The 55,907-nt window shown below is 39.1% G+C and overlaps 1 protein-coding gene across 7 annotated transcripts; it reads right to left on the bottom strand.

Annotated features, from left to right (window-relative positions):
- Positions 1-8,770: 8,770 nt before the first annotated feature.
- USP18 (ubiquitin specific peptidase 18) lies at positions 8,771-41,551 on the bottom strand. Of its 7 annotated transcripts, none has more exons than XM_036758446.1 (12): positions 41,439-41,549; positions 28,368-28,473; positions 26,782-26,907; positions 23,573-23,669; positions 20,462-20,607; positions 19,761-19,840; positions 19,022-19,168; positions 12,674-12,769; positions 11,872-12,042; positions 10,413-10,561; positions 9,826-9,875; positions 8,771-9,008 (listed from the first exon to the last, which is right to left on the bottom strand). In XM_036758446.1, the coding sequence occupies exons 3-12, from the start codon at positions 26,837-26,839 to the stop codon at positions 8,863-8,865; spliced, it is 1,140 nt and encodes a 379-aa protein (XP_036614341.1). In that variant the 5' UTR covers positions 26,840-26,907; positions 28,368-28,473; positions 41,439-41,549; the 3' UTR covers positions 8,771-8,862. The 7 variants fall into 7 exon arrangements, with proteins under 7 accessions (XP_036614341.1, XP_036614344.1, XP_036614342.1 ...); XM_036758449.1 differs by having other exon boundaries at positions 10,413-10,558; XM_036758450.1 differs by having other exon boundaries at positions 8,857-9,008; positions 10,439-10,561.
- Between the last annotated feature and the right edge of the window lie 14,356 nt (positions 41,552-55,907).

Raw genomic sequence — 55,907 nt, 5'->3', positions numbered from 1 at the left:
AGACCGCTACTCGCATTAAAAATAGACAGAGACCGTTCTTGAGAAAAGGCAAAAGGACTTTTTTACTCTTGGGCATTCTCTCTGGCTGTCCCCCATGCCTAGCTCTCGCTCTCTCTCCTTAGCTCGAACTGCTGAATTCCCAGGCTTCCTTTCAGTCCCAACGAAAATCTCACCACCAGGAAGCCTCCCCTAACCCCTCAGTTCCATCGCCTTCCCTCCCTTAATTATTTCCTATTTTTTCTGCATATAGCTTGTTCTGTATATATTTGTTTGCATGTTTGTCTTCCCTATTAGACAATTAACTCCTTTAGGGCAGGAGCCATGTTTTGCCTCTTGTATCCCCAGGGCTGAGCACAGTATCTGACAGATAGCAGGTGCTTAGTAAATGTTTGTTGAATGGAGCCAAGATGGCGGCTGGTAAGCACGGACTAGAGTGAGCTCCCTACCCGAGTCCCTCCAAAAACCTATAAAAATGGCTCTGAACCAATTCTAGAACGGCAGAACCCACAGAACAGCAGAGAAAAGCAGGGCTCCAGCCCAGGACAGCCCGGATGGTCTCTGGGTGAGCTCCATTCCACACGGAGCTGGGAGCTGGGAACGGAGTGGAGCAGAGCCCAGCCTGAGCAGCGTGGACGATCCAGACCAGAAGCCGGGCGGAGGGGGCCCTAGCGCCCTGAATATGTGAGCTGCGGCAGTTACCAGACCCCTCGACCCACAAACACCAAAGACTGCGGAGAAGGTTAGTGGGAAAAGCTGCGGGAGTGGAAGGAGTTCGCGGTTCGGCTTCCAGCCCCGGGGACAGCGGAGGTGGGGCAGCTACAGCTGTTGTTACTTCCGGCTCCAGGCCCACCTGGTGGGAGGAATTAAGTGGCGGATCACAGCAGGGGTGCACAGCCTGCCGAAGATCTGAGCCCAGTCTGGACTGGGGGTCCTTGGGGAAGGAGGAGTGCGGCTCTGACAGAGCTGGCACCTCCCCCCCAAACGTAGAACATAGAACTCTGTAATCTACAAGCAGTCATACCCCACTGAAAAACTCAAGGGTCAAGTTAGTTGGTTGGGAATATGGCCAGGCAGCGAAAACGTGCCCAGATTCAGTCTCAGACTTTGGATTCTTTCTTTGGTGACAAAGAAGACCAAAACATACAGCCTAAAGAAGACAACAAAGTCATAGAGCCTACAACCAAAGCCTCCAAGAAAAACATGAACTGGCCCCAGGCCATAGAAGAACTCAAAAAGGATTTGGAAAAGCAAGTTAGAGAAGTAGAGGAAAAATTGGGAAGAGAAATAAGAAGGATGCGAGAAAACCATGAAAAACAAGTCAATGACTTGCTAAAGGAGACCCAAAAAAATACTGAAAAATACACTGAAGAAAACAACACCTTAAAAAATAGACTAACTCAAATGGCAAAAGAGCTCCAAAAAGCCAATGAGGAGAAGAATTCCTTGAAAGGCAGAATTAGCCAAATGGAAAAGGAGGTCCAAAAGACCACTGAAGAAAATACTACTTTAAAATTAGATTGGAGCAAGTGGAAGCTAGTGACTTTATGAGAAATCAGGATATTATAAAACAGAACCAGAGGAATGAAAAAATGGAAGACAATGTGAAATATCTCCTTGGAAAAACCACTGACCTGGAAAATAGATCCAGGAGAGATAATTTAAAAATTATTGGACTACCTGAAAGCCATGATCAAAAAAAGAGCCTAGATACCATCTTTCAGGAAATTATCAAGGAGAACTGCCCTGATATTCTAGAGCCACAGGGCAAAATAGAAATTGAAAGAATCCATCGATCGCCTCCGCAAATAGATCCCAAAAAGAAATCTCCTAGGAATATTGTTGCCAAATTCCAGAGCTCCCAGATCAAGGAGAAAATACTGCAAGCAGCCAGAAAGAAACAATTTGAATATTGTGGAAACCCAATCAGAATAACCCAAGATCTGGCAGCTTCTACATTAAGAGATCGAAGGGCTTGGAATGCGATATTCCGGAGGTCAATGGAGCTAGGATTAAAACCTAGAATCACCTACCCAGCAAAACTGAGTATCATGTTCCAAGGCAAAATATGGAGTTTCAATAAAATAGAGGACTTTCAAGCTTTCTCAGTGAAAAGACCAGAACTGAATAGAAAATTTGACTTTCAAACACAAGAATCAAGAGAAGCATGAAAAGGTAATCAAGAAACGGAAATTGCAAGGGACTTACTAAAGTTGAACTGTTTTGTTTACATTCCTACATGGAAAGATGATGAGTATGATTCATGAGACCTCAGTATTAGGGTAGTTGAAGGGAATATGCATATATATATATATGTTTATGTATATATATAAGTGAATATGTATGTATGTATCTATGTGTATATGTATGTATGTGTATGTATGTGTATATATATATATGTAAAAGAGAGAGAGCAGACACAGGGTGAGTTGAGGATGAAGGGAAGATAGCTAAAAGAAATAAAATGAAATTAAGGGATGAGAGAGTAACATACTGAGAGAGGGAGATAGGGAGAGATAGAATGGGGTGGATTATCTCGCATAAAGGTGGCAAGAGGAAGCAGTTCTATGGGAGGAGGGGAGAGGGCAGGTGAGGGGGGAATGAGTAAACCTTGCTCTCATCAGATTTGGCCTGAGGGGGAATACCATACATACTCAGTTGGGTATCTTACCCCACAGGAAAGAAGAGGGAGGAAGATAAAAAAAAAAAATAAAAGGCGGGGGATGATGGAGTGGAGGGCAGATGGGGGTGGAGGTAATCAAAACAAACACTTTGGAAAGGGGACAGGGTCAAGGGAGAAAATTCAATAAAGCGGGATGGGTTGGGAAGGAGCAAAATGTAGTTAGCCTTTCACAACATGAGTATTGTGGAAGGGTTATACATAATAATACATGTGTGGCCTAGGTTGAATTGCTCAACTTCTTAGGGAGGGTGGGTGGGAAGGGAAGAGGGAAGGGAATTTGGAACTCAAAGTTTTAAAATCAGATGTTCAAAAACAAAAAAACTTTTTGTATGCAACTAAAAATAAGATACACAGGCAATGGGGCGTAGAAATTTATCTTGCCCTACAAGAAAGGAAGGGAAAAGGGGATGAGAGGGGAGGGGGGTGATAGAGGGGAGGGCTGACTGGGGAACAGGGCAACCAGAATATACGCCATCTTGGAGTGGGGGGGGAGGGCAGAAATGGGGAGAAAATTTGTAATTCAAACTGTTGTGAAAATCAATGCTGAAAACCAAATATGTTAAATAAATAAGTTGCATTTAAAAAAAAATGTTTGTTGAATCCAATTGTTAACTTTCACTGTGTTGCGTCCTTCCTTCACTGAATGCGTGAGCAGGGAAAGAGAGGAGAAGATAAAGTTGAAAGGACAGTGAAGAGAGAAGTGTTAAGAATTAAACATTGCTATTTAGAATCACTAAATCCAATGGCAGAATAAGACATCAGTTGGTCAAGTAGTCAATTTGCTTTTACCTAGAAAGAACTATTATGGGGAAGGGGAGGGAGGGGAGGGGAGGGGAGGGAAGGGAGGGGAGGGGAAGGAAGGGGAGGGAGAGGAGGGGAAGGAAGGAGAGGGAGGGGTGGGGAGGGGAGGGGAAGGAAGGGGAGGGAGAGGAGGGGAAGGAAGGAGAGGGGAGGGAAGGGGAGGGAAGAAGCATTTATTATATAAATGAGCCAGGCAGTGTGCTAAATGCTTCACAAATATTATCTCATTTGATCCTCACAACCCTGGGTGGTCGGTGCTGTTACTATCACCATTTTGTAGTGGAGAAAACCAAGGCAAAATGAAGTTAAGTGACTTTTCCAGGGTCACACAGCTAATGTCCGAGGTTGGATTTCAATTCAAATCTTTCCCATTCCAGGCCTAGTCCTCTATCGGCTGTATTACCTACCTCTTCTATAATCTATAATCAAATCTTCTTAGGAAAATATTTTTTCTATAAATAGAATTTGAAAAGAACTCAAAAATCATCTTGTCCAAACCCTACCTGAAGCAAAAAATCTCCTCTGCCACATGATAGCATGGTTCAATGGGAAAAGCCCTGGATTTGGAAACATCCCTGGCTCATGTTCCAGCTTATTTACAACTTTTTTGTCCTTTTGAGAGTCACTTGGTTTCTTCCTCATATATGACTGGGTTGAGCTTAAGCTCATTTTTGGGGATCCCTTCACGTTCTAAATAAAGGATTCTGTGATACTCAGCTTGTGGAAGATAATAAATACTTGTTGATTAGTTGTCCAGCCTGCAGTGAAGACCTCCAAGGACATAACTCCCGAGGCAGCCTGTTCCTCTCATTAACAGTCTGTTCTAATTCTTAGAAATTTTTCTTATATTAAATTGAAATACACCTCCCTATAACTTCTACCCTTTATACTTTCTGGGGCCAGGAAAAATAAGAATGAGAGCCAATCAAGAAAAAATGGGACCTCAGGCAAAGGTCAGGTGGCACTCAAATGTGAACTGGGAGCCTTGACAGAGAGCCAAGGGCATGATCTTCACGTGGCATCTCTTTTGGATGTGCCTTGTCTCCTATCATGTGGAATGTAACCACTGACCTAGAGATAATTAGGAGCCACTGGAGTTTATTGAGTAAGTAGGGGGTGGGATGGTCAGACATGTATTTTGGGAAAATCACTTTGGCAACTGTGTAGAGGATGTATGGAAGTGGGGAGACATGAGACAGAGAAGCCAATTAGGAGGCTACTGCAATAGCACAGGTGAGGGTTGATGAGGGCCTGAGCTAGGGTGGTGGCCATTGTGAATGACCATAAGGGGACTTATGAAAATCATATTGAAACCTATAAAACCTCTGCTGTGTAAACCAGTGGATGATTCTGACCAAGGCTGGCCAGACAGCACAAGTGCTTGTTTCCTCTTGCTATAGGACCTCTCACTCTGATAGTGTTAATAGCCCTTCAGTCTTTCCTCCCTGCTAATCTACCCTTCATAAAGTTGCAGAATTAATCTTCCCTGCTTAAAACCTTTACTGGCTCCCCTTTGCCTGAAGGATAAAATATAAATTCTTTCATCTGTTTTAAGGCCCTACACAGAGCTGTCCCAACCTGCCTTTCCAGTCTTATTTTGCATGTCTCTAGCCTTCGCATTCCCTGTGGATTCTAAATTCCAACCCTACTGTACAACTAGCTGTATTCCAATTTCAACCTGCCCTCTTCTGCTTCTGTGCATTAATGCAAAGCATCCTCCATGCCTGGTACACTTCTGTGTCTCTGCCTGCTGAATCCATTTCTTTCCTTCAAGACTCAGTTCAGATTGCACAAATTTCATGAAAACTTTCCCCCAGCTAAAAGCAAACTCTCTTCAAACTTTCTCATAGGTAGAAAGGGATTGACTAATGAGGGCCCAATCCTTAGAACAGGTTCCAATTTACCCTTCTTGGTGGGTTATACAGAGCGCACACAATACTCTTATCTGGTTCCAGTCTAACACATAGAAGCCTGATGGGCCTACTCTTGGCTATAAATTACTGAGGGACTGGTCCCATAAAGTGGAATCATCTCATTGGATGAGGAGCCAAAAGGACTAATAAGCTGAAACTGAGTTCACAAGCAAAAGGATAAATATGCCCAAGGGTGTGCTGGAGCCCATTCAAATTAGTTCTTAAGAGCTGATTGTTAAATTTTTAATGTGAGTATTAACACCTCTGAAATCCAAAAATGCTACAAATTAGGGCTTGGTTTATTGTTTTGTTGATTCTCTGGACTTAAGAAAGTAATGGCAAAAATGTTAATAATGCAGATTGAATTTAAGTGTATCATGCCTACATTTTTTCCAGAAAGCTAGTTATTAAACATTTATTAATACACCACAAAATATTCCCCTCTCTTGGCCCTTTTGCTCTTTTCCTTCCTGGTGATAAAGGAGTTAGAATACTACTAGCTGCTGGGTGGAGGAACAGCAGAATATTTCCCCAGTGACCCGCCATGATTCTATGAGCACGTCACCTTTGTTGCTTTTGTGTTTATTCTTTCCTGTTGTTAGGTGAATGAGTATCCTGAGAGGGGATGCCCAATTGACCAGTGGGTTCAGGAGATCTGTGAAAACTATCAACTGAAGTTGATAGCAGAGCCCACTGGAATCAGTAGCAGCAGTAGCCAAGAAACTTGTTTGACCGACCCAGTCCAACAGTGTGATTGACCTTTCAACCAGCTATAAGGAGCCAATGAACCTGAGCAAGGGAACAACTCTTCCAACACCAATGCCATGCCCAGAAGCAAACTTGATGGGAACCTCTCACGTGGATAAAAGAACTCTCAAGGCCAGGAGTCACAAGATACTGTGAGAGATCAGTGAAAATTAAGTTTTCACAGAATAATTAATGAAGTGTCAGCTTGAAAAAAGAAGTAAAAATTAACCAGAGCAGGTGGACCCACCCAATCAGAGAATAGCTATTGGTTTCCCAAAAACCACAAACTCAGGATACAGGGAAAACTGGCCTAAACCGGCCAAATAGAAGTCAGAGTTGAAGAGAGAAGTGGGTCAAATGGCTACCATGCATGCTTAATTGGCTAATTGAATATTACCTTACACACCCACAGGGAGGAATTTTCCACCATTTCTGAGCATGGGACATATGTTGGGGGGTGGGGGAAAACATACCAAGGAGCATGTAAGGAGTGTTTTGGGAAGAGTGTAACCCGGAAGGGAAATGGACCAATCCATTTTCTGAAGGGAGGTACTGTGCTGATGCTGCATCAGTCTAACAGAATAAATCTGGTCTTGCTCCTGTATCCCCTGCTTCCTCTTCCCAAAGAAGAGTGAAGCCTGCTCCTGGCCAGGAACGTCAGCCCAATTCCTTTGGGTTCCTCAGTAATAATAAATTGCCCTTGATATCTAAATCTCCATGCCAAGCATATTTCTAACAGTACCCATCGGCCCCTTATGTTCCCTACATGCATACCTCATTACCACTGTGACTTAATTTTGAACCTACTCCCCACAGAGACCTAGTGTTTTTATGGTAAACAATGTGCCCCTGGTTTTGGGAGGAATATTTTATATCATCTGCTTTAAGTTTGATATTACTGTCCCCAGGAACCTCACATGTTTAGGGGGAGAGGGTACCCAGATAGAGGAATGTTTTGGTAACGTCTGAACTTGCTATACCTTTTTAGTAAATATCTCTTTTGTAAAAGCTAATTGATGTCAACTGATTGCTTGCTATTGGCAAGCACACGAGCATATTGTTGCTTGTGAGCAACAGTAATAGAAGCCATAGCCCCTGAGGGTTACCCCAATGACCTGAGAACCTAACCTGCTGGTGCTGTGGGGGAAGTGGTCCCAGAAAGGGTACTACATAAGCACTTTTTCCAGGCCTCTCCTTTACTTTAATCTTTACCTCATTCTACTATTTATCATACTTGCCTGTTTGCACTTAGACATAGATACATGTCTGTAGCTATAGCTATACGTATCCACACAAATGAGCATGATATACACACACATATGTGTGTATGTATGTATGTGTATATATTTTTTCATGGACTACATTATATTGTGTTTATTTGTGTATACATCAGTCAGTTAACAAGCATATATTAATCGCCTTTTATGTGCCATGTACAATGCTAGCTAATGGTAACACAATTGCAAAGGTAAGACAAACTCTTTTTGTAAGAGCTTACATTCTATCAGGGGAATACAACATATAGAGGCATGCAATCAAGCTTTGATAATCGAGTATAGCCAAATGGCAGTAAATTGTCAAACATTTTCCAGATGCAATGGTAGCATCAATTTGATTATTATTCCCAAGTCAAGAGCAAGGCCCTGCATAGACCCTGGAGTCCTGGTGGATTGCTGAATGAGATGTGAAGCATGACAGGAACTAACTACACATAGTGGGTTGAGGTGAGTTTTCAGTCAGTCACCCAATAATTAGGAGCAGAGTCCCAAAGCTGAGTAAGTTAAGTCCTCTGGAGTGAGGAATGGACTCCAAAGCACTGGGTCTAAAATGTGGTTGATCCTGGTAGAAAGAAAAGAATCGCACAAGTGGCAAAATTCCCACAGGGGACATCACTAAGATGGGATGTATGTATTGTTAAGGAATATTAAGGGGTCCCCCAGAACTTGCCTTTTTGAGTTGCCATATGTTCCAGAAACAATGGACCCAAAGTATGCAGGAGGCCCTGAATGTGTCAAGGACAAAGGCACCCCTGAGCTGAAACAATTTGTTGTTTGCACCCCAAGCTGGATTCCCTGTGTATCCTTGGGAGTCGAGACAGGCAGCAGTCAGTCTGCACTGGGCTGAGAAACTGCTTGTGCAGCTGGAACCCTTGTAGATCAGCAGACTCTCCTATCTTCAAGGTCTGGAAGCTCCCAAGGAAAAGAATGCTGCTTTTGCCATCACCGTGCTCCTCCCCTTCAGCAGAAGTTTTGTCCTTTTCCCACCTTTACCCCTCCCATGCCACACCCCTTTAGGTGGAGATTTGTGTTTCCTCCTCCTCCCTTTACTGGACTATAATAAATATGCAAACTTCTGTATGGATTGTAAACTCTTTGGGTTCCACATGCATGTTCATTCCTCTTGTAATAAACCTCCTTTTCACAGAAGTTTCCTGAAGTTGTGATTGACTGTTGACAATATCTTTTTTAAGTTTCTTAAGGACAAGAACTGTGTGTGTTTATCATATCACCTAGCACAGTGCCTTTCATGTAGTAGTGTTCAATGGATATTTGTGGAAGGCAGGAATGCTGAGGAAGGCAGGAAAGAAAGGCAGGAGGGAAGAAAGGAAGAAATACCAAGTTCAAGGAAGTTTGAGAAATAGCTGTGCTTTATAATAAACTTAATTATGTAAGTACAAACCAAGATTGAGTTCTCTTGGAACTACACATGGAAATGATTGCCTTATAAATAGCAAAGACGCCAAGAATCCTTTTTTAAAAGGCAACATATTTTAAAGGTAGAAAAGGACTCTGGTGTTATCTGACAGTCATGGAGGTGCCAACTGGCTCTCAATCTTCTTGTAAACCAGGAGATAGGCTGTTTCTCCCCTAAGAAGGAGGAATAGAGGAAAAAAAAACTTAATCAGTTAATACAAGAGTTTGGAAGGGATAGTCTAGTGCTAGTATCAAGCCATTTCCTAGGCATTATTTTTATGGTCCTTGCTAATACACCAATCAAAGGAGTATTTTCTTCTCTCCTGTTCTTTTGCCTTCTTTGGCAATATAGCCTGCATCTAAAATAGCACCCCTAAAAATCCAGAACCCTTCCAAAAAATAGCTATCCCTCCCATTTCAATGTTAAATTATTCCTTCATATCCATTCCCTACAATGGACACCCAAAAATTTATCTGGTGCCTGAATGATAAGGAATATTTTCTACCCTAGGATATAAAGTATAGAGAAGCTTTTAGTATATATAATAAATCACCTTTTGAATTACATGGCCAGCTAATAGAAGAGAGACAGCTAGTAGGACAATGTTTGGCAATGTTTTGTTAACATAGTAAATTGGCAACTACAATTCATTATCTGAGTTTTCTTTTGTCAACTTTTTTTTTCAGAGGGGGGAAGGCGAGGCAATTGGGGTTAAGTGACTTGCCCAAGGTCACACAGCTAGTGAGTGTGTCAAGTGTCTGAGGCCAGATTTGAACTCAGGTCCTCCTGACTCCAGGGCTGGTGCTCTACTCACTGCTCCAGCTAGCTGCCCCTTGTCAACTTTTTATAATACATGAAAAGGAAGGAATAGATTAGTGAATAAGGTTCCCAGGCCAGTTGTTGCTCAAAAAACTCATGACACTGTTAACACTAAGGGCCATATGGAATCTCAAGTCTTTTTGTACAATTGATGAAACAAATATCTCTTACCAATATAAATAATAGTTCCCATAAGTCCTTTTGATATCTTCCCATGTTGCCTACAATACAGAGAGATAAAGTCAAATGGTCAATATCTATTAAATGCCCAAAGCATGGCCCTACCTTATTCACCATTAATGATCCCAAGACCCTGGAACATCTAATGATGGGATGTTTTTTCTGCAAAGCCTTCCTGACTCTGTCTATATAGAAGTTTGCTTAGTCTGTTTATCATATATCTGAGTCTGTGGTCCTTAACTTCAGTTAGTATTCATATAACACGGTTCTTTGTCATAGTTTCTTCTGACATCCTGATGCTCCCGCCAAATGCGTCAAAGTTCAGGGACAATGAATACAGATCTTCAAATCTTTGGAAATGGCCTCTAACAGATAAATCCAGCAGAGGAGCCTTTCTGAGGGAGTGGTCTAGAGACTCTAACTTTGAAAGACTCACAAACCACAAAACAGACCCCTCCAAATTCCAAAAAGCAGACCCAAAACATTTTTGGTGTCATGAACCCTGATACTGGTTCTGTTCCATTAGTATGTTCTAATTCCAGTTAAAGTGGTATGGATGTTCTGAAAGTGTGGTTGACCTAGTGTAAGAAGCCAGATTCCTCACCCAGCAGACATTGGAGTCATTAAAGCAGAACCATCTGCCATCGTCAGGATTACAGATATAAGCGCAGTAATGTCCGTAGCTGGCTGTCCCCATGTGAGCAACCACAGCAAAAAGTCTATACTGCTGGGAAGAAGGAAACAAAACACAGTGAAGAACCCCCACGACACTTTAGGCAACGGTCTATAGGGGATATAGAAGGGCTGTATGATTTGTAAGAATCAGCCTGTCTATTTACGCTATGTGCTTCAAAGAGGTAATGATAGCACTTCTCTCCTAGCATTATAATGAGGATAAAATGAGATCTGTTTCATATATATGTTTGATTTATATGTATATATATATAAAGCCCCTTATAAGTAATATAGTAAAAGTATATAAATAATTGACCCAAACCTTAAAGCGCTACATAAATATTAGCTACCTATTGCTGTTGTTAATATTCTGCTGTTAAGGAGCCTGGGACTAGGAGATAGCTGTAGTTACTTAAAGTTCCAGTCCCTTTAAAAACAACACATTTTCACTGTTTCTAGTTGTATCCATGATTCCTGTACCAGTCAGGCATATCTATAGTGGAAAGAGTTTTAAGTTTAGAGTCAGACAACCTGAGTTCAAGTCCTGGTTCTGCCTCTTACTATCTGCATGACCTTAGGCAAGTCACTTAACTTCTGGAGATATCAGTTTCTCCTCATCTGTAAAACAGTGTTGGATAGGTTAGATGATCTCAGAGGTGCATACCAGTTCTAAAACTGTGTCTCTATAATCATCTTCCTCAAAGAGATGGAGTGATCTTCCTAGAGGCAGTAGAGCTTAGAGGGAACGGGATTGAGAAGGAGAAATTCTTCCTACATACAAATGCACTAACACCAATTGAAGAGCTTATTAATTGCAAGATATGAATCCACAAATAATAGCAAGCAGTCAACAGGTTTTTTTGGTCACTGCCTGTCCTAAGTACTACAAGCAGCTAGGTGGTGCCATAGTGCACAGACTTCTGGGCCTGGAGTTAGGAAAACTTGAGTTCAAATCCAACCTCAGACACTTAATAGCTCTGTGACTCTTGACAAGTCACTTAACTCCTGTCTCCCTCAGCATCTTCAACTATAAAATGGGGGTCATAATAGCACTGACCTTGCAGGGTTGTTGTGAGGATCAAATGAGATAATATTTGTTAAATATTTAGCACAGTGCCTGGCACATAGTAGTTGTTTAATGCTTATTCCCTTCCCCTTCCCCAAACAGAGACCATTATTACTGACTAGGATAGAGAGGATGCAAATATAGACCAAGGTAGATGCTCAAAGGTGTCCCCTCTGACAGGGTGGGTCATTTCTTTTCTAACAGGCTTCTAGATCTTCAGGGTTCTTCAATCCAGAGACTCAAATGAACAGGAGAAAAGAAACACTTCTCTGACTGGGGTTAGCAGTATCTCCTACCTGTCCTTCAGAGTCCCACAATTCTTGTTCCGCTGGAAGGACCTGACTGAAATCCAGGCTTTGGGGAAAACTTAACGGGTGGATGACCTTCTGAGTCCTTGAGAAATTCTTGGCGGAGAACCGCATAAGGTGTAATGTCAGCGTTGGGGGCAAGCTGCCTACCTTTAGGGTCTGAAAAGTAGAAACATGAAGACTAAGAAGAGTTAAAATCCATACTATTAGAGGAAGAAAGATACTAGGATGAAAAGTCAGTCCAGCATGAGAATGTTGGCTTTCATTCCACTGATTTACCCTAGGAGGAAGAATCAGGATTGGAGCAATGGGACATCTACCCAGTTGTCAACAAGCTAGCCTGTACTTTTTGCATTTTAGGAAAGATCAGTAATTACCTTGCCACACTAAAAGTTCTACCCCACTAAATAAATTCAATTATTTTCTGGTCATAGTTGGAATTTGTCCAGTACATCTAATGGAAGTAGTCCAGCCTTGAAGAGATTGTCCTTCATTGTTCCCCCCTTCTTCCCTTTTAACATTCCTTTCTTTTGAGAGTGAAGTGCTCTGATGAACTGTGGTGACAATTGTCAAAATCCCTGTTTCAATTTTGATATTGACATTATCCCCTATCATGGGTTCAGACTCAAGCCAGGGTCCAGGGGCCCAAGATGGAATGAATTCAAGGATCTGCAGAGATTACAGGGAAACTCTACTTCAGCCAGGAACATCCTAAAATGCCAACAAGGCCAACATTGGAATAACAAAAAGTCTAGTGGAAGGAGGCAGACCCTCACACAGGGTTAATTACCTGTTGCCAACAGGTTATCTTCCCACATTTTTCACAGAAACACTTGTCTTTGTCTGACAACTTCTTGGGCTGGAAAAAACAATGTAGGGAATCCTCCTGTCTCAGAAGAAACAAAGGGAAACACGATGTCAGACAAGTACCTTACCAGTCTTGGCTTCTATCTCATCAGGTTTCTCCTCTTCTTTTTCACAACTGCCCAGCCCCCTCAACTCCAACCTGAGGTATTTACCAAGGAGCTCTGCTTTGAGGGCTAAGGGAAGGTGAGAATCCTCTCCTAATGCCACCACATTCTGGGTTCCCCTTTGTGTAGTAGTAAAAAAAAGTAGAGGGGAAAAATGAGATGTCTACGAGGTGGGAAAAGGCAGAACAAATTGAGGTACATGAATATAATAGAATATTACTGCACCATCAGAATTGATAAATACGAAGAATTTGGAGAAGCATGGGAAGACATATGAACTAAAAGAGAGCAAAGTAACAACCAGGAGAACAATATACACACTGAAAAAGTAAATGGAAAGAACAAAACATTGAGTCTGAACACTGTATAGTGTTAAAAACCAAGCTTGACCTTAAAAATAGATAAGAAAATTCACCTCTCTACCTTGTTTAAGAGGTGGGGACTGTGAGTATGGAACAATGCATACACATGATCAGACTTGATTGACACATTGGTTAATTGTACTAAATTGCTTTTTTCTTTCTTTTTTATTTAGTAGGAGAGAGGGAAGATATATTTTGAAGTGGAGTCAGTGAAAAATAAAAGATACTGACTTCTTGTTAAGATGGTGACATGGGATGTCCTAGAAGAACCCAGATCACCCATAAATACCTCAGCAAATATCTAAGTGGGCACCTGATTAAACAATGATTAAGATGACTAAACGAAAATGCCAATAAGCTCCTCAATTTACTCCAGATCTAGACAAGAGATAGCCAGAAGTCTGCAGCTTCTAGAAGAGGGGATATGCTATGGGAGGTAGAAACCAGAATGAACTCCCATCCATAGAGCCTGAAGGCAATGAGATCTTAGCCCTGGCCTGTCAAAGAGACTGTACTGGTCAAAGCCAACCCCCGCAGGTCACTATGCAGGGAGATAGGGCTGAGCATCAATAAGCCTCAAAAAAGGTCAAGCTGAAGCAGGAGAGAGGGACAGCTCAGCACCAGGTGTATAGGCCTTGTATTATACCTAAGACAAGCATTATCTCTGAAATCTGATTGGGACCTATTAGGGCCACAGCAGGGCACAGAACTAAGATCCTTGGTTGAGGCTCATGCAAGAAGAAAGAAACAAAGATAAGGCCAAGGCCATCATCCATATTGAGTCACCGAGACAAAGGCAAAAGTCCAAGATTGTAGCAGAGGTTGGGACCCAGTCCCAGTTCTGCTATTCAGAACTTCAGGGTCACTGGTATCCAGGATAGTGAAGAGATAATGCCAAGAAGAGCTTTCTAACTACACGCAAAAGTCCTAGTACAGGAACTGAGGTTAGTGATATGAGTAAATAAAACAAAACCAAAAGCTCCAGACACAATGAAAAAATGTTATAGTAATGTGATATTATGGTATTATAGGTTAGAAGAAATCCAATATGTAAACCCAGAAAAAAAAACTTCAAAAAAAACTAGAGCTTGTCCACAAGTACAAAATGGTTTGTCCATAAGAACTCTAACAGTAGGCATAAGAAATTAAAATTCATTTTAAAAATGAAATTCAATCTCAAGGAAAAAAATTAAAAGAATAAATATCTTAAAACAGAAGATGGAAAACCTTAACCAAGTAGTAAAGCTTTTGAAAAATAGAACGGAGAGAACAGAATTCATTGACTCCATGAGTTAACTAGAAACATTAGAACAAAGTACAAAGACTAAAAACAATAGCGAAGCATACAAGTATCAACTATCAAAAACGACTGACCTAAAAAACTGACCTAAGAAAAACTGACCTAAAAAACAAGTTGAGGAAAGATAATTTAGGCATTATTGGTCTCCCTAAAAATCATAACTAAATAAATGACCTGGATACCATGTTTCAAAAATCATAAAAGGAAACTGCCCAGATCTAGTAAAACCAGATGGCACATGAAATAGAACTAAATTACTGACCCCTTCATGAAGGAAAACCCAAATTGAAAAACAGGCATATCATAGCCAAAATCCAGAAGTTTCAGGTCAAATATACTGGCAAGAAGCCAGAAAAAAAAATGATCAAGGAGCAAGGAACCACAGTAAAGATCAGAAAGACTATGCTGCAACTAATTTAGAGGAAAGAAAATCTTGGAATATGATAAATACAACCAGGGGTATGCTGGTAAATGTTTAACATTTGGGTCTCTGAAAAAAATGCACATATGACACACTTTTAACTTAAATTTGCATTCTTTCCATCAATTGCATAAATCTAGACAATCAAGATAGCAATAAACCAAGCCCTAATTTGTACCATTTAATCATTTCTGTGGTATAAATGCTCATGCTGAAAATTTAAGCACTCTCAAGTGCTGGCTTCAGCACACTTCTGTTTACAATCAAAAATCACTTACTCTCAAAAACTGACTATAGGGGCAGCTAGGTGGCGCAGTGAGTAGAGCACCGGCCCTGGAGTCAGGAGGACCTCACCAGCCTCAGACACTTAACACATGTACTAGTTGTGTGACCTTGGGCAAGTCACTTAACCCCAATTGCCCTGCCCAAAAAAAAAAAAAACCTGACTATAATCCTACAAAGAGAAAAAAATGTATCTTCAATAGAATAGAAAACTTTCAAGCATTTCTGATGAAAAGACCAGCTATAGCACAAGGTCTTCTACCCCTCCCTCCTTGCACGGCCACCCTCCAAGTTACATGAGTGTCTGGCACTCCCTCCAAGGTCAGACACTCAGTTCAGTATTTCTTTATGTGTGAGCAGTTGCTGTGGAGATATTTTGGTTCTAACATTAAAGTTTTGGGGGCGATTTTCTAAAATCAGTGATTAAAAAAAAACAGAAGATCAAAACAGAACATAAAGTGATAATCCAGAGTGGACAAATAGATAGTTGTTTGCTTACACAAGAGACAAAATATTGCACTTTGTGTGTTGAGAAGTAATAGCTGTTCCGAAGGAATACGATCTTTGTTGCTATTTTGAATCAAAACATTCTGACTTAAGCAAATTGGACACCAATGAAAAACAAATTAAAGCATCTAAATTGTTGAGAAATCTCAGTGGGGAACAACAATTTTTCAAGAAAGTAAATTCAGAAAATGAGGCAGCTATTAAGGTTAGTTTTCAGATTCCTAAAGAAATTGATGCTGCTGGGAAGTCTTTTACTGAAGGTGACTTCATAAAGAAGTGTTTTCTGATTGCAGCATCTGGATTATGTCCTGATCAAAAAAAAAGTGTTTTTGAGAATGTAAGTTTGTCCTGTATGACCATGCATCAAAGAGTAGTTAAAGATAAACTGATTGTTGACAAGAAGTGTAATACTTTCCACTAACTAAATGGGAATTAACTAAACTAAAAATAATTAACTAAACTAAAAACTAAACAGTAAGAAAACCTGAAAAACATATTAAAACTTGTACTGCTTAGCAAAGTAATTTTTTAATATTAATGTGATTTTATGATAAATAAAAATCATAAGTAATAGGTGTAATTAATTAATATTAATTGAAATTTCTCTTTTTAAATATAATTTTATTTGCAAAATAGTTTAATCATTAATTATACCTTTACTTGGAAATTGCATCACTAAAAACATATCTACAGTTCAAAGAAGTTTAGCCTATTTTAATTTTGACCCCTATCTACTGCCAAGTTGCGCAAGTATACTTTATACCATCCCTCCCTCCTCCACGTACTGATGACACTGGCCTCCTTACTATTCCTCACACAAGACACTCCATCTCCCTTCTCAGGGCATTGTTGCATGCTGTCCCCTATGCCTGGGGTAATCTTTCTCCTAATCTCCACCTGCTGGCCTCCAAGTCTCACATAAAATCCTACCTTCTACAAGAAGCTTTTCTAGATCCATGTTAATGCTAGTGCCTTCCCTCTGTGGATTACCTCCAATTTATCCTATATATAGCTCATTTGTACATAGCTGTTCACATATTGTCTCCTAATGGTAGACTGTAAGCTCCTTAAGAGCAGGGACTGCAGTTTACCTTTCTTTGTATCCCTAGAACTTAGCACAGTGCCTGGCACATAATAGATACTTAATAAATATTTGTCATCTGACTGGTACTATTCTGTTAAATTTAATATATACCTTCAAAAACAAGCTGTGAGGACAAAGTCATACAATTTTTTTGTTTCATTTACATGTGAAAATATAAATATTTCTTGATGTTTTTCAAGTTTATAATTTTTTAAATTTTCTCAAAGTTATCAATAATTTTTTTCAAATGAATATGGATATATTTTAGATGGTTACCTCTGCATTGTAAAGACATTCTATAATATGGGGATCCTCAAAGGAATTTTCCAGTCCATTATAGGGGCCATTTCAAGGAGCCTAATCCAAACCCCTTCCAGTTCTCTCTGACCCTATATTTGAAAACAAGGAAGAAAGGCACTCAAGATTTACAATGATTCTAGGAAGGGAACAGAGAGCTATGTGCCTTTGAAGCCAGTAGCATTGTCCTCGTTTGATACTTGGCTTGTCCTACTGTGGTCTCAAAAAAAAAAAAGGCTTTCCAAAAATGGAAATGGTCTTCTCTGAGCTGTAAAGTTTCAGCCAAAAAAAAAATAGCTTTCTAAGAAAGCCAGTCTGTACTACATAGAGTAGCAACTACATGTCCATTCTTGGATGTGTTCATTTCACATGTGTTTATTTTGTCTCCCTTGCTCCCCTCCTTTAATAATCAGGAATTATGGGGGCCGCTAGGTGGTACAGTGAGTAGAGCACCGGCTCTGGAGTCAGGAGGACTTCAGTTCAAATCTGGCCTCAGACACTTGACCCACTTACTAGCTATGTGACCTTGGGCTAGTCACTTAACCCCAATTGCCCTCCCCTCCAAAAAAAAATTATCAGGAATTATGTCTAATACTTTCATTCCCAACATGGTACACAAAAGAACACCAGACTTAAAGCCAGAAGACCTGGATTCAATCCCTGCCTCCTCTACTTACTGGTTTTGCCACCTTAAAAAAGTTGAACAAGCTGAGTTTCAGCTTCCTCATTTTACAAATGGGAACAAGGAAGCATTTATCTCTTCCTCAAGACTAATGAACTCGTGTAAATGATGGGAGCGCATGGTAGAGAAGAAAGATCAAATCCCACTTATCTTGATTACTCCCTGAGTGATGAGGAAGGTCACCTAAAGTGCCTGGGCCTCAAAGAAGGGCTTGGACTAGATGGTCTCTGGGGTTCTTTCCAGTCTTAGCTCTACGATGACCCAACATAAATATAAATCATTATCATTCCTTATACAACAATGAGTACGGTGTTGGTGCTCAGCCAATCAACCATGATTTTTAAAATAAGGAATGCGAAAGAACAGACATAAGGGATTTGTATCAGGGGAAGAAAGGAATTGGAAGGGAAGAAGAAAGTTGGAGATTAAAGGTAATGACAAAAAAAGGAAAACTAATCAAGGAATGATTTAAAAAGCAAACAGTTTAGCCAAATCTAATAGGAGAATCCTGGAAAACTTAGTAATGTGTATAAACAAATGAAAAAGAGGCATACCGAAATGGAAAGCCATCCCCCTATATAAATCTAAGCTGGTAGTTACCAAGGATACCCAAAGTCTAAATGAATAACCCAGATTTTCCAAGCTCAGCCGCATCTAGTACTATCAAGACATAGTCTCACAAGTAGGAAATGCTACCATGGGAAGCTATGCACATTTTACCCCAAGCACAGCCCTGAAGCCTAAAGTAAGACAAGCCTAGGAAAAATGATGATGATAGACCTACAAGGAAGAAATGGAACTCGAATGAGTTGAGCCTGCAGAAGAGAAGGCTAAGAGGTATCTGAATAAATCTTAAAACATAGTAACTGTTCCAAAAAAGAAGAAGACAACCACCTTGTTCTATATTTCTAGTGAGGATCAAACCAGAAAAAAAGCTTTAGAGTCATGAGATATGAAATAGATACAAGTGAGGCATCTCCTGACAGTAAAGTTTGCTGGATACTAAGAAAGTCCCTAAGGGAGTCACTAATTTGATTAGAGTTCTTTTAAAAGATTTTTAAGAGGATAGATGAGATGGCCTCTCAAAAGTCTCTTCTGGTTTCTCCAAGAATCTTAAAATCTCTTCTTAAATTATTTGACTTACCTAAAGAGTACAGGGATAATCAATAGGAACACAGGATGTTAGCCATGCCAAAGTCAGAACAGAAAACTATCCAAGAAAAAACACTAACCAGGGTTTTCAGAGGTTGTGAGTCCATATCAAAAAGAGGGAGAGAAAGCATCAACATGTTGCTATCCCTGTGACTCATCACATTGCAGTCCAGACAAACCAGGGACTCCTGTATTGTGAAAGTATACAAGGTCTTCAGCCTCTCTGACTGCAAAAAGAAAGAGACATCTTAGCAGAGGCTCAAACAATAACTGGAATTGCTTATCTTCTCTATTTCTACCCTTTACTTCTTCTTCTCAAACATTTCCCTTAATTTTTGGCTTCCTTTATCTCCTCCCTTACCCCCAATTAAAATGATAAGCTTCTAAAAAAACAAGGACTGTGTTTTTCTTGCTCCAACACTTAATGGCTATAAATGCCATTTCACACGGCCTTTCATCCATTCACTTAATAAAAATTTTGTTGAGCACTTACAAGGAGCAAGACACTTATCTAAGCCTTTAAACCATCTCTTTCCTCCTTCTCTTCTTTTTCCTTCTACAGGAAGCCTTTCCCATTCCTCCTTAATTCTACTGCCTTTCCTCTGTGGGTTATCTCTAATTTATCCTTTATGTACCTTGTTTATGTGTAGTTGTTTGCATATTATCAAGAGCTCCTCGAGAGCAAGGACTGTGTTTTGCCTTTCTTTACATCCCCAGTCTTAGCATGGTGCCTGGGATATAGTGGGTGTTTAATAAATATTTATTTGCTAACTTCTAGAATAAGTAACACTTTAAATTTTTTTAATTCTAAGTCCTTACCAGCTCTGAGTCTCTAATTTGGCTCTGAATCAAGTTCCAGAGGGTCAAGAAGAGTTGGGCAGCATCATGAGGAACGAACACTGCCAAAGGAGACAAAACGGCATTATTGCTACCAATGATTCAGCAATCACAACATCAGTTCTTTCAAGATCTAGAATGTAATTCACCTGGTCAAGGTGACAAGTACTAATAAGTGTTCTTTTACCATCACTTTACTTATTTGGAATATCCATTGCCTGTTAGTATTATTTTTATTCTGTGGTATAGTGGATAGAAAGCTAGCCCTGAAACCAAGAAGATTTGGGGTCACGTCCCACCTCTGACAAACATTGGCTGTGTGATTCTGGGAAAATCTTACTACTCTAAGAAACTCTCCAAGACTGCTCTAAGTTGCATAGAAGATGCCAAGATGTATTGGTAGATGAAGTCTCCTCAGCTAGGAGCTCCCTACACCAATAAAATCAGAGGTACCTTCCTCCTATTCCTTTCCAATGAAAAGGTAGTTCTTCTTGGCAGAGATAGTCTAAGAGTTAATGTCTCTCAACATGGCAGAGCCAAAGATCCTCAAATCCTGGATGCAGCAATTTTGATTGTCAGATCACCCTGAATGGCTCTTATACCCACCCTTAGACACATGCATATAAACACCCATCCTCATCCTTTCTGGCCCAACCAGCACCATAAATAAATGACTTCCTTACATGGAACATTGTAGTTTTGCAGGCAGGATACCAGCTCCACAGGCCGTACTGCTCTCAACCGGCTGTCTTGCATCTTCTCCAAGAGCAGAAGAAGCTGGCAAGGGACATTTCTCTTCCGCTCCTCCAGTTCCCTAGGCATTGTGATACTGAAAAAGCAGAGGGCTCACACATTGTGATGGTTCCTGGAGCAGATCAGCTCGAAAGAATGCCCTTTCAATAAGGTGACAGACACACCTCACCACCATCACCACCCCCTACCCTTCCCTGCTATTACACTAAAAGCCAACCCAAGAATGAGAGTGGACCATAACGCCATTCTGAGAGCCTACAGCCATTGTCAAGATCTCTGCTAGATTCATGTAAGCCAGACTGTAGGTTTTCTACAAGAGTTAGAGGATCACACCACAGCAGCTAGGAACTAATGAAAAACAATACAGAACAGAAACAAAAACCCCCACACCCATTTCCCAGAATTTGGGTAAAAGAACAAAGCAGAAGAAAGAAATGGTTCATTTCATGGTTTCACTGGTCTGGTTCATGGCTCCCTGCTGGACACAGCAGGAAAAAGTTTTCAGGAAATAGACTATCCCAGTCTGGCCAGTTTCAAACAAGCAACCTTTCCAGGTACACAGCCCATCAAAGGAGGCTACCCATGTGGTAGGGAACCTAGGAAACCTCCATGTTAAAAGACATTCCTAAGCCAGCCCAGGGCAGCTAGGTGGTACCAGGCCTGGAGCCAAGAAGACTTGTCTTCCTGAGTTCAAATCTGGCCTCAGATATTTACTAGCTATGTGACCCTGGGCAAGCCACTTAGCCCTGTTTGCCTCAGTTTCCTCATCTGTAAGACAACCTGGCTTGGAAATGGCAAGCCACCCCAGTATCTTTGCCAAGAAAACCCTAAATGGGGTCACAATGAATCAGACACAACTGAAATGACTGAACAACAACAAAGGCAGGCTCCAATATAGCAATAAAATGAAAAGAAATTCATTAATAGTGAGGCAATCAAGAAAAGACTCTTAGAGGAAACTTTCCTCCCCTTCCTCCAGTTCCCTAGGCACCATGATCCTAAATAAGTAGAGGAGCCACATATTGTGAGGGTCCCTGGAAGAGATCTATTTAGAAGAATGCAACAAGGAGAAAGATAAATCATTTCCTCACCCTGATTATTAGTGGTTAAATGGAATGGAGGTTTGGAAGAGTACACCTAAAATTGAGGGAAAACAGTGCGTGTTGGAGCCATAGGCAGAGAGTCTATATACCTCAAACCCACTTAAGTGTGGCAGAGAACCCTAGGGTGGTGTAACAGCAATGTTACTTGCTGCTACTGTGGCTGTGTAAGAGCAATAACACTAGCACACAGGAGGGCTGCTAGCACAGGTTCTTTGATCTGCTTTTCTAAGGAAAGCAACTTTAAGGGGTTTACAATCTCACTTTAATTGAACATACATATATCATTCACTTAGTTCACGGGAAAAAGTCAGCACCCTGAACTTCAGAGAAAACACAAACAGAAATTACAAACAAATTATATAAATAGAGCAAATAAACACAAATCAACAGACAGGCTTCTAACTGTCTGACCATAGCAATAAATACATAGTTATTAGAGAGAGAAGCAGCAACATCTGGGTTTTTCAAAGCGGGGGGCTCCAATGGCTACCCAGATTTTTGTCTAATCAAATCACACAACATTCTTCCAGTGAGTGAGCCCCCAAAGCAAAACCTTTCCTCCCATAGTTCTGAGAGTTCTAGCTTAAGGGCTATCCTCAGAGTATATATGTATATATGTGTGTGTATATATATATATATATATACCCTTTTTCAGGGCCTGAGGGCTTCACACCTCTCAAGGGCTGTGTGAAATATTATTATATTATATGTGATATTATAATATCCTCTAATTAGCAAAAAGGTATGGGCCTTCCTACAAATAAAGGCAAGACTCAATCAAAGGCATTTGATTGCCTTAGTGCTGAGAAGCACTCCAAAAGAAAAACAGTAAAAAGTCCCACTTTGCTTGCCCTTACATGTAGAGGTGAAATGTATCACACTGGGCCTTCAGGCAGTGGGGGCCAAAGTAGACTGTGTTATATTGATATTTTATTTATTACAACTTATTTTATATTTTCTTAACAATCTTCATGTTGTTTATCCCAGTAGAATGTAAGGGGCAAGTCCATTTTATTTTGGGCTTTGTATTTCTAGTACCTAGCAGGGGAGGGCAGGTTATGGAAAGAAGAAATGGAAAGAAAAGAGAACAGGCATTTATATAGCACCTACTATGTGCCAGGCACTGTACTAAGAGTTTTTACAAATATTATCTCATTTGGTCCTTACAACAACCCTGGGAGGTGGGTGCTATTATTATCACCATTTTACAGATGATGAAACTGAAGTAAATAGAAGTTTAGTGACTTGCCCAAGGTCACACAGTAAGTGCTTGAGACTAGATTTGAACTCAGGTCTTCCTGACGCCAGGCCCAGAATCTATAGATGTTTAATTGTTGTTTGTTGAATTGAAGTAAATTGAATTGAGTAGTCCAAACTCATAAATAGGGACAGGATCAAATAATTGGAAGAAAGAAGCAAAACAAGGGGATTATTTGGGTGTACTTGAAATTGAGAAATTCAGTTACCAGAAGGAATGATGGATCTGGAGTCTGTGGCCCTGACTTAAAATCCTGGTCCTATTATTCACTACCTGTATAACTTTGGGCTAGATAATCTCTAACATCCCTTCTAGTTTTAAATCTACTATCCTAAAAGACATCAACAATACAAAAAATAGACATTGAATCACTCTGTGCCTGGGTCTCTGGTTGAATGGACCCTCTTCCAGAAGCTTAAGGACATAGCTGGGCAATGAGGATAGAGGCCAATCAAGCATAAACTCCTGGAGGACAGACATTGTTTTGTTGATATGTGTTTGTATCCCTGGGGCTGAACACAGTCATGACACATGATACTTAATAAATGTTTATCTAATTTAGGAGACCCCCAGCTCACAATGAACAACTGAAATGTTCCTGTAAACATAAAACAAAATACAAATTTATAATTTACCATTCTCAGCCAAAGGCTGATGAACTACTCAAGAAAAGGACTCACTTCTTCAAGATTTTGGTGAAATTCAGGTTCATAATGAAGACTTGGAGCAAAGAGTTGAGGCAACAAGTCTGTCCAATGTTGTACAAACCAACAGGGCCTGAAACATGGCAGAGACCGAAAAGAATAAAAATCATCAAGATCAGAGCATGAAGGGATTCATTCAAATCCACAAGTATTTATTGAGCACTAACTGCACACAGGAGGCTACTACACACTGTAAAGGGGACAACTGAGGTGAAAGAAATAATTTAAGCTTTGGGGACTTTGCAGTCAAGTGGAGGGTAAAAATCATAAACACATGAAAAGTTAAGTAACAGTGAGAGGAGAGATATCACAAGGAACATGGGATTAACAGCTTAATGAAGTGTGCAAAAAAATAATTGCTAGGAGAACAAGGGAGAAAGAAAAAGGATGTTTATAGGGAAAATGAGGCAGGTCATACATAGCTGGACATTCCACTCTGCATCAGCTAGACAAGTTATCTCCAAGGTTAAACTGGTCACCTCTAATCTCATCACCATGCTGCTCACTCAAACCTTGAAAGATACTACCTCTCTCAGCCTCTTCCCTCGGGCTGGAGGACTGGATGGTGGAGTACCAAACTCCTCCCAACGCCTTCCTTTGTAGAGGGCAGAAACTGGACTTTGGGAATGTGTTGCTCTGCCTGGTTTCAGCTCCACAGGACAAGATGCCCCCATGATGATTATCCTCTAATATTTCCACACTCATCCTGCTTTCCTGCCTCCTTTTGTGTTCTGTCTCCCCCTATTTGGTTGGAAGCTCCCTGAGGTCAGGGGCTTTCCTTTTTATTGATCATATCACCATCATTTAGCTCAGTGCCTGGCACATACTAGGCACTTAATAAATGTTTATTGGATCGGATTTATTGGACTTAGGCTGTGTCTCCCTACCTCTTTTGCCATTCTTACCTCAGGAATAGAACAAAACAGGCCAAACTTTGGGTAAAACAAATGGGATCACAACCTGCCTTAAATGTAGGTATCAGTTACTTCTGAAAATGTCCATAATGCTCCTTCATATACATATACCACAATTTGTTGATAGTTTGAATTTTTTAAAAAACTATCTGTTTACATTCTTTTTTCTATTGGGGATGGCTTTTAGTCTTAGAAATTTGAATCATTTCTATATGTATTTTGGGAAGGAGACTTTTAGTAGAGAAACTTACAAAAATTTTTCCCATTTACCTATATCCCTTTTAACTTTTACTACATTAGATTTCTTTCTGTAAAAATCTTTTAAATTTTATATAATCAAAGTTTTCCATTTTATCTCATGATCCTCTTTATTTAATCCTGAATTCTTCCACTATCCATGGAACCAAAAGGTGATTTCCTTGCTCCTCTAATTTGTTTATGATGTGGTTTTTTATATATGTTGTGTATCCATTTGAACCTAATTGTAATATATGGTACAGGGTATTGGCCTAATTTCTACTTCACTACTATACAGTTTTCCCAGTATTTTTTCTCAAATAATGAGTCCTTCCCCCAATAACAAGGTTATTTTGGTTTTATTGAACACTGTGCTAGTGTGTTTGGTTGCCTCTATATGTTGATTATCTGATCTATTCCACTGATTGACCTCTCCCTCCTTTTAAATTAATACCAAATCATTTTAATGATTATATTTTGAGATCTGGTATTTAAAAAAAACCTATTTAGGCAACTCACGGAACATGTCTTATTCTCCCTTGAAGGCAAGAGCTATATTTTACAGATTTTTATATTGCCACTGGTGTTTTGCAAATAGCAAGCATTCAGGAAGAAAGACTATCCCTAAAACCTAAACCCTGACTAATTTAACACCTCACTTTTCTCTAGGATAAAAGAAAAGCAGCAATATGAAAGAGAGTTAGGTGGTTCCTGAAAGAGAGGAGAAAGGGACAGAAAGATGGGAGAGCTCCAATGAATGACAAGCTCTGTTTCTGTATTATCTACCATGGGAGCTATATGAGGGTACCAGAAAAAGGAACATTTACCTTGCTAGACTCTTCAAGCCAGTCTTCACATGGAATAACATATCACAGGGAGAAAAGATGTTAGGATAGTAACAGCAACGTCAATTAGCTAGGATTTATACAGCACCTACTAGGAGCCAGGCACTGTACTAAGGTCTTTACTAATATTATCTCAGCCTCCTGGTGACTCTTCCTATCCTAAACTCGTTGTAAACAGAGAGGACTTGATTTTCTAAAATCTTAGAATCCCAGGAGCTCTCTGACTTACTATCTCATAAAATGTAGAGGCAGGCAATATGTTGAGCCACAAAGAGTGATGGATGAGGATTCTGAACACCATCTTGAATCTACCACTAACTGTGAGTATATGATGAAGTAATTGACACAAAAAAGACACAAACATGGGGCTAGGCAAGTAATACAGTCGGGCTATAGACTGATTTTAATGGAGTTACTGACAGTATTTTATACGGATTAATTGCTGAGTCGTCCTGACTTCTCAGAAGAGTACAATGGAGCATTGGTTAATATTTTTATCTCCTTATTCCTGGGAATGAGACACCAGTCTCCTGCTGGCTAACCAAATTCAAACATTTCTGTTCTTTCCCATGTAGATAATCATATTGAAACATTTCTGTTCTTTCCCATGTGGATAATCAGCTACAAAGGCGGGTTTTATTTACCACATCTTCTTACCCTAAAAATGGCCTTTGCTGTACATAGACCTATCCTCGAGTGATCCTGCCATGCAGAGATCTAAGAGGCTGCTTTGCAGAGGTCTAATGAGGCCTAAACAGTAACCAGGATATAGCTGGCTCCCCACAACTAACGAACTGTATGACTGGGAAAGATACTAAACCTCTCCCAGCCCTGTTTTCCTCACTTATAAAATAAAAAGGTTGTAACTAATCCTCTCCAAGAACACTTCCAGCTCTAATGATCTTTGATTCTAAACTCTTTCCCTTTTTACATGACCTTGAGATCAGCACATTCTATATTCCTTGATGGTTATTAAGGAGATCACCATTCATTCATTTCACCATTCCTAAGTCAAAGGGCTTCACATGGGGTCAACAGGAAAGAGAAGACTAATAAAGTGAAAAATATTAGGGGAATGAGAGATGCCAAATTATTGATCACCAGTTATTCAAATCATGAGAACTTTATTGAAAGCCCATGCTTGTTCTCATGTAAACAAGGAGGGAGAAAAATGAATAGGAATAATAACCTTTATGGCTATCTCCAGCACTGCAGAGGTATCTTAGCTGCTCCATCTTCTTTTTCATGGTAGTCCTTTATCCCAAAAGAATTTGACTCCAAGTTCAAAGATTCCACTGGTTCTGCTTCTCAGGTTCTATTCAAAAGGTAAAATACCTTGCCCATTAATGACCTTCAGGTGTAGCTCCCAAAGCACCATACTACAAGCCTCTCCTTAATACAAAGATAGGCACTAACCATGGAGTATAGTTTGTAGGAGCCCCCAATGTCACTACCTCTGTAAAACATAAACCAGGTATAACGAGTGGGGTAGGAATGAGGAGGCAAGCCCTAATAACATGATCTCCTGTCATGACCAGCTAATGATGGAACCAATTTTTAAAAATTAAGTTCTGAAACTGATAAACCTTAGCCAAATCCTAGACAGCTCATAAAAATATAGAGCTGAATGACTAATGCAATTAATATAAATATAAGGGAGGTAGATCAGGGCAACTTCTGATCAAATGAAGAAGTTTTTCTAAACAATCTTATAACCTGGTATAAATGTTACCCAAATAGGGTATAAACATCCAGCTAGGTTGTATAAGGGATAGACTTCTGGACCTCGAATCAGGAAGACCTGAGTTAAAATCCAGCTTCAGACACTTACCACTTAACTCTATCTGCTTTAAGGAGATAATAATAGGGTTGTTGTGAGGATAAAATGAGATATATGTAAAGGGCTTTTCGAACCTTAAAGTGCTATATAAATGCTAGGTATTATTATTTCTAATAACATTACAAGGTATTGGCCATTAGGTGAAAGTGACTTGCTGAGAATCAACTACACCTCATGGTGGCCTTTAAAAGACAGGTTGGCCCCATTCTAAGTGAGTTCTAAGGAAAGAGTCAAGAAGAGAACCACCTATAGAGGAAGAAGTTAATTCTTGAGGATTTGCTTGCTCCTCCAGCAAAGTGTGCACATATGAGGTAAGGGGAAGGGCTTTCCATTTTACTTCCTCCACCATCAACAGTTGTCTTACAATAAAAGTATGTTGCCATTTAAATCCATGTTGCTTGATAAGAGAAATTCAAGGATACTGCTTCTTGAAGTAACCCAAAAGGAAATGAGTTGTAGAGTTGAATAGAAATGTCAGGGAAAGGAAAAGAAATTAAGAATCTATGTGCTGGACTGGGTAACTAAAGGAGCTGAGTTCAACTCTGTTGCTTTTTTGGAGGAAAGAAAATTATCCAAATACTTTTATTTCTGTCAAGTCAACTGAAAAGTAGTAACATTGCTTCCTGTTTTTTTTTGTTTGTTTGTTTGTTTTGCTTCTTGGGACAAAAATTCTTTGCCTTGTTTTGGCCGAAAGCATAAAGAGCCAAAGTGCTCCTTAAATCACTTCTTTGGCTTTATTTATTCTGCCTGAGTTTGAATTTTCACAATTTCCTTCTCCCTCCTTCCCTCCTCTACCCCCAGTATTCAAGACTGATTTACCATAAAAAGGATCATCAAAATTATTCTTACAAAGCCAGTGTCATCTCCTAATACAGAAAAGCATAGAACAAAGTAGGACAGGCTTTACTTGCCGGTGGAACTCAGCCTTTACTTACCATGCAACAGTGCCACCTAGTGGAATAAACCGGGAAGAAACTTCACTCCATAGTAAACCTGTCCATAACACTTCAAGGTTTACAAAACATTTTCTTCACAACAACCCTGTGAAGTATAAAGTGCTAGTATGATTAGCCCCACTTTACAGACGAAAAACCATGGGCTCAAAGAGGCAAACTGACTTGCTCCAAGTTACACAGATAGCAGAGCTATCTAGACCTAGCCCTAGAAAAATTGACAAATATCTACGGAGGCTTATTCTCTGCCCAACTACTGTACTAGGTACCATGCGGGAGAAGCAATGGAAAGGCAGAAATTAAGGAATTACAAAGAAGATTTAGAGTAAAGAACATCATCATAGATTTGAATGACAAGAAAAAAAACTAGGCTGATTGTATGGAGAGACCAAGAAAAAGCAAAGGGAATTATCTCACAGAAAAGAGGTGAGAAAAAGCTTTTACAGTAGAAGGGAAGGTGGCTGAGTGGAGAGCAGACAAAGGGAACCTTACTGTCATTGGAATTGGCTCAAAGAAGAAATAACATATACTCAGTTGTATACAGAAATCTATTTTATCCTACAGGGAAGTAGGAGGGGAAGGGGATGAGAGAAGGAGCAAGGAGTAGCTGATAGAAAGGAGGGTGGATTGGTGAAAGTGGAGATCAGAAGCAAAACACTTTTGAAGGGGGACAGGGTAAAGGGAGGGAGACAGAAAAGGATAAAGAAGAGGAAAATAGGATGGAGGGAAATAAACAGTAATCATAATTGTGAAAAAAAATTTTACAGCAAATTACTCTGATAAAGGCCTCATTTCTCAAATATATAGAGACCAAAGTCAAATTTATAACATAATTTATAATGTACAAATATTATATTGTTATAAGATGTTTACAAATTTATAATGTAATTCCTCAATTGATAAATGGTCAAAGAACATGAACACACAGTTTTTAGGTAAAGAAATCAAAGCTATTTATAATCATGAAGAAAATGCTCTAAATCACTCATTTTTGGTAATTTTTTTTAAATTTTAAACTTAAACACAAAATAAGAAAAGAAAAAAGAAACAAACTTAAATACTAAAACTTAAATACAAAATAAGAAAAGAAAAACACTGTGCAAACAGAACATGAGAGGATTCAAAATACAAAGCAATCAATTACCATTTCAAGAAAACCTATATAATAAATATTCTACATTGTGTTCAAAGCTGTCCATCTTTTCTTTACTTCCTTATATGTTTTATTTTGTTCTCTGCTGTGCATATTTTACTTTGTTCTTTACTTCTTCCTTCCTCTCTGCCCATCTCCCAAGAAGGCTACAATTAAGCAGGGATACAAACACACGCACGCGCGTGCACACACACACACACACACACACACACACACCCCTACATATATATACATATACACACAAACATATATGTACACTTACATGTACATAGATATCTATGATCATACACATATATACACATATACATTCATATGCATCTATGTAAGACTGTACTATACTTGTTTGTGCTGTTTCTCTGAAGGTGGATAACATCTTCCTTCATAAGTCCAATTCTTTCCATATTTTTCTAAATCCACCAATCCAACATTTCCTACACCATAATAATATTCCAACCTTATCTGTCTAGTTATTTTAAATAGTCTAAAACAATATTGATTAATATGGCTGACATATAATGTAGTTACTCTATTTTTCTCTTTTGATTAAATCTATTTTAGCTTTACCTTTGAGATCATGATTGCTACTCCTGCTTTTTTTCCTTAATAAATTCTACTCCTTATCTTTACTTTACATTTATGGGTCTCTCTTATTTCCTATCCCTCCTGACTCCTCTACTTCACTTCTACCCACTACCTTGCCCTCTTATTACTTAACCTATCCCCTCTCCAAGGATCCCTTCCTTATCTTCTCCCACCCCCCCCCTTTCCTATTGCCTTCTCGTTTCTATCTGAATTTAGAAGATTTTTATAGCCTTCCAAATATATTGTCCCTCTTTATGTTATTGCCATTAATCTAGACACCTTTCTATACCCCACTTTATCCTATTCCCTCACCCTCTTATTTCTTTATAAATTTAGAAAACTGTTATTCCCTTCTAAATGTATATATTGTTCTCTCTTTAACCCAGATCAGATGTGAGTAGGGTTTCCTTTAAAAATCCTTCCCCGCCCCTTACCCCTTAGCCTTTTATTTCTTTCCGAATTAAGAAGACTTTTATACATACATCCATATATGTGTGCGTGTGTGTGTGTGTGTGTGTGTGTGTGTGTGTGTGTGTGTGTAATTCCCTCTTTAACACATTCCAGATGAGAGTAGAGTTCCAGAACTGCCTACCTTCTTTTCCCATCTAATTCCTCTGCTCCAGTTCTTCCTCTCACACCTTACTTGTATAAGATAACTACTCTTTTTAGCTTTTCCTCAACAGTTTTGCTTTTTAGAATCAAATCATACTCAGGTCTAACCTGATCTTTCTTTCAAACTACCCAATTACTAATCAATCTTAGACATAAAGTTTACATTTCCTCATATAAAAAGTAAAGAGTCTATCCTCATTGAGTCCCTTGTAATTAGTCTTTGATGTTTACCTTAAATTTCTCTTGGATCTTGTATGTCAATTTTTCTATTAAATTCAAATCTTTTGCAATAAAATCCTAAAAGTCTGGTAAATCATCGAATATCAATTTACTTTCATTCAGGATCATACTTAACTTTGCTGGGTATGATATTTTCAGCTGCAACCCCAGTTCTTTTGCTCTTCAATATTTAGTGTCCTAAGATCTGTGTTTTTTTAATGTCACCACTGCTAGGTCTTGTGTGATTCTAATTGTGGCTGTGACATATTTGAAGTTTTTTTTTCTTGTTTCTTGAGCTAGGGGTTTCAGAATTTAGCTATGACATTCCTGCAGGTTTCCTTCAAAGGATCTCTTTCAGGTGACGATCAGTGGATTTTTTCTATTTTTATTTTCCCCTCTTGTTCTAACACTTCAGGACAATTTTCTTTAATTATTTCTTTTATTATCGTATCCAGATCCTTTTTTTGATCATAGCTTTTAGGTAGTCTGATTACTCTTATGTTTTTTCCTCTTGATTTGTTCTCCAGATCAATTATTTTTTCTTATGAGATGTTTCACATTCTCTTCTATTTTTTCATTCTTTATATTTTGTTTTATTATTTCTTGGTCCCTTATAACTTCACTGGTTTCCCCTCACCCAATTCTAATTTTCAAGGAGTCATTTTCTTCCTTAAGATTCTGGTTCTCCTTTTCCAGTTGACAACTTTCTTTTCATGATCTTCTTGTTTTTCCTAGATTGTTATTTTTTTAAAAAATTTTCCTCAATCTCTCTCATTTGATTTTTAAAGTCTTTTTTAAGTTCTTCTATGAATTCTTTTAAGTCGTGTGATGATTTGACATTGCTCTTTGGAGTAGGAGAGGCTTTTTTTTTGCTTTAGTATCCTCCTCTGAAGACCAACCCTGGTCTTCTCTATTCCCACAGTAACATTCTATGGTTGGGTTCTTTCTCCTCTGCCTGCTCATTTAAAAAAATATTTTTTTTGGAGGGGGGAGGTGAGGCAATCAGGGTTAAGTGACTTGCTCAAGGTCACACAGCTAGTAAATGTAAAATGTCTGAGGTCAGATTTGAACTCACGTCCTCCTGACTTCAGGGCCAGTGCTATGTTCACTGTGCCACCTAGCTGCCCCTAAATTTTTTTATAGCAACTTATTGCAATCACCTCTAATCCTAGGGTATAGGGGGTGCTGCCTCTGGCCTCAGCTCCTCCTTCAGTTTTCCCTCTTGGCCAGGAACTGAAGCCAAGTACTCCACCCTCCTATAAGCTCACCCCATTGCTTCTGCACTCACTGGGCATGTGCCAGTTCCTTTTCACCTACAGCTGAGCCTGGTGTCCCCTTATCAGCAGAAGTTCCCTCAATCTCCCCCTACTCAGATTCCCCACACTATTCAGGAGGTGAAAGTTCCTGTGGCTGGCGCCAAGGCTACCTCCTAACCCAGCTAGTCCCGGGGTTCACTGCATGCTATTTCAGTAGAACTAGCCTGGAGGTGTTCAGACATCACACACACCAAACCTCAGTCCTTAGGATTTTTCTTCCATTCTTCTATGCTTATCCTGGGAGGACCACTGTTCTGCCCCAATTCTTGTTTATTATAACTGCTCTATGTTTGCCCTGAGGCAATATTTTGTCTTATTTAGGGGGAAATCTGGAGAGCTTAGAATTTCCTGATCTACTCTTCCATTTTCCCAGAATCCTCTGCCTCTCTAAATCACTAATGATTAGAGAAAGGCAAATTAAAACAATTCTGAGGTATCACCTCACAACTATCAAAAATGACAGATGCTGGAGGGAATGTGAGAAAATTGGGACACTAATATACCGTTCTAGAGCTGCAGAACCAATGAAATACCAGAGGGAAACAGGTCTCCAGCCCAGGACAGCCTGGATGGTCGCCTGGAAGGGTCTATCATACAGTGCTGAGAGCGGAGCGCAACCCAGCGTGGGCCAAGTCAGGACAGACCAGACCCAGAATCAGCCAGCTGGAACAGGCCTTGGGGCCATGAAACAGTGAACTGTGGCGGTTACCAGACTTCTCAACCCACAAACGCCAAAGAGCAGGTTAGGGGGAAACTGCAGGATCAAGTTCAGAGCTGTCAGGCCACCAGCTCTGGGGGTGGAGGAGGTCATGCAGAAGTGGCAGTAGCAGGAAGCTCCTGAGGCTACCTCCAGAGTGCCAGCATCAGCAGCTTCCTGAGTCCCTGGCTCACAAGGTAGGAGGAATCTCGCAGCAGATCAGAGCAGGAATGCAAGGAGCGCTTTGTGGGCACAAAGGCAGATTCTCTTGCTGTGCCCTGCTTGGATCTGAATTGCAGTCATGGTTGGCAGTTCTGGGGCAGGGGGAGCGCTGCTGTGACAGAGCCTGGGGTGATGGTGGAGTAGAAGTAACTCTGCAAACAGCAGTGCTTGAACCCTAAATCTTGGGACAAAGTACTCTCTACTCTACAAGCAGTCATATCCTAACAAAAAACTCAAGGGTCAAGTAGTTGGCTGGGAACATGAACAGGCAGTGAAAACAAACTCAGACTCAAACTCTAGATTCCTTTTTGGTGACAGAGAAGATCTAAACATACAGCCAGAAGAAGTCAACAAAGACAAAGAGCCTACAACAAAAGCCTCCAAGAAAATTTGAATTGGGCTCAGGCCATAGAAAAGCTCAAAAAGGATTTGGAAAAGCAAATAACAGAAGTAGAGGAAAAATTGGGAAGAGAAATGAGAGTGATGCAAGAAAACCATGAAAAACAAGTCGACGACTTGCTAAAGGAGACCCAAGAAAAATACTGAAGAAAATAACACCTTAAAGAATAGACTAACACAAATGGCAAAAGCGCTCCAAAAAGCCAATGAGGAGAAGAATGCCTTGAAAGGCAGAATTAGCCAAATGGAAAAGGAGGTCCAAAAGACCACTGAAGAAAATACCACCTTAAAAATTAGATTGGAGCAATTGGAAGGTAGTGACTTTATGAGAAACCAAGATATTATCAAAAAGAACCAAAAGAATGAAAAAATGGAAGACAATGTGAAATATCTCATTGGAAAAACCACTGACCTGGAAAATAGATCCAGGAGAGATAATTTAAAAATTATTGGACTATCTGAAAGCCATGATCAAAAAAAGAGCCTAGACATTATCTTTCAAGAAATTATCAAGGAAAACTGTCCTGATTTTCTAGAACCGGAGGGTAAAAGAGAAATTGAAAGAATCCACCGATCGCCTCCTCAAATAGATCCCAAAAAGAAATCTCCTAGGAATATTGTCACCAAATTCCAGAGTTTCCAGGTCAATGAGAAAATACTGCAGGCAGCCAGAAAGAAACAATTTGAATATTGTGGAAATACAATCAAAGTAACACAAGATCTAGCAGTTTCTACATTAAGGGATCGAAGGGCTTGGGATATGATATTCCAGAGGTCAAAGGAGCTAGGATTAAAACCATGAATCACCTACCCAGCAAAACTGAGTATCGTGCTCCAAGGCAAAATATGGATTTTCAATAAAATAGAGGACTTTCAGGCTTTCTCAGTGAAAAGACCAGAGCTGAATAGAAAATTTGACTTTCAAACACAAGAATCAAGAGAAGCATGAAAAGGTAAACAAGAAAGAGAAATCCCAAGGGACTTGCTAAAGTTGAAATGTTTTGTTTACATTCCTACATGGAAAGATGATATGTGTAATTCATGAGACTCAGTATTAGGGTAGCTGAAGGGACCACATATATGTGTGTGTGTGTGTGTGTGTGTGTGTGTGTGTGTGTGTGTGTGTGTATGTATGTGTGTATATATATATGTATGTATGTATGTATGTATGCATATATATATATATATATATAGACAGAGGGCACAGGGTGAGTTGAATATGAAGGGATGATATCTAAAAATACAAAATTAAGGGATGAGAGAGGAATATATTGAGAGAGGGAGAAAGGGAGAGATAGAATGAGGTAAATTATCTCACATAAAAGTGGCAAGAAAAAGCAGTTCTGCTGGAAGGGAAGAGGGGGCAGGTGAGGGGGAATGAGTGAATCTTGCTCTCATCAGATTTAACCTGAGGAGGGAATACCATACACACTCAATTGGGTATCTTACCCCACAGGAAAGAAGGAAGAAGGGGATTAAAAAGGGGGGACGATAGAAGGGAGGGCAGATAGAGGGAGGAGGTAATCAAAAGCAAACACTTTCAAAAAGGGACAGGGTCAAGGGAGAAAACTGAATAAAGAGGAACTGGATAGGAGGGAGTAAAATACAGTTAATCTTTCACAACATGAGTATTGTGGAAGGGTTTTACATAATGATGCATGTGTGACCTATATTGAATTGCTTGCCTTCTTAGGGAGGGTGGGTGGGAAGGGAAGAGTGGAGAGAATTTGGAACTCAAAGTTTTAAAAGCAGATGTTCAAAAAAAAAGTTTTTTTGCATGCAACTGGGAAATAAGATATACAGGCAATGGGGCATAGAGATCTATCTTGCCCTACAAGAAAGTAAAGGAAAAGGGGATGGGGGGGAGTGGGGTGACAGAAGGGATGGCTGACTGGGGAACAGGGCAATCAGAATATATGCCATCTTGGAGTGAGTGGGAGGGTAGAAATGGGGAGAAAATTTGTAATTCCAAATCTTGTGGAAATCAATGCTGAAAACTAAAAATATTAAATAAATTTTTAAAAATTTAAAAAAAAAAAGAAATCCCAAAAGAAAAAGGGAAGGACACCTCTGGCACATTGGGTGGATCCCCATGTTGAATTTATAGGAAGACACAAACAAACGTTATACAGGATGATCTGCACAAATGGCAGGAATACTACAACAATGAAATCACAGATCTATTTAAATATTTGAGTACTGCATGATAGCTACAACAATGTAAATGGAAAGAACAACTGCAAAATGATCAAAACTGAGTATTACAAAATTATAATGGTGAAACTTGGCCCCAAAAAGACATGAGAAGGCACTTCTTCCTGCTTCTTTGTAGAGGTGGGAGATTAGAGGTGAAGACCACTACATATAATGTCAGACTTTTTTATATGTTGGTTTGGCTTTTAAAAAATAAATCTTTATTAATATATTTTGGTTTCCCATCACCTAAATTTCTCCACCTGTCCTTTCTTCTCTTTCCTCTTAGGAAGCCCTCCCATATGAAAAAGTTTTTGATTTTCATTTTTTAAGAAGAGAAAAATGAACAGAAAAAAGAAACAAAATTGGCCAACAATTTTTTTAAGTATACAATGTTCCATATCTATTCCCCCTCTCATCTCCCGTCTGTGCAAAGGAGTAGAAGGTGGCATCTTCTCATTTCTCTTCCATTCAACAAACTTGCTCTTTGTAATTTCACAACATTCATTATCTATTGTTTTGTTATTATTGTTTTTCCATTAATTTTGTTGTAGTCATTGTGTATATTGTTTTCTTGACTCTGCTCGCTTCATTTTATGTCTGTTCATCTGTGTCTTTCCATGCTTCCTGGCATTTATCGTATTTGTTATCACTTACATCATGGTATACTTCATTACATTCATGTACCACAATTTGTCAGTCATTCCCCAGTCAATGAGCATCCACCTTGTTTCCGGTTTTTTGCTACCACAAAATGTACTGCTATAAATATTTTAGTGTGTCAGGATACCCATGCCAAGACCACTCCTCTCTTTTTACTATTAGGAGACTATTAGCTAAGACCTAGCAAGCAAGCTGTGCCCTGAGCTTGGCATAACAACAATCCTTTGCACTCACCCTCTGGATGAACTCAGTCACAGAAAAATCCCAGAATTGTTTCGCACCAGCACCAGGTGATCCCTGAGCTGGGCGAAGCACCTGCAATATCCATGTTCTGGTCATGAAGTCCTGCTATGGATCAAACTTGTGTTATTGTTGCTGTTACTGTCATTGTCAGAGCTACAGTACACTGTGTAGCTGCTAGTATATGTACTAAGATTTGCCAACACTAAAGCAGGTCTCCTAGTAGAGAAGGCCCTGGTACTTGTGTCTAGTTTCCCTCCTCCAATGGAATAAAGAAAGCTTTGTGCTTATGACAACTGTTAGCTTTTTGATTTTATTTTGTTTTATTTTTTATTTTATTTTTCAAAGTTAACTGTGGTTGTGATAACCTGTGTGAGCTCTTTGATATTTTCAGAGTTAACAGTGGTTGTGTAACCTTTGTAACTCCTTGGTCATTTGTTTTTAGAGTTGACAAGTATATATGGGGACTTCCTTCTCATCAATGACCATCTTGGGGTATAAGCCTAGAAGTGAAATCCCTGGGTCAAAGAGTATGGACATTTTAGCTACTTGTTTAGATAATTCCAAATTACTTTCCAAAATGGTTCTACTAATTCACAGTTCCACCGGCAATTCGTGGTAATATTTTTCCAAAACTCTTCCAACCTGGACTTCTAGTTTTTACCGTCTTTGCCACTTTGCCAGAGGTAGGGTAAAAATTCAGGGTTGTTTTGTTTTGCTTTTGTTTTGTTTTGTTTCTATTCTTATTAGAACCTTGTGTGGTATGAGTATTCGTAGTTCACAGTTCTTCTGAGAACTATTTGTTCATATTCTTTCACCACATTGCTATTGGGTAATGGTTTGGATACCAAACTCTTATCTGAGAAATTTAATACAAAGTTGTTTTTCCCCATTTGACTGCTTCTGTACTTATCTTAGATAAGTTTGGCAGGAGGTTTTCAATTTCACATAATCAAAATTGTTTTTTCTTTTGCAATTACCTCTATCCTTTTTTTGATTAAGAATACACCCCATAGTCATTGTCATTGGTTAGTTCTAAGAAACTTTCTTGTTTCTCTTTTTTGCTCTTTGCTATAGAAAATGATTCTCTGAAAGGTAGCAGGGGATGTTCCATATCCATTCCCTACATCCCATATCCATTCCCTACATTCCATATCCAGTGCTACTGTAAGTGATGGAAAAACCAAAATGTCAATAAAATTTATTTGTAAAAATGTTTTGAATATTGAATTGAGTGGAGGCTTTTTCTATGATCCAAAAGCATTCACTGCCAAAGTATTCCCCTAAGTATCTATTTGTTATTGAGGCAAAAGGGGACTCCCCCAGGAAGCTGAGCCTTCAATTTAGCTCCTTTCAGATGGTCCTATGCTCAGGCCCCTTTCTAAAGGATGCATGACCAGAGGCTAGTGGTTGGTCCCCATGGTCTCTGTCACTGGGGGCTATGTCAAAGATGATTGACATCTGTGCAGGAAGAGCTGCTCAGTTGAACATGGAGTTTTATATTCCAAAAGCTCTCCCTTGGACTACTGACAGGGGCTGAGGGGATGTCATCTGAAGCCCAATGGGCACCTCCCTCCCACAAGGGGCTTTTGCTCTGGACTTCTATGGACCAGGTTATATCTTGGGTGAGCCTGAGCCCCAAATGGAGGAGTCAAGCTTTTTTTGCATTCTGTGCCTCATTGTACCCCCATCCTAGAGTCCCAGGGAAAACTTCATGAAGCTTGGGTTTAGTTGTTAACCAGGTTCTTTCTTAAAAAGTACAGTTATAGGAGGCTATTTATTTCCTCCACTACGAAAGAAATGCTTATAACAAAAGACTCACAAGCAATCACTTCCGAATACTGAAAACATAAAACGATAACCCTTCAATCCTAATCTGTTTTCTCAGGAGGAGGAAGACTCTCAGGGTACTTGGGGTTTTGCTAAACAGATTTTACTTTCACCTCAATCTGCACTATCTGAGCAGTAACTCAAAACCCAGGTCAGCCAGAGCAAGCCTCATTCTCCTGGCAATGATATCATTCCCTCTGAGAATATAGCTGCAGAGCGTACCTCCTGCTGCCAGCCAGCACCCAAGGACTTCCGACCTCTAGAACTTATGAGGTAGCCTTCAAGACTAAAAATATCCATCTCAGCATTGCTTTTGACCACTTAGGCTGAGGAAGAGAAACAAAGCAGAAGATGCATCTGGGGATTGTCTCAGGCTCATTGGTACAGGTACAATGTATAAAACACTTGTACTCAGTATCACATGCACATAACTGCAATACCTGCCATGGGGTGGAGAAAGGGAAAGAAATCAGCATGGGTGTTAGAGGGTATAAGAGACAGACAGAAAGACAATCTCTGGCTTCACTTTTTAAATCTATTAAGTGGGAGACTTTCTGGATCAGACACCAATTCTCTTTGGTACAGCGTAGCCACCCCCTCTCCCCCAACCCCGGATCATGTAGACCAAGGGACCCAGAAGAATCATGGATGCTCTTTAAGAAAGAACATGTAACCCACTAGAAGGGGCCAGGGTAGAGGTTCCTCTAATTACCCTATTATATATTAGTCAGTCAGGGTCCTCTTAGCTCAGGTCACACAGAAAGTGACAAGACCTGTATTCAAACCTACATCTTTTAGGTTTAAATCCAGTCTAAGTTCCACCCTTCCACTTCAACTAAAGTCCTTAAAAAAAATCAAGGCATGCTAGCTCTACTTCCTCCAAATGAAACACTATAATTTTTAAAGAATAGCTAAATCAGAATAACAGGTAAGTATCTTTTCCTATTTTGAACCTCATATCCACTCTCTAGGAAAGGCAGCAGGAGTAGCAGACAGAGTGCTAGGCTTGGAGTCAAAAAGACCTAGGTTCAAATCTCGCCTCTCACATTTACTAGATATATGGTCCCCATGTGCCTCAGGAAACCCCCTAGAATTTATTCATGAAACCATAAAAGATTACACAAGAGTTTCCCATAAGACAAAATTAGAGGAACTTTTCATAATACCTATAGTCCTGAGCAAAAGACAGCCTCAGGAGGGACAAAAGCAGTAACTTCATTCCTTTTGTGAAAGTGTTATTATGCATCCTGTTTTCTAACATAGAAAGGGTTATGGAAAGAAATTTCAAATAGTTTTGATGGTACAGCCCTACACCTGAAGCTTTTCATGCACAAGAGTTATGTTTCCAGACCATCCCGTGAAATGGTTCATATGTATGGTACTGTATTATGTAATGAGAAGAGCCAGATATGAAATCTGAAAATCTGGGTTCTAACACTTGGTATCTGTGAGTTCGTGGAAAAGTGATCATCTCTCTGAGCCTCAGCTTCCTTATCTATAAAATGGGAATAACAATATTTGCATTTCTTACCTCATAGCACTGTGAGGAAAGCGCTTTGTCAACTTTACAGCAGTAGAGAAATATGAACATATTTTCATTATACACTGTATACTCTGTGTTGACCTCATATGGCAACAGTATGGAACCCAGAAGTCAAAATGTCTTTATGGATCAACATTATTTGATCAGTTGATCAGGATCTGAGCGTTTCAGCTTACTCTTAATAAATCCTGGAGTCCATTTTAACATATATATATATATATATATATATATATATATATATATATATATATATATATGCCATTATTATGATCATATTGTTTCCAGTCATTTATCAAATTATTTCTTGTAGCCAAATGACTAAATGGCAACCTGATTTAAAGATATTAAATTGCTAGCATCACCCTGAATTTATTTCATAGTTAATATTCATATTTTTCATAACCATGATTTTCCTGCTTGTTATTATTAAAAGCACATTAAATAGTAAATGTGCTTGCATATGTCAGGATCCAATTATTTTGAGGAAATTAATAAGTAGAAAAATCAAGTTCCTTTCCCCAAAAATATTCAGCTCAGAAGCTGCTAAAAATATGAGGCAAAGCTTTTTTTTTAGTTTCTTAAAAGACTCGAAATAATGTGTTAAATTTGTAACAAATTACCCAGCTTATCCAAAAAATCGAGTTAATAAAAACCAGGGGTCTCAGAACTATCTCGGTAAATTAAGGCGTTGTCTAAACTCTCTCCACATCGCCTCAATTCCCTGCGTCAGAGGCAGAACCTGAACTCAGATATTCCTGAAACCACTGCTAGGTTTCTAGCCACTACTATCCTCTATTTCATAAGAATAAGTAAATACAATTTTTAAGCTTTGTCATAAATATCTGAGCGCAAAAACATTTACTTGTCAGGCTAAGCATCCTCCTTTTCTGTAAGTTAAGCAATACATATGTCTTAAGCATCTACTATGTGCCAGGTACTGTGCTAGGTGCTGGGTATACAAAAAGAGGCAAATGACAGTACAAGCCCTCAAGACATTTAGTGTATTTAACTTTTAGTGAGAAAATAGTCTTTATTTCTTTGTATAGTCTATTTTCTAAATAGCCCATATTTTCGGTATCCTCAGAACTGAGTCAATATTTTTTGTGTAAGGATTTTCAATTTCATTTTTCCCAAGCAGAATTATTTTTTTAAAATTTCTTAGATCTAAAATATCAAAATAATGCATGCGAAAATTAATTCTTTGTAAATCACCATAACAAACCTTTACCCATCCAAATGGTTTCAGGTGCTGAAAAACCCCGAAGTGGCTTCGGATATGTCAAATTTACTCCGTAGACTTTTTGGGAAAGAATTCTTCAACTTAGCCCTGGACCACTGCAAGAGACAAACCAAGTACAGTGAAGTATGAGGGGAGTCCACTTACTGCAGGCGGTAAAACGCGAGCGAGGAGCATCCGCAAGACGGGCTCTAATTCTGAAGTCGTGGAAGAGGTTCTCTGAGAACCTATCAGGAAAGCGTTCTGCTTTTATCTGTGCCGTCCTTGCGTACATTCTGCGGCTTTTCTACAGAGGGCAACTGTGAGTTCAGTTGAGTTTTGATTTCCCCTAGAATGGAAAGTGAAACTCAGAGAGCTGCAGAGGCGCTGTTCCTCAGGCTTCCAAGGCCAGCGAGAAAGCAAACTTTCTTCCAGCTGAGAAGAAAGAGGGAGGAGAGCCAGGTAAATTGCTGTTTGCCTGCACCAATCATTGAGGAACCCATCGCACCTCTACCTCGAAGCCTAAGGCAGATCCAGGTACACTGGAGCTGACAGAATGGAAATGGGATATAAGAGATGTGAGATGTACACTTTATTTCGGTCGGGACTTAGATTTTACAGTTTGATATATATTGTGCACGGAAGTATTCTTGCATGGGTGTATATGTATGGGCCTATAACATATACATAAAAGTTCTGAGAAAATAAATGATGGTCTATATACTCCAGAACAGTCATAGAAACCCTTTCTGTGGTCGCACACAAACACACACAAAATAAGCCCATGGATTGGGAAATGACCAAACAAGTGGTGGTACCAGAATGTGCCACTTTTATCATTCCACCTTTAAAAAGGAGGAATACAAAAAATTCAGAAGCATGAGAAAACATAAATGAACTGATGTGCTATAATGTAAAGAAATCCTGGAAAACAGTATACACTATTTAAATGAAAAGAACCATAAAACCAAACTGAGCAGAGTGTAATTACAATCACCAAACTTAACTCAGAGATGAGTTGAGAAAATTCGCATTCTTCCCTTCCTTATAGAGGTGGAGTATGCAATATTGCATATGACATGGGACACAATTGTGTTGGCTCTTTTAACTGAACTGCTCTTTTCCACTGTTTTATTCTTTCTTAGACAAGATAGTTCTCCAAGGAAAAAAGAAGTAATATATGGTTACTAGTCTGATATTTTTAAAAGGAAAAAGAAAAAATATATAGATTCCCATTAATAAGAGCAATAAAACAGGAGTTGGTCCAGGACCCAAAAAGTGATAGAATGTTCTCAAAAACTGAAAATACAACTAACCACATACAATCTGAAAAAGGAGAAAAGGAGAGGCATAGTTGCCATGGAAAGAACACTCTGGACAAGAAATTGGAAGACCTGGGTTCTAAATAATTAAATGTGTAACCTTAGAGAGGTTACTTCACTTGTCTGAGCCTCTGAGATCTCATTTGTAAAGGAGCTTGGACTTATCCATGTCTGAGGTCTCTTGCATTTCTAACATTGTTTTATACCAATGGAACTGTGTTGGGTTAGATGAGCTCTCAGCATCATTGATTTTTTTTGAACCATGAATGCTTAAGAACATTTTAATAGATGCCAATAATCTCCAAACTACATGAAATGAAAAGTTTCCAAATATAGAGACCTAGAAGAAGATATTAAAACCATGTAGGAAGAATACGAGATACATCTCATTGCTATCATCCTTTCTTTTTTTAATAATATTTTATTTTTCCCCAATTACATGTCAAAACAGTTTTTAACATTTTTTAAAAGTTTTGAGACACAGATTCCATCACTTCATCCCTCCCTCCTCTCCCCCTTCCCTGAGACAGTAAGCAATCTGATATAGGTTGTACATGTGCAATCATGTTTGTACATTTAACATTTCCATATTAGTCATTTTGTACAAGAAGACTTGAACAGAACAAAGAAAATGAAAAATATTATACTTCAGTCTGTTTTCAGACGTCAGTTCTTTCTCTGGAGGCAGACAGCATTTTTCATCATGAGCCCACTGGGATTGTCTGGGATCATTGTATTGCTGAGAATAGCTGTCATTCACAGTTGATTGTGGTACAATATTGCTGTTACTGTGTACAATGTTCTCCTGGTTCTGTTCACTTCACTTTGTATCAGTTCATACAAGTCTTTTCAAGCTTTTTTTTCCCTTTTCTATTTATTTATTTTCAACTTTCACTTTTATAAGATTTTGAGTTCTAAACTTTCCGCCTCCCCTCCACCCTCCCCAAGATAGCATGCAATCTAATATAGGTTATACATGTATAGTCATATTAAACATATTTCCTTATTAGTCATATTGAGAAAGAAGAATCAGAACAAAAGGGGGAAACTATGAGAGAAAAAAAGAGAGAAAGAAAATAGCATGCTTTGACCTTCATTCAGATTCCATAGTTCTTTCGCTGGATGTGGATAGCATTTTCCATCATGAGTCTTTTGGAATTGTCTTAGAATCTGAGACTTAGATCATTGTATTGCTGAGAAGAGCTAAGTCTATCAAAGTTGTTCATTGCACAGTGTTGCTGTTACTGTACACAATGTTCTCCTGGTTCTGCTCACTTCACTCAGCATCAGTTCATGTAAGGCTTTTCAGGTTTTTCTGAAATCTGCCTGCTCATCATTTCTTATAGTGCAACAGTATTCCATTGCATTCATATACCATAACTTGTTCAGCCATTCCCTGATTGATGGGCATCCCCTCAATTTCCAATTCTTTGCCACCACAAAAAAAGCTGCTATAAATATTTTTGTGCATGTGGGTCCTTTTCCCTTTTTTATGATCTCTTCAGGATACAGACCTAGTAGTGATATTGCTGGGCCAAAGAGTATGTTTTACATATTTTATACATGTATTATGTTTACAATTTTATATCCCTTTGGGCATAGTTCCAAATTGCTCTCCAGAATAATTTTCATAACTCCACCAACACTGTGTTAACGTCCCAGTTTTCCCACATCCCCTCCAACACTTATCACTTTCCCTTTCTGTCATATTAGCCAATCTGATGGGTATGAGGTGGTACCTCAGAGTTGTTTTAATTTGCATTTTTCTAATCAAAAGTGATTCAGAGCATTTTTTCATATGACTATAGTTTTAACAACATTGATTTTAAAAGGAAATATTTAAAGATGGAAGAAAGGGCACATAACCAAGGGAAAATTTAAAAGACACATGATATTATCAGCAAATTAAAGCCCAAAATATGCTGTGGACAACATTTTAAATATAATTATTTTTATATTTACCTATATGTGTTCAGAGCAGAGTATATAGAGTGGCAATACCTATTCTGACTAGTCATTCAACAGTAAATTCTCCTAGGATACAGACCCACTCCTTAGAACATATGGCAGGTAAACTATTCTGTGCTCCCTAATTTGCTTAAGATATTACCCTTTATATCTAAATTATGTGCCTGTTTCGACCTTATTTTGGTATACAGTATGAGATGTTGGTCTATACCTGGATTCTGCCAAACTGCTTTACAGTTTTCCTAGCAGTTTTTGTCACATAGTGAGTTCTTGTTAGGATCTTTGGGTTTATCAAACACTAGATTACCATGGTCATTTACTACTGTGTACTAATCTATTCCACTGATCTACCACTCTATTTCTTAGCCATACCAGATTGTTTTGATGATTACCACTTTGTATTACAGTTTGAGATACATTATGGCTAAACCACCTTCCTCCACATTTTTCCCATTAATTCTCTTGATATTCTTAGCCCTTTGTTCTTCCAGATGAATTTTGTAATTTCTTCTAGTTCTATAAAATAATTTTTGGTAGTTTGATTGACATGGCACTGAATTAATTTAGGTAGAATTGTTGATTTATTATATTGGCTCAGCCTACTCACGAGCAATTAATATTTTTCCAGTGGTTTAGATCTGATTCACTTGTGCGAAAAGTGTTTTGTAATTGTGTTCAAAGGTTTTTCTTGGCAGGTAGATTTTCAAGTGTTTTGTATTATCTACCGTTATTTTAAATGGAATTTCTCTTTCAATATCTTACTGCTGCATTTTGTTGATATTATATAGAAATGTTGATGATTTATATGGGCTTATATATATCCTGCATCTTTTCTAAAGTTGTTAATTATCTCAGCTAGTTTTTTTAGTTGATTCTCTAGGATTCTCCAAGTATACCATCATATCATCTGCAAAGAGTGATAATTTTGTTTCCTCATTGCCTGTTCTAATTCCTTCTGTTTCTTTCTTCTCTTATTGCTATAGTTTGTATTTCTAGTACAATATTGAATAATAGTGGTGATAATGGGCATCTTTGCTTCACCTTTGTTCTTGCTGGGAAGGCTTCTACTTTATATCCATTACAGACAATGCTTACTGATGGTCTTAGATAGATATTACTTATCATTTTAAAGACAGCTCCATTTATTCCTATGCTTTCTAGTGTTTTTAATAGGAATGAGTATTGTATTTTGTCAAAAGCTTTTTCTGTATCAATTGAGATAATCATACAATTTCTGTTGGTTTTGCTATAAATGTGGCCAATAATGCTGATAGTTTTCCTAATATTGAACCAGCCCTGAATTCCTGGTATAAATCCTCCCTGGTCATAGTCTATAATCTTTGTGATATATTGCTGCAATCTCATTGCTAGTATTTTATTTAAAATTTTTGCATTGGTGTTCATTAAGGAGACTGGTCTATTGTTTTGTTTCTCTGTTTTTGCTCTTCCTGGTTTAGGTATCAGTACTATACTTGTGTCATAAAAGGAATTTAATAAGATTCCTTCTTTGCCTATTTTTCCAAATGATTTATATAGTATTGTAATTAATTATCCTTAAATGTTTGATGGGATTCACTTGTGAATCCATCTGGTCCTGGCGATTTTTTCCTTAGGGAGCTCATTGATTGTTTGTTTTATTTCTTTTTCTAAGACAGGGTGATTTATGTATTCTATTCCTTCTTCTGTTAATCTGGGTAATTTATATTTTAGCAAATATTCAGCTATTTCACTTAGGTTATTAGATTTGTTAGCATATAATTGGGTGAAATAACTCCTAATAATTGCTTTAGTTTCATGTTCATTGGTGGTGAATTCATCCTTTTCATTTTTGATACCAGTAATTTCGGTTTTCTTCTTTCTTTTTCTTTACTCAAATTGACAACGGTTTTATTGATTTTTTTCATAAAATCAGCTCCTAGTTTTATCTATTAATTCAATGGTTTTCTTACATTCAATGTTATTAATGACTCCTTTGATTTTCAGGATTTCTAATTTGTTATTTAAATGGGGGGTTTAAATTTGTTCTTTTTCTAGCTAATTTTTTTTTGTTGTTATTGTTGTTGTTTTAGTTGCATGCCCAATTCATTGATCTGCTCTTTCTCTATTTTGTTGTTATAAACTTATAGACATTAATTTTCCCCTAAGTACTGCTTTGTATACAACCTGTTAATTTTGTTATATTGTCTCATTATTGTTACTCTCCTTAATGAAATTATTGATTTTTTTCTATGATTTGTTCTTCAACTCACTTATTCTTTAGGATTAGATTACTATTTGTGAATTTTCAAACCACAAAGAGGAATAGAACACACACAGCCCTAACCCTGACAGGGTTGACAAACTAGAGGATACATTGAAGATAGAGGTCTATAAAACTTGGGGGAGGGGGGTGGAGCCAAGATGGTGGCTGGAAAGCAGGAACTAGCATGAGCTCCCCGCCAAGTCCCTCCAAAAACCTATAAAAAATGACTCTGAACCAATTCTAGAACTGCAGAACCCACAAAATAGCAGAGGGAAGCAGGGCTCTAGCCCAAGACAGCCTGGATGGTCTCTGGGTAAGGTCTATCCTGCATGGAGCTGGGAGCAGAGCAGAGCGGAGCAGAACCCAGCGTGGGTGGTGCGGACCAACCAGACCAGGAGCTGGGTGGAGCATGCCCTAGTGCCCTGAATCACTGAGCTGCAGCAGTTACCAGACTTCTCAACCCACAAATACCAAAGACAACAGAGAAGATTAGTGGGAAAAGCTGCTGGGGACAGAGTGAAAAAAGGAGTTCACGGCTTGGCCACCACCCCGGGGGCAGCGGAGGTGGGGCAGCTGCAGAACTACAGCTGCAGTTGCTTCTGACCCCAGGCCCACGTGGTGGGAGGAATTAAGTGGTGGATCAGAGCAGGAGTGCAGAGCCTGCTGAAGATCTAAGTCCAGTCCAGGTTGGGGGTTCTTGGGGAAGGAGGAGTGCTGGTGTGGCAGAGCTTGCGCATCCCCCCAAGCTTGGAACATAGTTCTCTTCACTCTACAAGCAGTCATACCCCACTGAAAAACTCAAGGGTCAAGTAAGTTGGTTGGGAAAATGTCCAGGCAGCGAAAACGCACCCAGATTCAGTCTCAGACTTTGGAATCTTTCTTTGGTGACAAAGAAGACCAAAACATACAGCCTGAAAAAGTCAACAGCCTACAACAAAAGCCTCCAAGAAAAACATGAACTGGTCTCAGGCCATGGAAGAGCTCAAAAAGGATTTGGAAAAGCAAGTTAGAGAAGTAGAGGAAAAATTGGGAAGAGAAATGAGAAGGATGTGAGAAAACCATGAAAACAAGTCAATGACTTGCTAAAGGAGAACCAAAAAAATACTAAAAAATATACTGAAGAAAAAAACACCTTAAAAAATAGACTAACCCAAATGGCAAAAGAGCTCCAAAAAGCCAATGAGGAGAAGAATGCCTTGAAAGGCAGAATTAGCCAAATGGAAAAGGAGGTCCAAAAGACCACTGAAGAAAATACTACCTTAAAAATGATATTGGAGCAAGTGGAAGCTAGTGACTTTATCAGAAATCAAGATTTTATAAAACAGAACCAAAGGAATGAAAAAATGGAAGACAATGTGAAATATCTCATTGAAAAAACCACTGACCTGGAAAATAGTTCCAGGAGAGATAATTTAAAAATTATAGGACTACCTGAAAGCCATGATCAAAAAAATAGCCTAGATATCATCTTTCAAGAAATTATCAAGGAGAACCACCCTGAAATTCTAGAGCCATAGGGCAAAATAGAAATTGAAAGAATCCACCGATCGCCTCCTCAAATAGATCCCGAAAAGAAATCTCCTAGGAATATTGTCGCCAAATTCTAGAGCTCCCAGATCAAGGAGAAAATACTGCAGGCAGCCAGAAAGAAACAATTTGAGTATTGTGGAAACACAATCAGAATAATCCAAGATCTAGCAGCTTCTATATTAAGAGATCTCAGGGCTTGGACTACGATATTCCAGAGGTCAATAGAGCCAGGATTAAAACCAAGAATCACCTACCCAGCAAAACTGAGTATCATGCTCCAAGGCAAAATATGGATTTTCAATAAAATAGAGGACTTTCAAGCTTTCTCAGTGAAAAGGCCAGAGCTGAATACAAAATTTGACTTTCAAACACAAGAATCAAGAGAAGCATGAAAAGGTAATCAAGAAAAAGAACAAGAAAATGAAATTGCAAGGGACTTACTAAAGTTGAACTGTTTTGTTCACATTCCTACATGGAAAGATGATGTGTATGATTCATGAGACCTCAGTATTAGGGTAGCTGAAGGGAATATGCATATATATATACATATATATATGTATATGTATGTATATGTGTGTGTATGTATATATGTATTTGTATAGAGAGAGAGAAAGAGAGAGAGCAGGCACAGGGTGAGTTGAAGATGAAGGGAAGATATCTAAAAGAAATAAAATCAAATTAAGGGATGAGAGAGGAATATATTGAGAGAGGGAGAAAGGGAGAGATAGAATGGGGTAAATTATCTTGCATAAAAGTGGCAAGAAAAAGCAGTTCTGTAGGAAGAGAAGAGAAGGCAGGTGAGGGGGAATGAGTGAATCTTGCTCTCATCTGAGGAGGGAATACCATACATACTCAACGGGGTATCTTATCCCACAGGAAAGAAGGAGGAAGAAGATAAAAAAGAGGGGATAATAGAAGGGAGGGCAGATGGAGGTGGAGGTAATCAAAAACAAACAGTTTCGAAAAGGGACAGGGTCAAGGGAGAAAATTCAATAAAGGGGATAGGTTAGGAAGGAGCAAAATATAGTTAGTCTTTCACAACATGAGTATTGTGGAAGGGTTATACATAATGATAACCATGTGGCCTACGTGGAATTGCTTGACTTCTTAGGGAGGGTGGGTGGGAAGGGAAGAGGAGAGAGAATTTGGAACTCAAAGTTTTAAAAACAGATGCTCAAAAACAAAAAAAAAAAGTTTTTGCATGCAACTAGAAAATAAGATATACAGGCAATGGGGCATAGAAATTTATCTTGCCCTACAAGAAAGGAAGGGAAAATGGGATAGGAAGGGGAGTGGGGTGACAGAAGGGAGTGCTGACTGCGGAACAGGGCAACCAGAATGTACACCATCTTGGAGTGGGGGGGGGGGGTAGAAATGGGGAGAAAATTTGTAATTCAAACTCTTGTGAAAATCAATGCTGAAAACTAAATATATTAAATTATAATAATAATAATAATAAAGTGGCATATTAAAAACTAATTGAGAACATTACTGATTTATACTAGAAAAGAGAAAATTTAGTGGGAAATGTAACTGTTTCTATATATTTGAAGGTCCTCAGGGCAGCTAGGTAAACCAGTAGAGAGTGCTGGGCTTGGAGTCATGAAAAGTCATCTTCCTGAGTTTAAATCCAGCCTCAGATATTTACTAGCTATATGACCCTGGGCAAGTCACTTAACCCTGTTTGCCTCAGTTTCTTCATCTGTAAAATGAGCTGGAAAAGGAATTGGCAAAGCCTCTCCAGTATCTTTGAGAAGAAAACCCCAAATGGTGTCATGAAGAGTTAGACTCACTGAAAAGTAACAATACCAAATAAGAGAGGGATTATAATTATTCTGATTGGTCACAGAGGTTAGAATTAGAAGCAATTGGTAGAAGTGGAGCCAGCCTGGCCTAGTATATAGAGAGCTGGCCTTCAAGTTAAGGAAGTCTGGGTCCAGGTTCTACTTCTGATCTCATCACTCAACTCCCAAGTTACAAACATCTCTTAATCCACAAATCTTAATTGCCTTTTCTCAACCCTTAGTCTTTGAATTCTCTGCAGCCTTTGACATTGTCAACCACCCTCTTTCTCTTGATACTTTCTTTCCTCTAGGCTTCTATGAAAACCCTCACAATAGCTCCTCTCTGTATTCTTTGTTGGACCTTCATCTAGGTCATGCTCACAAATTTTGGATGTCTCTCAAGGCTCTAACCTAATCCCTAGTTTCTTCTTCCTCTATACTGTTTCACTTGGCTATATCTTTAATTCCTATAGATTAAATTATCATCTGTATGCATATGGCTCTCAGATATATTTATCTAGCCCTTTTGAATATCTCAAACTGGATGTCCTTGGACATCCTAAACTCAACACACCCCAAACTGAATTGATAACCTTTCTTCTGACTCCTCCCCTCCTCTTAACTTCCCTATTACTGTTGAGTAACCCACCATCCTCCTAGTCATCCAGGCTCCCAACCTGCATGTTATCCTTGGCTTCTCGTACTTTGTCCCCCTTCTCACCCCTGCCATATCCAAGCCTGTTGCCAAGTTCTGTCATTTCTGCATTTGCAGCATCTCTTGGATACTCCCTCTTCTCTCTTCTGATGCTGCCACCAAACGCGGGGGAGCCCTGGTCACCTCACATGTGGACAACTGCAGTAGTCCAACTGGTTGTTCTGACACAAGTTTATCCCCTCACCAGTCAGTCCTTCAAACTGATCTTCCTAAAGTGCAGTTCCTAAACTGCAGCTGCCATCTAAGACCCAAAGGACAAAATATAAAAATCTTTTTAGTGTCTTCATAACATGATTCCTCCCTCTTGTAATGCGGGATCACACATACTACTTCCTCTAGATAGTCTTGCAAATTTTGATCAAACGAAACTCCATTCCCTCTTCTCATCCTATCCTTTCCTATGTCCATCCTCATGCCATCCCTTGTGCCCCATGCTTAACAATAGACTTCCCTCACCTACATCTGTTGAGGACTTTTCTTTTCTTCATTACCCAACTGAAATATAGCCTCCTTCTTGAAGCCTTCCCTGGCACCCACCACCACCACAATAGTAAGAGGGACCTCTTCTTTCTGAAATTTCTTGTGGCATTTGTCTCTATCATATTCTATCTTGTATCACATTTCTCTGTGTCCATGCTCTATCACTCCTCCATTAGACTTAAGAGCAAAAACTATGTCATTTTTATCTTAGCAGGAACTTCACAAATATATATTGAACTGATTTAACTTGAATCTACTTGGCTTGCTCTGTGGAATACATTTAGAACTCTCAATGAAGCCTAATGCTTTATGGTGGGGAAACCCACCGTTTACAAATTTTATCATTTACCACAGTGGTAAATGGCAAAGTGGTAGAAATTTACCACTAAAAACAACTACCTTGAAGAAAGTTACTTGGGAAACTAGCCTAATGTGAATAATAGTTTTCAAGAAATCTGTGAAAAGGAATGCCAATCTTATTCTCATAGTAAGGAACATAGAATCATAGACTTCTAGTAGCAAAGCAAAGAGGTTATCTGCTCCAACCCCTTCCTCTTACAGACGAGGCCCAAAAAGATTAAATAACTTGTCTGAGGTCACACAGGTAGTAAAGAGCAGAGTCAGAATTCAAATTTGGGTCATCTTTCCGCTCCCGGCTTTCTTTTTTCATTTTTCTTTTTGTCCTAACCCATAATTTTCCACGTGCATTTTTATGATTTGATATTACGTTATTTCATGAAATAATCTATTGGTATATTAATTGGCATTGTGTTAAATCTGTAAATTAAGTTGAGTAATATTAATACTTTAAACCATATTTGCTCAACATAAGCATTAATAGCAGATATTCAGTATCTTTTCCACTATACTACATTGCTTTTCCTCGGAAAAGTGTGGTCTGTCACTTTGGAAAAAAAAAAAAAAAGATTTCTGGTAACATAGATTATTTTTATTTCTTCATGAAGTTGATTTACCCATGAAAACATAAAGCTCAGTAAGCTGTTGTTGAATGACTCCTCTTGTTTAATTTCTCCATCCCATTTTTATCGTTTTTTCATTATGCATTGTTTCTTATTCTTCTACTCTTCTTTCCCATTATGCTAAAGATGTTTGCTTTTAAAAGTGATGGGGCTTGGATTGTTTCTATGCTAGTTCTACTGAACACCCTCTTTTAAGAAGCTGGAACGTGTTAAGGGTGGGGGAGGGGAGATGGAGAATATTTTAAGTTTCTTTTTTCTGGTGTGTGCTGCAGGAAGTTTATTTGGTAGGAAAACTAAAGGAAACTAATCATCAACACAGTTTCATTTTTTTCCCCATTCCCTGTTACCCTTTAGCATCTCCCACAATCTTTGGGCATCTTGATGAATGAATGAATGAATGAATGAATGAAAGAAAATTCATTTATTTAGTGCTTAATACATATATCAAGTACTGGGAATACAAATACAAATCAAAAAAAAAACCAGTCAATTAGCTCAAGAAGCTTACGTTCTAGAGCATTGAGCCTGGAATCTGGAAGGTCTGAGTTCAAATGTGGCCATAGAGACTCACTAACTGTGTAACTCTGGGCAAGTCACTTAACCTCTCTCTGTCTCAGTTTCCACATCTGTAAAATGGGAATAATAGTAGCACTTACCTCACAAGATTATTGTGAAGATCAAATGAGATGTTTGTAAAGCATTTTGTAAACATTTAAGTACTACATAAATATTATTAAATATTAAAGTACTATATAAATGTTATAATAAATATTATTATTGCTATCGTTGTCATCATTATTGTTATTATTTTATTATTAATTATTATTATTATTGTCATGGAAGATAACACATGTGGAGGAGTGGTGCCCAGGGAGGGGGAATTTTGATCTGGAAAGTCAATTGACTCCTTTGCAGAAATTATAGCATTGAAGCATGGATTCAGTTACTGTATGAAGAGCAAGAATGAAAAGCACAGTAGCATAACTGAAGGATGATCAGCCTGGGGACGCATATATAATGAAATGGGTTCATCAGGAATATATCAGCTCCAGGGCCAAAGCTACAGTGCCAGGCCTCAGGCAGAGGAAGGTGAGACATTCACTTCCAAACTCTTCAGGACTAATTCCAGGGAGGAGAAAGAGAAATACTCTCTTGCAGAGGACAGCTCCTCAATATGTTCCTGATTTCCGGCTTGCCTATCTAGAGTCTTTGAGGAATCTTCCTGTGGGTGACATTGGGGCCTATCTCTTGGTCGTACAAGATCTCAGCTCACTCCCCTCTAAATAACTCATACACTCTTGTATTTTTCCTGGTGTGTTACAGTTTGTAGAATTCTGATTCCTTTCTGCTATCTGCTTGGATTAATGGGCTTAATCACTGTTGACTACTTTAGATGGTCTTTTGTGAAATTAGCCTTTGGTGGGAAAGAGTTTAAGCTTGCAGGTATAAATTTGGGTCACCCTCCCCCTGTAAGAAATAGCAGCAAGGAAAGTGTTTTGAACCTAAAAATCATGTCCCTAGACTAGCTAATATTTAGAGCAGGAGAACAGGCCAAGAGGTTATCCCTCTGTTTGCCTCTGAGGGAAAAAGGTACCAGACTAGAATTATATCTGTCTCCTTCCTTTGAGGTGTCTCTATATACTTTTAGACATCCCACGTGGATATGCAAATCTTTGGGTAGCATATATGTGAGTATGTCCGTTGCTCACAAACCCCCACTAATGAATCTACCCTCAGTAATCAGCCAGAATATAATTAGCCGTGGTACAGGAATCCCATTTTGAAGGTGAGTAAACTAGAAATGAGAAAAGTTAAATGAGTTGCTTAGGTCAGAGTCAGTATTAGCACACAGGTCTCATGAGTCTAAATCTAATGCTCTTTCAACTAGCATTTAAGCCTGGAGAATCCTGAAAGGCAAAAGGTAGAGAGAAAAGAGCCCAAAGTAAACAAACTGCTGTTTCCCCCAAAAGGTGAGTAGGATCAGAAAGTAATTCCCCAAACCTGGCTAAAGAAAGATCTAAGAGTGTGGGAAGAGAAGGGCCTTGATGATAACTGGCAGTGAGCACTTCCAGTGAATGTACGTTCAACCAATGGAACCACAGGCCTTCTTGGGTCACTCACACTTGCTCAAATAATCATGTATCCATTTCCTTATTTTAGGGCCACTAGGTGGCGCCATAGTGCATAGAGTGCCAGGCCTGGAAGGAAAGAGTCCTCTTGCTTACTTCAGATATTTACTAGCTGTGTGACCCTGAGCAAGTCACTTAACCCTATTTGCCTCAGTTTCCTCATCTGTAAAATGAACTGGAGAAGGAAATGGCAAACTACTCTAGTATCTCTGCCAAAAAAACTCCAAAAAGGGTTACAAAGAGTCAGACATGACTGAAAATAACTGAACAACACCACTTATCTGTTTATGTGTTATATTCTCTCAGTAAAATTCCCTCAAAAAATAAAATTCTCTCAATAAAATATATTCTCTCAATAAAATTAAAAAAATATTCTCTCAAAAAAACTCTCTCAATAAAAAATGCTCCTTGAAGTCAGAGACTGTTTTTCATTTTGTCTCAGCACCTAGCAAAGGGGAAGAGGGGGAAGGAGGGAGGGTGTAAGCATTTATATAGTTTGATCCTCACCTCTCTCACAGTGAGGTAGGTATTGTTATTATCCTCATTTTACAATTGAGGAAATTAAGATAAACAAAAGTTAAGCGATTTTTCTCAAGGTCATACAGCTACTAAGTGTCTGAAGCTGGATTTGAATTCAGGTCTTCCTGACTCCATACTCATTGCACCACCTACTTTCCTCAATGTGCCTTTCTTATGCACAGTAGGCCTATAGTTAAATGTTTGTTGGATTAGATTGGGTCAGAACAAGCGTGATCCAGCTATATCCAAGGCTCGATGATGTCTATGATGTTGTTCACCATGTAAATGGTCTGTCAACTATGGCCAAGTCCCTCCCTCCACAGAGGGAAGAATGGTAGTTGATACTCACCTGAGATGCAGGGCAGACTGGGTGTAAAGGCTTGTGTTTGTCCTTCGTTTTCAAAGAGGACCATGACATCAGGGAAATGGTGACATGACTTGCAGTTGACTTTGATTTGAGAGAGGGAGGGCTGTGCAAAGTCACTAGCCTCACTTTCTCCTCCAGAGCCATCTGGATCCAGTGACCAGATATTCATCAGGATGACTGGAGATGACCCACGATGTAATGGGAGACCCTGGCCCTTTTAGGTTAAGGCACTTTCCTGTACTCACTTAGAGTGAGGTAACACTCATTCAGTGAATAGGCCTCTTTAAGAAGTGAGACAAGGGATGGCCCCTTTAATTAGAAAAAAGAAAAAAAATCAAGGTGGGAGAGGAAGACCCTCAGGATTGCTGTTTCAAAGAGAAACAGTTACCACTGACATTCACTCTAAGCCAGGAGGGCCCAAGATACAGCCATTAAGGACAGGGACCTATTGTGGTCCAACCTATGAGCTTCAGAGTGAACTGGGTTTAAGGTTTTGTGAGAGAGGGAGAGTGAGACAGAGACAGAGAGACAGAGAGAGAAAGAGAGAGAGAGAGAGAGAGAGAGAGAGAGAGAGAGAGAGAGAGAGAGAGAGAGGAGAGAG

Source organism: Trichosurus vulpecula, chromosome 5, assembly GCF_011100635.1.
Source record: "Trichosurus vulpecula isolate mTriVul1 chromosome 5, mTriVul1.pri, whole genome shotgun sequence".
NCBI lineage: Eukaryota > Metazoa > Chordata > Mammalia > Diprotodontia > Phalangeridae > Trichosurus > Trichosurus vulpecula.
Note: the sequence above shows the minus strand (reverse complement) of the source record. Positions and strands in the feature narration are given on the sequence as shown.

Coding starts and splice junctions, on each gene's coding strand:
- USP18 (XM_036758447.1), bottom strand. CDS start 26,839: ATGAAAAAGAAGATGGAGCAGCTAAGATACCTCTGCAGTGCTGGAGAT. Junction 12,043..12,673: donor AGATAACCTGTTGGCAACAG/GTAATTAACCCT, acceptor TCTACTTTTCAG/ACCCTAAAGGTAGGCAGCTT. Junction 9,876..10,412: donor AATCTGGCTTCTTACACTAG/GTCAACCACACT, acceptor TCTGTATTGTAG/GCAACATGGGAAGATATCAA.